Raw genomic sequence first — 72,089 nt, 5'->3', positions numbered from 1 at the left:
ATACGGTTCAACATCACCAAAATCGTGACGGAACCATAACCTTACGAAACAAGGTCAGGTTTCACAGAACCACAGACCCTCCTTTTGCAATTACGTAGGCAATAACCTAAACTCACGTTAATCTGAATCCAGGTCTACATCAATCTTCATCAGACCATCAAGGTGTTGTTGGAGCATCATCCTATTACTTTCTACTTCTCTCGAGATAGGTCTCCGCACACACGTAGTAGCACAAAGACTACAAACGGCGGGAGCACACTGGATGCAAAGAAAACAAGAGAAGAGAATAGCTAAAACCATACCAAGGAAAATCAGAGCTTTCCATCCCCATTTTGACAGCAGTCCCCAAAACCATCCAATCAACGACCAGACTCCTTCGTCTACATGAATAGACTCAGAAACATTATGCAATCTGGAAATGGCTTGGTATACTGTCAGGGCATTATCTGCTATGTAAACACAGAACCTAGATTGGATCAATTTACATACCCCTCCTCGATTGGCAAGTATGACATCTAAGGCAATCTGGTTCTGCAACGTCCTAGCATGATCAGCTTGAAGCTCAGCTGTAATATTACTGAGGGCACCTGCAGTTTCATTTATGGTGGCCTCAACCCCTCTCGTAAGCTGTCGTATGTGTCTACTATTGGCCGTAGGACCCCAAAATGATAGGAAACCCTTGAAAAAGTCTCCTACTTCCTGTGCTGCGGTATCTCCCTGATCGAAGACACCTCTAACATATCTTGTTCTGTGATAATCCATAGTAGCCGTGTATGTAGGGGGAAGCAAAAACGCCACATAACATGTGCCTGAAAAATCGGGTGGCAACCATGTGTAAGCTCTATCGTGACAAACAAAATAAGTACCTTTAGCTGGGACAAACAAAGGAGAAGTCTGAGATGCATAAACATAGGTTTGAGCACACACACTCTCACCTAGCTGAGCTCTCGGATTTCGACCATTACCTCGTAAACAAAAGTGGCCTCGATGGGGTACGATCCAAATCGGGGGAGACCTTTTTCATCTCTCCTTCTCTGTCAAACTAGTGCTATATCCAGTGACATTCCAACCAATATATGTCTGCGCCTCATCCTTAAGGATAGCATTGTATGCATCACTATCTCGGATCATATCTACTATTCCCTTTATCAGAGCACTACTGCTCGGGTTATCTCTCATGGAACGCAAAGGATATACCTAATTCGCATAGATGAACATAGTCTGCAAAGCCCATACATACCCATTAGAAGAAAAAGGCAAAACCAGATATGGCATACCTCTATCTGTCATATGAGGCATAAGACCACATACCCAGCAATTTGTAGTATTGACTACCAACTGATGCTGATGCAACATCTGTATAAATGAGTTGTTAACAAATTCTGATCTCCTTGTCCATGTTCAGGCAACGTATAGAATTGGTGCAAAGAAATAGTAGTAGAAGAAAACATAGGTTGGGTAGTGGGTGCAGAAATCAATGGTGTAGCATATACAATCCAACCCACACAAGCTAATGTGATACTTAAAAACACAAAAAAACACAATATAATAAATCATTGGTTACGGACCAATGTACACAATCTCACCTTGAAAACCATTTTCTCAACGACTCTATCAATTACAAAAGACTCCATCCTCTAACGTGCTGCTCACAGCAATTTTCCCTCTTCACTTAAGTGTGCGTCCAGGCGTCCTAGACGTCCCTAGAACCGCAGACCTATTGTCAATACGCGGGTCACCCCTTAAGAACTTATACCGTGACCCTGCAGCTGAACCCGGATGGTGGTTCGAAAAAGAAAAACACAAAAAAGTCTCTTGTCTGAAAGAGTATAATGCACCAAAAAATATAAGCTTTATTTGTCCATTTTGGTGCGTAGATTATAACGTTCTTTACCAGACGCAGTCTGATCCTGAAAAAGTGTCTCCGGGTGTGTAGTATCAAGTCTCAAATGCGGAGGCACAGCTTCTTGTGAAACTTCGTCATCCGCACGTTCCGACTGAGTCCATTTCAAATGCGCATCACTAAAGGGGAATACTCCACAACTCTCTCGCTTTCTGAATCGGCAACACCATCTCTAATCCACCAGTCATATGGCAGGAGAAGTGAATTTTTTTTTACAGTGGGTGGCATGCACCCAGTTCCTCTTGCCGAAAACTTTGACAGCAGTTCGGGTCGCTAGTAGAACTTGGAACTGGCCGATCCACCTCGGCTCGAGGTTCTTCGTCCTTTGGAAGTTCTTGACAAGGGCCCAATCACCAGGTTGAATCAAGTGACCTGCATCCACAGAGGCTGAAGGCAAGGTATTGTGCACCTGTTGGTGAACAACACGCAGTTTAGCAGTCAAATCATGTAAATAGTCAACCAACATAGGATACTCGATATCACTGTATTTATTTGGCCTCGACACACCCTAAACATTCGCCGGGTGACCAAAGACAATTTCGTATGGGCTAAGTCCCATACGAGAATGTACTGTTGTTCTTCTGGACAAAAGTGCTAATGGCAAAGCATCAGGCCATGCAAGGCCAGAGCTCGCTTGTATCTTAGCCAATTTAAGCTTAAGAGTGCCATTGTAGCATTCAACCAAACCAGCTGACTGGGGGTGATTCGCAGCATGAAATTTCTGCCTTATTCCCAAACCTGCACACACTTTCTTCATAATATGACCCACAAATTCACTTCCGTTGTCACTCCATACGATTCTCGGCAATCCAAACCTAGGGAAAAACTCCTTCAACAATGTCAGGATTCCCCCGGCCGCTGGTAAATCACTGACTGCTATGCGAGTTTGTTTGGGCCTGTAAACTACATTTCCCATGAGCCTTCGCGCGGCGCGCGAGAATGACGCTGTGCGACCGGAAAGGATATCATGGCGTTTTCCCAAGGAAGCGCCGCCGATTATCCTACCTGGCGAGTAGTTTCTGCTCGTGTTTTCTGGAGATCTTGCTGGCGTTTCCTGGAGGAGGGCTGCGGTAAGCTTGTTATCGCTGTACCGGATTTGCGGAGTATTTTGGTGGGGCTTAGGAAGCGCCCGCAGGGAGAACGGTCTCTTGACGTTCTCCGTACCTGGTCTATGGATTACTGAGGTGGGGCTTAGGAAGCGCCTACAACGTGCACGGTTACCGGTGTTCTCTACACCTGGATCATGGATTACTGTGGTGGGGCTTAGGAAGCGCCCATATCAAGAGTGGTGAACGCTGTATCAGGTTTTCCTAATACCGAGTGGTGTGCTTGTGTTTTTCAGTGCATTTCCTGTGGAGTGTGGTGTTCACTAAATTGCTCCATTTCTACCCACGTGGAGCGCGTTGCTCTTGTCATATCAGGACACCTGGGCTTAGGTGCCGATTGTACATTCCATGAAAGTTACATTATTGTCTGCGCTTGCAGAGAGGAATCTATATAGACGCTGTGTTTTGCTTTACGTTGGGCATATTCTTTGTTACCTTTATACCAGGAACTTACTTGGTGAACAAACAATCTAGGGGATGCATGCATCATATTGGGGTTGATTCTTTTGCTTCCTGCGCTACCCCTTTAACATTCTACGCATACATTTCCTCGGAGGGGGAATCATTAACAGTTAAAAGGAAGATACCGAAAAGGAGTGTTATTGACAGGATTTATGTCAGGGGCAGTCTGGTTATTTTCATTCCCAGTTCCGGTAGGTGTAACCACAGCTTCTCTGTTTATATGCTTTAGGTCACAGAAAGGAAGGGTAACTAGGGTTTCTTATGCTTTCTGTTATTGTGTCTTATAGTAGGAAAACCAGGGGATGATAGAAGAAGCCCATTATAACACTCCTTCATTTCTGCACCCCTGTAGGATATTGCAGGTGAGATATACGGGTAGTGTATGGAGCAGCAAGTATCCAATCTGAGGGTTATCATTCCACTCATCCCTTGCTTTCTATATCTACAGGTTTTCGGTTTCAGTTGCCCAGCTGTTCCCCTCCGGACCTACATTTTCCCCCGCTTGATCTCCTTAACAATCTGTGACCTTGACAGCCAGACTTGGGATGATCTAGAGGTGGGCCCCTTTATAGCATCGATCCAATCCTGAGGAGCAACCACAAAAGACCTGACAAACAAAACCTTGGCTGTAGATAAGGCAGTATTATCCTTAAGAGGGTAAACCTCTATCCATCTTGAAAAGGCGCAAACAACCACAAGGATGTACTTCAGGTTGTTGCATCTCTCCATGTGAATAAAGTCCAACTGTAAAACCTCAAACGGATACGTTGGAGGAGCAAAAGGATCTGCTGGAGTTGGAGTTCCCTTGCCAGCATTATGCATCAAACAAACCATACAATTTTTCACCAGATTCTCAGCACATTTAGGAATTCCAGCATTCTGCCATACTGGAGCCAACAACTTACATATCCCTTTCGAACTAATGTGAGCCATTCCATGTGCCATCGTAACCACTGGAAGCACATACGCATCAGGCAACAACCATCGCTGGTGTTCTGACAACTCAACCCAACAGCCAGTCGAATCCAACATTCCCGTAGTCTCTCTCCACACATTCAATTCTTTCTCAGCAGTTTCAGCCTGAATCGATTTCACACTGTCTATTGTCTCTTCACACATTCCACTTTCCGGAACCCATCTAGCAGGGCCTGCAACATACATTCGACTCGTCACATTTTTCGCCGTTTCTCTCGCTACTTCATCCGCAAACGCATTACCATGACCAACATCATCCGTAATCTTCCTATGTGCACTGCATTTCACAATCGCAACTTGTGTCGGCAAAGTAAGTGACTCAAGAAGTTCATTCACCAACTGTCCATGCTGAATTTTTGTACCATGAGAAGTAAGAAATCCTCTCTCTCTCCACAAACGTCCAAAGCTATGAGCAACACCAAACACATATTGGCTATCGGTATACACAGTCACTCTCTTTCCTTTCGACAACACACACGCTCTCGTTAGTGCAATAAACTCTGCTGCTTAAGCTGAATTCTGTGGAATACGTGCAGTTTCAATAATCGTGTGCAAAGTCGTAACCGCATACGCTGCAGTCGTATCGCCATTCGGAAGCTTAAAGCATGAACCATCTACCCATAAGGTACCATCAGAATTCGAAAGAGGAGTATCTTTCAAATCAATTCTACCCTTCATTTCCTCCTCTGTCCAAAGAAAACAATCATGCTGTTCCTGAACATCTGTCTCTACAGAAATCGTCAACAACGTAGCTTGATTCAATGTGTTGCACCGCTTTATATGCACATGACTAGCCAAAAGCGTCAACTCATAACCTGACAAATGTGCACTAGTAAGATATTTAGTTTTCGTTTTATTCAATAGGGTATCCACTGCATGTGGGACCATCACAATCAATGTATTATCCAATACCAGACCAGCAGACTGTCGGATCGAAACAGCCGCTGCCGCTGTAACTCTCAAACAACTCGGCAACGCCTTAGCTACCGGATCTAAAGTAGCTGAAAAATACGCACATGGACGTTGCTTGTCTCCAAATTGTTGTGTCAACACTGACAACGCACATCCCTCTCTCTCGTGCACGTAAAGTGTAAAAGGCTTACTGTAGTCGGGGGTACAAAACACTGGAGCAGAACACAACGCATCATGCAATATAGAAAAACTTCTCTGACATTCGTCAGACCAAGGAAGAGGATTCAGTGTATCCTTAAGAGTAAGTGCCAACAGAGGTTTCGCCAACAATGAAAAATTCAGAATCCACTGTCTACAATACGAGGTGATACCCAAGAAAGCATCTGTGTAGATGGTACAGTCATTTGCGCAATCGCTTGTATACGTTCTGAGGTCAATCGTCTTCCCTCCTTCGACAAGAGATGACCTAAGTAGGTCACTTCTTGGCGACAATATTGCAACTTCGAAAGTGACACTTTATGATGGAGGTCAGACAAATGTCGTAACAAAGAAAGCGTAACTTCTTTACAAGTCTCTTCATCATCAGCAGCAATGAACAAATCATCCACGTACTGGATAAGAGTCGCACCAGAAGGCAAAACAAAAGAATCAAGCTGAGTCTTCAAAGCCTGACTATAGATGGATGGACTCTCACAATAACCTTGAAGAGCACGCTTAAACCGGAAGCTTCGGCCTCCTAAAGAGAAGCCAAAAATATCTCTACTCTCTTCAGCAATTGGAATACTAAAGAAAGCATTCTTCAGATCAATAACAGAAAAGCAAGCCGCTGAAGCCGGAATCATAGTCAGTAAAGCTGTAATGTCCGGGACAACAGGAAACTGCGGGACAACAATCTTATTGACCTCTCGAAGGTCGATCACAAACCGATACACAGGTGGCTGAGAAGAGTCAGTACGTTTAAGGACAGGCAGAACAGGACTGTTACACACATTCCCTCTCGTTTCTTCAATCACATCTTTCTTAACCAAATCATAGATAATGGCTAAAAGAGCTCTTTCACCATCACTAGAGATTCGGTATTGAGGAATGCGAGGTAACTTAGCATTCGACTTGAGGGTAACAACGTATGGTGGAATCTGCAAAAGGCCAACATCATTTGGACCCGTAGCCCAAAGAGTATCAGGGAGAGAACGCAATTCCAGTGGAAGCCGATCTTTAGACAAATACATTGGAGAAAACACTTTCTTACCTAACGTAAGATGTACTCCCGAAGGAGAACAATACAGTGTTGCATGCAATCTTTTCAACAAGTCCAATCCCAACAGATTCTCACCACAACCTGTCATAAGAATAAGAGGTGCTTCCAATTCACAAGGCCCAACAGAAAGAGACAAAGGACAAGAAACCGGGTTACGAACTGGGGCGCCAGAAAATCCTACCGAAACATTCGTCAAGCCAGACAAAGGTGCGCCAGGGAGTTTAGAGTGCATGATAGAACTCTTTGCCGCACCAGTATCCAAAAGAAAAGGTTCTGACACACCTGATGTATTCAGTTCAACATAAGGTCCTCTCTGGTCTACTGGAACTGACACTACTCCCTCTCTTTGTCTATGGCTGTCCTAGCTATCATTAAAATCAGCATTCTCACTTTCAACATAGTAATCATCAGCAAAATATTGAGCAGACTGACCAGACGAAACATTCTGTTGATCAAAACAATTCATAGAATTCTGAGGGGGAAAGGAACGTCCATTCTGGGGGAACACACCAAGTCCCCTACCCCTAGGTATTTGCTGGACACCGCGACCTTTCGCACCAGACGTACCATTCGCACGTTGTAGCAGAACCGGACAACTATGCTTGAAGTGGCCTTCTTCCTTACAATAAGCACACTGATTAGGGCCTACCGGTATTAGCTGAGAAAAAGACTCGGGCTTCTGCAACAATCTCTGAAACTGTGGAGGTTTTTTTTTAATTTTTTTAATTTTATTTATTTTTGGTGAATACATGAATCGTTGGTATGAGTCATTCTGATACAATACAGATTATCACTTAATAGGTCATAACATATTAGCATATTGCAAAAATAAAAAACAAAACATTTTAAACCAAACGGAATTTACAAAAAATATGATGAGCAATCCAAAAAGAGAAGAGGAAAAAAAAGAAGCAATGGATAAAACTAAACACATTAGTCTATTGAATAATAAGAATTCAGACATTAGCTTAATTCTGCTAGCAGGCTCTAATAGGAAGATATAACCCTATTTTATGACTCCAGATACTGTGTGACTAAGCCCCATATTTGTTCTCCAAGTTTCTTTTTACGTGTGCCCTTGAGCGCATACAGGCTATATTCCATATTATGAGTTACAAAGAATCTAGACCGCCATTCCACAAATGAGGGTGGTTCCTGTTGTAGCCAATACGAAGCAATACACAGTCTGTAAACGGCAGTCACTACAAATATTAGTTTAGCATGCTGCCTTGCAGTTCCAGTATCCTTTGATCCCATTTCTACCCCCAACAAAATCTGTGTGGCAGATAATTGGGTTTGGTTATCTACAATTTCCGATAGACATTTTTCTATCTGCAATTGGAGGGGAGCCAGTGATGGGCACGTGAAAAAGATATGTACATCATTTGCAGAAATGTGACCACACCGGAAGCATTTCCCTATCGCATCCCCAGACCATTTAGACACCTTATCAGGTGTATAATATAAATTAAAGCGTGATTTAAAATGTTGAGCAAAAAGCTTTGCAGATAGAAATAAGTCTTTCGCCATACCCAAAGAGATTTCAATATGAATATCTTGTCTGTCTAATTTAATCCCCCATTTAAGATTCTACTGTTCAATATCATTAGCTTATGTGTTTAACATCAAGTTATAAAAAATAGCAATCTTTGCTCTTCTTGTATTAGCCTCGATCAGGGGGTTTAGTTGAAAGGAGATACCACTATTCTCTTAAAACTCCCTAATCTGGAGATATTTCGAGAAATTCACTCTGGGGAACTGATATTGTGTCCATAACTGTTCAAAAGATTTAAAAGAACCATCAGAATACAAATCTCCCACCACTCTTATTCCTTTCCCCCTCCAGTTATACACCACTCTATCCCATAGGTCAACTGGTAGAAATATTGGCGATACCAACGGTGTGTAATATGAAATTTTCTCAAAACCAAACATATCTCTAACTACTCGCCACACCTTATACACCGCTTCTAAAGTCTTGAACTGTGTTCTCTTGTAATAGATCCATTCGAGATAGAGGAATAAGGAGTTTTTTGCTTTTACACCCAGTAGCATTTGATATATCGAGGGGCGCTCTGCCAACTGCTCCGGTGCTGCTCCTGTCAGCAAAATGCCCATCCCTTGTAGCCTACATGCATAATAATATAATAGAAAGTCTGGTACCGAGAATCCTCCTAGCTCTTTCGGGAGTATCATAAAATGCCTGGCCCGTCGTGCTTTTCGCCCTGACCACATGAAACTCATACAGGTTGCTTGTAATTGTGCCAAGCTAGCTTTAGGGACCTCCAAGGGTATACAGTGGAAAAAATATAAAATTTGAGGCGTTATCAACATTTTTAATAGATTACATCGCCCCACTAGGGAGAGATATAAACATTCGGCACGGTCTAGTTGTTTCTTTGCACCGACCAATAGGTGATCCCAGTTTGCTTTAACCAGAGTGGTTGTGCATGTTCGTAATTTAACCCCCAAGTATGCAACATCTTGACAAAGACTTGGATCAGTAAAATTCGGAATATTTATACTTAGTAACTGAGTCTTGGCAGAATTCAACTTATAGCCAGATGTCCTACCAAAAGTTGTGGCCAGTTGTTCGATTGCTGGCATCGCTACTGCTGGATTCGGCGTGACCACAGCCACGTCATCAGCATATGCTAATACTTTAAATTGATAGGACTGTATAAGTAAGGGAGGTATATACGCGCTAGATTCTAGCATCTTTAGAAAAGGCAACCTTGGAGAGCAAGGGCAACCTTGCCTAGTACCTCTGTTAATTTCTACCTCAGCCGACTTGAGTCCCATAGTATTAATACGTGCAACTGGTCGGTCATACAATATCTGCAGTGATTTTATGAACTGTGGCCCAAAGCCTTGACTCCTCATCACATCCTATAAAAAACGCCATGTAAAGCTGTCAAAAGCCTTCTCGGCATCAAGCAAGTTTAAACAAAATGGTTCCCGAGTGACTTTCACATAATCAAGAAAGGAAATAACACGATTAACATGGTTTGTTGTGCCACGTTGAGGGATAAACCCATGCTGTGTTAGTGATACTAATCCTGATATAACTACAGAGAGTCTGTTGGCTAAAATCTTTGAGTATATTTTCCCATCTGCATTTAAAAGCGAGATAGGCCTATATGATCCAGGAATATTCGCCGGCTTACCCTTTTTATGAAACACTACAATAGATGCCTCGTTCCATGTTTTAGGGGGCATGCCCTTCTGTGCCTCTAACATTGTTAACAAAAGATCAGTCTTCAGAACAGGAAAGAAGGTTTTATATATTTCCAACGGCAACTTATCCGGCCCTGCCGCCTTCCCTAACGCTAACCCATTTACTGCCTTTTCAAGTTCTTCTAATGAGATAGGAGCCTCCATTGATTCCATCTCATCCAACGAAAGATCTCGGGTACAGTATTGAGCTGCCGCTGCCTCATCATATACATCGTTTTGATATAAAATCTCATAAAACTGTCTAAATACCTCCAGAATACCCTGGTTATCCTTAACAGAGTCGCCATTCATATCTAGTAATTCATCTATACGCTGAGCAGTCTCCCTTGATCTCATTTTTTGGGCGAGGCATCTGCCACTTGCCTCACTGTACTCATAATGAATTTGTTTCTTAATAAAAAACTTTTTTGCTGCCTCTTTAGCCCAAGTCAAGTTTAACCTTGCTTTTAGCCGTGCTACTGCTGTGACCTGATCCGATGGGTCTGTCCCAGCCTGTATACTTTGCATAAGAATTTCCTCAGCTGTGATCAAGTCCTGATATAACTTTTTAGGATTGGCAGTCTGCTTTTTTTGATTATATAGACCAAAACTGAGTACCTCTCCACGAAAAGCGGCTTTAAAACAGTCCCACACTCCTCCCACACTACTGCTCCCTCGATTAATATTGAAAAAGAACATTATCCATTGTTTCATATGTTCAATAAATTGCTGTTCCACTAATAATTTATGATCAAAAGAAAAAGCTCTTGAGCGAATCGTTGATATTATGCTAGCAATAGAGAGAACTATTGGCCCATAATCCGAAGTGATTCTAGGATATACTTGTATTGTTGCCTGATTTAACAGTGATTGAGTAGTAAAAAAATATTCTAATCGGACAAGCGTCTGGTGTGGAAAAGAAAAAAAGTATACCCAGGTGCACCCCCCCTTAAGAAAGCCCAAGCGTCCACTAACCCATGATCACCCGTTAATGCCTGTAATGCTTTAAACACGCGTGGCTTCCTGCAAAACATACCTTGACTGTTCATTGTTTAGAATATTTGGTGTGGGCCATCCTGCTAATTCAACGTTCAAATACTCCAGAGTCATTGCTTCGTCTAGATTTGCGCCATATACTACACAAATCATAAATTTAATATGACCCACGAGACATTCTGCGATTGCCCATCGACCTAACCCGTCAGATAAAATCCTACCCGTGTTGGCTACATATTTTTTAGCAAGAATTGCTACACCTCTTGCAGCACCAGAATATTTAGTACAAGTAATTAAATTAAATCCTAGTTCTTCTAATAATTGTCTCTTTGACCATACTATATGTGTCTCTTGCAGACATATTATATCACATTGAAGAGCTCGTAATTCCTGTGCAATCCGCTGTCGTTTCTCCAATGAATTCTGCCCCCTGACATTCAACGTGCCTACCCTAATACCCCTGCCTGCCATCTAGTCTAATGTGTTTGTTTTTTTTTTCTTCCATTTTTTCCCTTTATCCCCAATTTAAGCAAAACAAAATTACTGACTGGTCTATCAAAAAGACTCTTTCCCAACCTTACTTCATGTATTATTTTCTTTTTAGAAACTGTGGAGGTTGCTGAAATTGGGAAGGTTACTGAAACTGACGCTGATTAAGGCGAGGCGGATACGCCTGCTGTAAAAGAACCTTCGTCTTTAATTCTTTAGTCTTCTTCTCTGCTTTATCTTTCTCATCTTTATCTCTATTCTCATTATATTTTGCAATAGCCAATATCTGGGCCGAAGAAGAAACAGCCCATGAACTCTCAGAGTCCTTCAACTTATTACAAAGCTCGGGGAGCAAATTATAGACAAACTTATCCACAAACAACCTTTGGTCACCTTCTGTACACATATCTTGACCACTATGATCAATGAATGTTTCCTCAAACCTAGTGAAGAAATCAGACACACTCTCGTCTTTCTTCTGTTTGCATGCTGCTAACTTATCCCAATTCACTCGCATAGGAGGCATCATAGCCTTCATCAATGCAATAATCTTACCAGGGAGTTCTGTAACTAACGGCTCAGGTTTAGCCCCTCCACCTTGACGACCATCTGCAGCAACAATATTAACCCACGTATCTCCCAACTCTACTGCATGATCCTCGTGCCGGATCTTCGCCCACAAAGGTTGAGGGACTACATTCCCCAACAACATATCTATATCGGCTAAATTCATCACACACGCATCAACTGTCTGGGACAACTCTTTATAATAACCTGCAGGATTTTTACGGGGATCAGGCAAAGTCTGCTTAAGAGCCAGAACTTCAGCTCTTTTCCAAGGAACATGCACCAAAACGCGCTGAAAATGAGCCGGTACAGCAGCAATGCCATGAGCGGCATCAGCCAAAACTTCCTCTCTCCATACAGGGCGAACCTCTCTCATCGGATACTGCTTCACTTTTCTCCTAACAGAAGGATCGGGTTCAAACAACGACTGAGAAGGAAGTCTACACCTAAACGCAAGAAGCGTCTCTACCGCTTCCTCAACATCGGGACCCACTATCGTCCTTTAGCAAAATCCGATTGAACATTAAGTAATTCCGATGGAATCGGACCCAATTTAGTATTGTCCCATTCTTCACGGAGGAAAGTACACATAACATCAAAAACATACCTTTGTTTTGGTGCCTCCCACTGTAGGAAAACATCCATAACCGCTTGCAGATCATACCTGGAGGCATTCAAAACTCATCTAAGAGCAAGGAGATCTAACACTGTCCGCTCCTCGGAACTAGGGAGCTGACTACGCGTTTGTTTCCACACAGAAACTGGGGTCATATTTAGTGACCCAAAGAGAGGAGACAAAAGGCTAGTGACAGTCTCAGTCATTCGTTGTCGAGCAGAAGGAGAAGAAGTCGACATGAGGACAGGAGACAAAGTGTTTTGAGGTGACAAAGACATAGGGTCAGTAGAAAAGGAAGTTAAAGGCAAAGGAGTAGAAGGCAAAGGAGTTTGAGGCAAAGCTGTAAGCAAAGCTGGCGGCCCTAGAGAAGGCTGCGCCTGAGGAGGGAGAACCAACTGTGGAAGAACGGGTGGCTGAACAACAGCAGGGGGTTGCACAACTGGGGGTTGCAGAGGTGCTGTAGCACTCTGCACATAAGGGGGTGGTGAACTCAACAAAAGCGACATCAAAGGATCCTTTTTCGGGTCCTTAGTCACATTCGGGACGAGCGGTGGCAAAGCCGGATAACACTTATCAATGGCCATGCAACGTTGTCTATCTGACACCTCAATCGCACGAGCTTCTTCATCTTCTTTAAACTGCCTAGCAGCTTGCCTTATCGACATATTCTTCTCTTTCCTATCTCTTTTAGCTTGCTTAATTTCTCGCTGTTTGGCTTCCTTACGCCAGAGGCGGAAAGAGTCAAACATCGCCGGCCGGGCTTTCTTCCTAAATAGAGCAACTTCCAAATTATCTAAAACATCTGATTCGAAACTACCATGTTGTGGCCATCGTAAAACACCGTCTTTCCGTGTATAGCGGACCCATACTTCATTATACGTAATGGGACCCACTCCATGCTTCGAATAGAGCTCATAAGTCGGAGTTCCAACCGGAGGTATCGGACACGAGTCCTCCAATCGGGAATCCCTGTTACAACTACAACAAAACCATTTCCTAAGTTTGCTAAGACCAGGCATCTTCGCTCACTAATCTAGCTTCAAACTTCAAAGGTTTATCAAAAACGATATACTCGCAAATGTACGAGCCCCTCGGCTTTGGTATTTGCAAAAACCAAATCAAAGGACCCAAGAAACAAAACCAAGTCGTGGGAGCGACCCACTTATACTTAACCAAAATGTCTGTCACGCCACCAGAAGACCATCTATCGTCTCGCTCTAAGAATCGTCACAAAAGGGTCCAAGACAGAGTGACAGTCAGGACAGCAGTCCTTCGTAGCCGTCGGAATGGGGAAGCTTCGCAGCAAAAACCTTCAGTCCACATTCGACATGCCGGGGTCGATGAAGTGGTGGCCCTCTTCCAGAATTTCCTCATGAAGCTCCTCACAATCTTCGGGCTTGGACTGGTACAGATGAAGTCGCCCCATGTTGGGTGCCAGTTGAAGCGCCGGGCCTTTAGATCCCAGCGGCGCCTGGGGCACGCCCAAAGTCTTCGGATTCACCTGTCTTGGCATACAGAGACTCGGAATACTTCTGGGTGGCGTCAGAGACCAAGTTTATTAGCTGCAGCCAGTAACAGTGATCCTAAAAATACAGCATGGCATATTCTCAGGAGACTGATCAAATTTGTAGAGCAAGACATCTCCTTTTATACACAATATTCACATTTAGAACATACCCCCACTGCGTAAAAATCTAACCAATGGGGTACATTCTCAAACAAAGTATCACATGACGAAAAGCTCAGTTTGCAATATCCCAACCCAAAGTTAATCATTGGGAATGTCCCAAATCCAATCTCCACAAGCCGGACAAACCCATAATTGAAAGGCACAATGCATGTAATAAAGAACATAGAAAAGGAAACAATGACTGATAGCAAGCAAGATAAGGCATGTGTAAGGAGACTAAAAGTTAACGATGTCCTGAACAGTGATTGGCAATCTCAGATAACAATCAAACCAGGGAAATTGGCTCGGCAGGGTCAGCTTCAGGTGAAAGAATCAGATCCTTGCAATTCACCTTGGAGTCAGGAAAGACCCTGTTAATGTATACCAACACATGAAGGCCAGGCCGCTTCGTTCATTCGACCACACTCGTCGGCCTGCGTGATGGCAATACAAAATGGAGGCTTAAACAAAATAGAACCCATGTTCGAGACGAAATCTCCAAATACATGGTAAACTCGCTAGCTAACGTGACAAATTCATTCCACATTAGCCGTATTCGCTAAATACGGTCCGACATCACCAAAATCGTGACGGAACCATGACGTTTCATGACGAGGCCCATTTTCACAGAACCACACATGCTGACAAAACTGAAAAGAGAAACTCAGGTCTCCCTGTGGAGCAAATGCAACAACTTCCTTCAAATCACAAAGTTCGTTGAGTGTATCTAGCTCTCAATAAAATGTGTACCATGTTTCATTCTAGTGCTTACTATTATATCATGTTTTGCAACAGCTATCAATTAACACTTGACTAAACATGCCAGTTTTATATCTTCACTTCCTTGTAACACAGTAAATGGGATAGGTATGCAAATAATGTGAGGCGAATTGTAAGAAGACTAGTTGGCATATAGGAATATGTTCATACATGCACACATTTAGGCACTTATTTGCATGCCTACACATACCTAAAGTAACACTTTCTTCCATGTTCGTACACTTAGACACGCACACACAAAACAAACTTCCACTACCCTCCTACCTCTCTCTTTACTACACCTGCTCCCTCCAACAATTTATCAGCATACTCACAAGACTCCATTCGAACACTTGAACATTCAGTTCAGTGCCTTCATTTCACATTACAATCTTACCATAATCACTCATTTATTAGAGATTGCACTGCACTTAAAAATTCAGTTTGGTGCCTTCATTTCACATCACAATCTTACCACCATTACTCATTTATTTGAGATTGCACTGCCATATATCCTCGAAAACCTCCATATATAGCAACTTTGACCGTCAACCGGACTCCGTCACCCTCTCAATTCAACTTCCCATCACAGCCACAGAACAAACCCTGACCTAAGTCTGCAAGTCACCACCACCAAAACTGCAGATACCATGAAGACCATCCACTCCAGGGCCCCATCTGACCTTTTCCTCCACCACACCTTCACCACAGAAATTCTACAGATCAGCATAGCACTAACACCCATCTTCAATGCCTCCACTGAGTAAGCCACATTTCCGGGCCCCTGGAAACATACCACTGTCATGCCCCACTGAACAAACCATCTGCTGACCCAGCCACACTCCCTAACTACAGATGCATTTCTCTCCTACCATATCAACAGTCTTAGAGAAAATAATCAACTGATGCCTTACCGACCACCTGAGAAAACACCAGCTCCTCAAAGTAATGCAATCTGTATTCGGGCCCCACCACAGTATAGAAACAAGTACTCATCTGCACCACAGATGACATCTGAATGATTCTTGGAAAAAGAGACATGGCAACTCTCAGTCTCCTAGACCTCTCGGCATCATCTGACACTGTCTCACAGCCCATCCTCATCAGACACCTGCACAGGACTGGAATCCAACAACCTGTTCTATGCTAGATCTGCTCCTTATTAAAGGATAAAACACCAGCTGTCAGTCTGGTAGCTTACTCTTCGGAAACCCGCAAACTCTTCTGCAAAGCACCTCAAGGTTCATTTCTCAGCCCCATCCTCTTCAAAGCATACGAGATACCTCTGGCCAACATCATAAATGTGCACATCAACCTCCCTCCTTACACCAATGGCATACAACTTATACTCTCTGTATGAAATTAGGTTTCTGGTTGGCAGAGGTATGCACCCTGTCCAAGCAGGTATGATCTGCAAGCGGTTATGGAGGTTTTCCTACAGTGGGATCCGCCTAAACAAAGGTATGTTTTTGATGTTATGTGTACTTTCCTTCGTGAAGAGTTGGACAATGGTAAATTGGGTTCGATTCCATCGGATTTATTTAATGTTCACTCCGAATTTGCTAAAGGGACAATAGTGGGTCCCAATGTTGAAGAAGCGGTAGAGACGCTTCTTGCATTCAGGTGCAGACTTCCTTCTCAGTTGGTGTTTGAACCTGATCCTTCTGTTCGGAGAAAAGTGACGCAGTACCCGATGAGAGAGGTTCCTCCCGTATGGAGAGAGGAAGTTGTGGCTAATGTCAATCAGGGTATTCAAGGAGTACCGGATCATTTTCACCGTGTTTGGGTACATGTTCCTTGGAAGAGAGCTGAAGTATTGGCTCTCAAGCAGACTCCACCTGACCCCCGTAAGAATCCTGCAGGTTAATATAAAGAGCTGTCCCAGACAGTTGATGCGTGTGTGATTAATTAAGCTGACATAGATATGTTGTTGGGAAATGTAGTCCCTCAACCCTTGTGGGAGAAGATCCGTCACAAGGATCATGCAGTAGAGTTAGGAGATACGTGGGTTAATATTACTGCTGCAGATGGTCGTCAAGGTGGAGGGGCTAAACCTGAGCCTTTAGTTACAGAACTCCCTGGTAGAATTATTTCTCTATTGAAGTCTATTGAAGACTTTGATGCCTCCTATGCGAGTGAATTGGGATAAGTTAGCAACATGTAAGCAGAAGAAAGACGAAAGTGTGTCTGATTTCTTTACTAGGTTTGAAGAGACATTCATCGATCATAGTGGTCAGGATATGAGTACAGAAGGTGGCCAAAGGTTGTTTGTGGATAAGTTTGTCTATAATTTAGTTCCCGAGTTGTGTAAGAAGTTGAAGGACTCTGAGAGTTCATGGGCAGTTTCTTCTTCGGCCCAGATATTGTCTACTGCACAATATTACAAGAATAGAGATAAAGATGATAAAGATAAAGCAGAGAAGAAGACTAAAGAATTGAAGACAAAGGTTCTTTTGCAACAGGCGTATCCGCCTCGCTTTAATCAGCGTGAATTTCAGCAACCCCCACAGTTTCAGAGAGTGTTGCAGAAGCCCGAGTCTTTTCCGCAGCGAATTCCAGTAGGCCCCAACCAGTGTGCTTATTGTAAGGAAGAGGGCCACTTCAAGCATAGTTGCCCGATTTTGCTGCAACGTGCAAGTGGTGTGTCTGGTGTGAGAGGTCGAGGTGTTCAGCAAGTACCTAGGGATAGGGGACGTGGTGTGTTCCCCCAGAGTGGACGTTCCTTTCCCCCACAGAATTCTATGAATTGTTTTGACCAACAGAATGTTGCGTCTGGTCAGTCGGCTCAATATTATGCTGATGATTACTATGTTGAGAGTGAGAATGCTGACTGTAATGATAGCTAGGACAGCCATAGACAAAGAGAGTGAGTAGTGTCAGTTCCAGTAGACCAGAGTGGACCTTATGTTGAAGTGATTACATCAGGTGTGTCAGAGCCTTTTCTGTTGGATACTGGTGCGGCAAAGAGTTCTATCATGCACTCTAAACTCCCTGGCGCACCTTTGTCTGGCTTGACGAATATTTCAGTAGGTTTTTCTGGCGCCCCAGTTCGTAACCCGGTTTCTTGTCCTTTGTCTCTTTCTGTTGGGCCTTGTGAATTGGAAGCACCTCTTATTCTAACGACAGGTTGTGGTGAGAATCTGTTGGGTTTGTACTTATTAAAAAGATTGAATGTGACATTGTATTGTTCTCCTGCTGGAGTACATCTTACATTGGGTAAGAGAGTGATTTCTCCAATGTATTTGTCTAAAGATCGGCTTCCACTGGAATTGCGTTCTCTCCCTGATATTCTTTGGGCTACGGGTCCGAATGATGTTGGCCTTTTGCAGATTCCACCATACGTTGTTACCCTCAAGGCGAATGCTAAGTTGCCTCGCATTCCACAATATCGGATATCGAGTGATGGTGAGAGAGCTCTTTTAGCGATTATTTACGATTTGGTTGAGAAAGATGTGTTTGAAGAAACAAGCGGTAATGTGTGCAACAGTCCGGTTTTGCCTGTCCTTAAACGTACTGACTCTTCCCAGCCACCTGTGTATTGGTTTGTGATTGACCTTCGTGAAGTGAATAAGATTGTTGTTCCGCAGTTTCCTGTTGTCCCGGACATTACTGCTTTATTGACAATGATTCCAGCTTCGGCTGCTTGGTTTTCTATGATAGACCTGAAGAATGCTTTCTTTAGTATTCCTATTGCTGAAGAGAGTAGAGATTTTTTGGCCTCTCTTTAGGAGGCCGAAGCTTCCCGTTTAAGCGTGCTCCTCAAGGTTATTGTGAGAGTCCGTCAATTTATAGTCAAGCGCTAAAGACTCAGCTTGATTCTTTTGTTTTGCCTTCTGGTGCGACTCTTATCCAGTACATGGATGATTTGTTGGTTGCTGCTGATGATGAAGAGCTTTGTAAAGAAGTTATGCTTTCTTTGTTACGACATTTGTCTGACCTCCATCATAAAGTGTCGCTTTCGAAGTTGCACTATTGTCGCCAAGAAGTGACCTACTTAGGTCATCTCTTGTCGAAGGAGGGAAGATGATTGACCCCAGAACGTATACAAGCGATTGCGCAAATGACTGTACCATCCACACAGAGAAAAGTGCGTGCTTTCTTGGGTATCACCTCGTATTGTAGACAGTGGATTCCAAATTTTTCTCTATTAGCGAAGCCTCTGTTGACACTTACTCTTAAGGATACACCGAATCCTCTTCCTTGGTCTGACGAATGTCAGAAGAGTTTTTCTGAATTGCGCGATGCGCTGTGTTCTGCGCCGGTGTTGGGTACCCCCGACTACAGTAAGCCTTTTACGTTGTACGTGCACGAGAGAGAAGGATGTACATTGTCAGTGTTGACACAACAGTTTGGAGACAAGCAACGCCCATGTGCGTATTACTCGGCTACTTTAGATCCGATAGCTAAGGCGTTGCCGAGTAGTTTGAGAGCTACAGCCGCAGCGGCTGTTTCTATCCGACAGTCTGCTGGTCTGGTATTGGATAATACGTTGATTGTGATGGTCCCACATGCAGTGGATACTTTATTGAATAAGACGAAGACTCAGCATTTGACTAGTGCACATTTTTCAGGTTATGAGTTGACCCTTTTGGCGAGTCATGTGTATATAAAACGATGCAACACGTTGAATCCAGCTACGTTGTTGCCGATTTCTGTAGAGACAGACGTTCAGGAAGAGCATGATTGTCTTCTTCGGACAGAGGAAGAAACGAAGGGTAGAATTGATCTGAAAAATACTCCTCTTTCGAATTCTGATGTTACCTTATGGGTAGACGGGTTATGTTTTAAGCTCCCGTATGGCGATACGACTGCAGCGTATGCGATTACGAGTTTGCACACGATTGTTGAAACTGCACATATTCCACAGAATTCAGCTCAAGCGGCAGAGTTGATTGCACTGACGAGAGCATGTGTGTTGTCGAAAGGAAAGAGAGTGACTGTGTACACCGATAGCCAATATGCGTTTGGTTTTGCTCATAGCTTTGGACGTTTGTGGAGAGAAAGGGGATTTCTTACCTCCCATGGTACAAAGATTCAGCATGGATAGTTGGTGAATGAACTTCTTGAGTAACTTACTTTGCCGACACAAGTTGTGATTGTGAAATGTAGTACACATAAGAAGGTTACGGATGATGTTGGTCGTGGTAATGCGTTTGCGGATGAAGTAGCGAGAGAAACGGCGAAAGATGTGACGAGTCGAATGTATGTTGCAGGCCCTGCTAGATGGGTTCCGGAAAGAGCAATGTGTGAAATCGATTCAGGCTGAAGCTACTGAGAAAGAATTGAGTGTGTGGAGAGAGACTACGGGAATGTTGGATTCGACTGGTTGCTGGATTGAGTTGTCAAAACATCAGCGATGGTTGTTGCCTGATACGTATGTGCTTCCAGTGGTTACAATGGCACATGGATTGTCTCACATCAGTGTGAAAGGGATATGTAAGTTGTTGGCTCCAGTATTGCAGAATGCTGGAATCCCAAAATGTACTGAGAATCTGGTGAGAAATTGTATGGTTTGTTTGATGCATAATCCTGGTAAGGGAACTCCAACTCCAGCAGGTCATTTTGCTCCTCCTACGTATCCGTTTGAGGTTCTACAGTTGGACTTTATTCATATGAAGAGATGCAACAACCTAAAGTACGTCCTTGTGGTTGTTTGTGCCTTTTCAAGATGGATAGAGGCTTACACTCTAAAGGATAATAATGCCTTATCTACAGCTAAGGTCTTATTGAAGGAGTTCTTCCCTAGGTTTGGTTTGCTGAGAATGGTATGGAGTGACAACAGAAGTGAATTTGTGGGTCAGATTATGAAGAAAGTGTGTGCAGGTTTGGGAATAAGGCAGAAATTTCATGCTGCGAATCACCCCCAGTCAGCTGGTTTGGTTGAATGCTACAATGGCACCCTTAAGTTGAAGTTGGCTAGGATACAAGCGAGCTCTGGCCTAGCATGGCCCGATGCTTTGCCGTTGGCACTTTTGTCAACGAGGACGACAGTGCATTCTCGTATGGGAATTAGTCCGTATGAAGTGGTTTGGTCGCACAGCAAATGTTTGGGGTGTGCCGTGGCCAAAGAAGTACAGCGACATTGAGTACCCTATGTTGGTTGACTATTTGCATGATTTGACTGCTAAATTACGTGTTCTTCACCAACAGGTGCACAATACCTTACCTTCAGCTTCTGTGGATGCAGGACACTCCATCCAACCTGGCGACTGGCTATTGGTCCGGAATCTTCAAAGGACGAAGAACCTCGAGCCGAGGTGGACCGGTCTTTATCAGACTCTTCTAACGGCTCGAACAGCCGTCAAAGTTTCCAGGAAGAATAATTGGGTGCATGCCACCCACACCAAGCTTCCACTTCCCTTGCCGTATGACCGATATATTGCTAATGGTATTCCTGATTCAGAAAACGAGAGAGTTGTGGAGTTTGCCCCAATTAGTGATGCGCATCTAAAATGGACTCAGTCTGAACGTGAGGATGATGAAGTTTTGCAAGAAGCTGTGCCTCCTTCGATGAGACTTGACACTACTAATCCAGGGACATTATTCCAGGATCAGACTCTGTCTGGTAAAGAGCGCTATAATTTGCGAAACACAAAGGAAAAATAAAGAGTACGTGTTTTGTGGTGCTTCTGGTGAACTATACTCTATCAGACAAGAGACTTTTTTTTGTCTTTTTCTTTTTCGAACCACCATCCGGGTTCAGCTGTAGGGTCGCGGTATAAAGACTAAAGATTGTGAGCCATGTGGACGCAAGGTCAGCGGTTCTGGTTTGTTCTAGGGCGTTCCCTAGACTTACAGACGCACACTTGAGCGAAGAGAAACAACTGCCGCTAACAGCACGGTTAGAGGATGGAGTCTTTTGTAATGGATAGAGTTGTTGAGAAAATTGATTTTAAGATGAGATTGTGTACATTGGTTCGTAACAAATGTTTTATTATACTGTGTTCTTTTGTGTTTTTAAGTATCACATTGGTTTGTGTGGGTTGGATTGTATATGCTACATCACTGATTTCTGCACCCACTACTCAACCTATGTTTCCTTCTACTACTGTTTCTTTGCACAAATTCTATACGTTACCTGAACATGAACAGACACGAAGATCGGAGTTCGTAAACAACTCATTTGTACAGCTGTTGCATCAGCATCAGTTGGTAGTCAATACGACAAATTGTTGGGTATGTGGTCTTATGCCCCATACGACGGATAGAGGTATGCCATATCTGATTTTGCCTTTTTCTTCCAATGGGTCTGTATGGGCTTTTCAGACAATGTTCATCTATGCGAATGAGGTATACCTTATGCGTTCCATGAGAGACAACCCGAGCAATAGGGCTTTGATAAGGGGAATAGTAGATATGATCAGAGATATCGATGCATACAATGCTATCCGTAAGGATGAAGCACAGGCATATATTGGTTGGAATGTCACTGGGTATAGCACTAGTTTGACAGAGAAGGAGAGATGGAAGAGGTCTCCCCCGATTTGCATTGTACCCCATCGAGGCCACTTTTGTTTACGTGGTAACGGTCAAAATCGGAGGGCTCAGTTAGGTGAGAGTGTATGTGCTCAAACCTATGTTTTTGCATCCCAGACTTCTCCTCCGTTTGTGCCAGCTAAAGGTACATATTTTGTATGCTACAACAGAGCCTACACATGGTTGCCACCTGATTTTTCAGGTACATGTTATCTGGCGTTTTTGCTTCCCCCTACGTACACGGCTTCCATGGATTACCACAGAACAAGATATGTTAGAGGTGTTTTTGATCAGGAAGATACCGCAGCACAGGAAGTAGGAGATTTCTTCAAGGGTTTCTTACCCTTTCGGGGTCCTATGGCCAATAGTAGACACATACGACAGCTTACGAGAGTGGTTGAGGCCACTATAAATGAAACTGCAGGTGCTCTTAGCAATATTACAGTGGAGCTACAGGCTGACGTGTTATGACATTGCAGAATCGTATTGCGTTAGATGTTATACTTGCAGATAGAGGAGGGGTATGCAAATTGATCCAATCTAGTTGCTGTGTTTACATACCAGATAATGCCCCAACAGTGTACCAAGCCATTTCCAGATTGCATAAGGTTTCGGAGTCTATTCATGCAGACGAAGGGAACTGGTCGTTGATTGGATGGTTTTGGGAATTGTTGTTTAAATTGGGATGGAAAGTTCTGATTTTCCTTGGTATGGCTCTAGCTATTCTCTTTTCTTGTTGTCTTTGCATCCACTGTGCTCCCACCGTTTGTGGTCTTTGTGCTACTACGTGTGTGCGGAGACCTGTCTTGAGAGAAGTAGAGAGTAATAGGATGATGCTCCAGCAACACCTTGATGGTCTGATGAAGTTTGATATAGAACTAGATTCAGATTAACATAAGTTTAGGTTATTGCCTACGTAATGGCAAAAGGAGGGTCTGTGGTCCTGTGAAAACGGGCCTCGTCATGAAAGGTCATGATTCGTCACGATTTTGGTGATGTCGGACCGTATTTAGCGAATGCGGCTAATGTGGAATGAATTTGTCACGTTAGCTAGCGAGTTCACCATGTATTTGGAGATTTCGTCTCGAACATGGGTTCCATTTTGTTTAAGCCTCCATTTTGTATTGCCATCACGCAGGCCGACGAGTATGGTCTTATGAACGAAGCGGCCTGGCCTTCATGTGTTGGTATACATTAACAGGGTCTTTCCTGACTCCGAGGTGAATTGCAAGGATCTGATTCTTTCACCTGAAGCTGACCCTGCCAAGTCAATTTCTCTGGTTTGATCATTGTTTGAGATTGCCAATCATTGTTCAGGACATCGTTAACTTTTAGTCTCCTTACACATGCCTTATCTTGCTCATTATCAGACATTGTTTCCTTTTCTATGTTCTTTACTTCATGCATTGTGCTTTTCAATTATGGGTTTGTCCTGATTGTGGAAATTGGATTTGGGACATTCCCAATAATTAACTTTGGGTTGGGATGTTGTAAACTGAGCTTTTTCGTCATGTGATACTTTGTTTAAGAATGTACCTCATTGGTTAACTTTCTGCGCAGTGGGAGTGTATGCTCGTAAATGTGAAAATTGTGTATAAAAGGAGATGTCTTGCTCTACAAATTTGCGCAGTCTCCTGAAATACTTCCATGCTGTATTTCGAGGATCACTGTTACTGGCTGCAGCTAATAAACTTGGTCTCTGACGCCACCCAGAAGTATTCCGTGTCTCTGTAAACCAAGGCAGGTGAATCCGAAGACTTTGGGCATGCCCCTGGCGCCGCTGGGTTCTAAAAACCCGGTTCTTCACATGTTTAGCAAAACATAATCCATGCTTCTTAATTTTGTGCCCACACTAGTTTTATTAATCCTTATGTACATTGGGTGGTTGTACATTCTTGGACGTTGGACCATCAATGACAAAAGTTTGTAAACACAGATTTACTTTTACAAATATATATTTTCTGAAATACACATAAGACATTGGATTGAGCCACAAATCAGACAGTTTAAACATTTTTTGGGCACTGTAGGTTGCAAAAACAATGTTTTCCCCTAACAGACATTTTGTTTATAGGAGGAATTCAAGCATTTCAGCAGATGATGTTGATTACATTTTATCCTTTCTGCTTCAACTGGAAGTTTTAGCCAGATTCAATCTGGAGGGATTTGACTTCCCCACTCAAAAGATATTTACAAATGCCATCTAATGAATATCATAAGCACATCAACAGAGTAAGTAATCTGTTTAGATTTAATGCTTCAATAAAAAGAAATGAAAGGTCAATGTTCAGATTGAACCCCCACATCTTCATGCAAAATAAGAAGCATTGTTCCTATAAGTCTTTCCTAGAAACAAAGGAAACAAATTTTGTTAGTTAAGCAGGATTGGGTTTGTCTTAGGTATCGAAGCTGCGGAATTTATTCTTATTGAGTGTCATATTTCCCTGTAACAGAAATATCATTGTTTCTCATCAAAACACATTTTATTTATAGTGGTGGTCCTTTGTCAAAAATGCATATTGAAGGGGGCGTGGTTAGCGGCCGTGCATGATGGCTGCTGCCTGAAGGAGCTCCGGAGGCGCAGTAGCCTTCCCTAACAATACGGACACTTATCCGTTAAGCTAAAGTTCCCAAGAGCCACACACCGGGGCCGAGGACCAAGCGGCAGCCGCCGGCTCGACTCTTGTGACGAGCCGAGGCCAGATTCCGGTAATGCATGACAGCGGGCGCTGAGGGCCTAATCCCCACGAGGACGCCGGGGACTAAATTTTTGGCAGCGACCAGCGCCGATCGCTATGGTGGCAGAGTGGCCCATGCAACAGTGGGGGAAATGGCTCACACCCACGGCAGGAAATAAATAAGATTGCTGGCCATCCGTAACAGTGGTAGTGCCGATTTTAACTGGTGCATAGGCAGCGGCCTTGAATGCGGAGAAGGCGACGGAGGAGTGAGGCCTAGTCCCAGAAGTGATGCCATGGACTCTATTTCAGGAGGCCCCGACCCGAGGCGTGCCTGGGGGTGCTGTTGCTGCATTGGAAGTGGGTCACGCCTGACTGGACGACCCCACGCTCCACACCCCGAGACTCGAGGGGGCCCAAAAACAACAGCCTGAAGTGGAGGGTGGGAGGAACAAGTCCCAGGAGGCGGGCGTGCGCCTGGCCCTCGTAGCTGAGACCCAGATACGTCCCACCCCTGCTATAACTCCTCAATCACCGAACCTGGGGGAGCGCCTCATTGGGCAGAGGACCCTGTGGACTGATCACCCCAGTGGTGAGAACATTACTGTACGGGGACATTCGCTGCCGGCCCTGGAGGTCATCATGGTGGGCAGATGCCCACAAGCACAGAACACCCTGGCCAGGCTCGACAAATATGCCTACGGAAAGGACTTTCCGCCGCTTCCTGAGGGCAATAACCCCCCAGCAAAGCCACAGATGGTGACGGCTCACACAGAGTGACTCTGGAGGACATTATGGCGGCCCTCACAAATGTCCAAACTACAGTAGGCTCAATATCGACGGACGTCTCTTTATTAAGGGCTGATTTTCAGAAAATAACGACCAGAGTTGCGGAGGTCGAACAGGTCGCTAAAACTTTGACGACGGACTCGGCAGCACTGAAGAAGACGATGTCAAGGCTTGAATCCAAAAATAAGTTACTGATGGACAAGCTGGATGACCAGGAAGGACGCTCGCGCAGAAACAACGTCCGGATTATTGGAATTCCGGAGAGTGAAGGCGTTCCTGCCATGGATCTCTACGTAGAGGAACTTATCAAGACCAGGCTGCAACCGAAGGGCCTCTCCAACTTCTTCTCCATAGAATGGGCGTATAGAGTCACGGGTGGAAGGCCGAAGCCGGGAGCGCCCCCCCAGACCAGTGCTCGCACAGCTGTTCAATTTCCGTGACCGGGATGCAATATTACAAGCTGCGAGGATATCTCCCCCAATCCGCATTTTGAATTCAGTGGTATCATTCTTCCCCGACTACACGGCAGCAGTCTCACGAAGACGACGGTCCTTCCTAGAAGTTAAAAAAGCACTGCAGGCTAAGGAACTGCCTTATTCAATGATATTCCCAGCAAAGCTCAGAGTTGTAGCCGATGGGAAAACTTGGTTTTTCGAGACCCCTGAGGAGGCCCATGACTGGCTTGAAGGTTGGCGGAGAGCAGATGGACCACGTCGCGGACGTAGCGGCCCTCGCAATCCAGACGAAAGTGGGATCGAGAGCAGCCAAGATCAACTCGGCGCAGGCGGGGACGACAAACAGCGGCCTGACATGGAAAACCTCAGACAAGGCTAAAACGTGACCGCTGGAATCTGGCTCATCGTGAGACTTCCACTCACAAACAAGATGGTGGCTGGTCCGGCTTTGGACACTGGGGACTCACAAACAAAATGGTGGCTGCTCCGGCTTTGGACACTGGGCCACGGTGGGCTCTGGAAGGAAGGGAGGGTCTGCGTTTCTCCTTGGACTTCCTACCCCCTTCACGCAAGTACAATATTTCGGGTGGGAATGAAGCACTCTGCTGAGTTGGGGTGGCGGGCAGTTCAGAGTGCGTCGGGCAGGAAGACAGGGTGGGAGGGTGGGATGGGGAGTTGGGGAACATGGGTTCTGAGTTTCTTCTTTTTAGTTTGCAATGGTACTGGCACAGTGAGGGAAAACACCCTACCTAACAGGCTTTCACATGGCATAGTTGGAATGCGGCTCCTGCCAACTGGTTACCACTTATATGGCGACACCCACTATGACTGATCATGCCCGAGACAAGCCCCCTGAGGCCACGGTGACCCCCCTCAGACTCCTTACCTGGAATATACACGGATTGGGAGACAAAATCAAGAGAGGTTTGGTGCTACAGGCTTTGAAACGTCAAGCTTCCACATTAGTGCTTCTGCAAGAAACACACCTCACAGGCACGGCATGTAAGGCTCTAGATAGATGGGGGTACAAGATGGTAGTGCACTCTGAGTTCTCAACGGGTTCAAGGGGAACGGGTATCCTGGTGCGAAAAAACTCTTCCTTCATAGTACTCCAGAGTAGTAGGGATGATCAGGGTAGATTTGCAGCACTACAGGGACAATGGGAGGGTAAAAATTATTAATGTAGTATCAGTGTACATTCCCCGGCGCTCCATGCAGTGGCACTACCAGCCCTTGGGAATTTTTGCTTACTCTGCCGGAAGGTGACCTGGTTATGGGGGGGTTTAATGCTACAATGGATGCAAGCCTCGACAGATATCCAGAGAGGGGGCAGACAGCTGGAGTGTCCCGCTTGCAGAGTTTCACAGAGGCACTGGAGCTGGTGGATGTGTGGAGACACACCCACAGCACAGCAGGACAATACACATTTCATTCTAATGTCCACAAAAGTCTCTCATGAATAGACTACTTCATGACATCGGAGGCCAGCTTACAGCATGTTGCAGACATTGCAATCAAACCCAGGGGCATATCAGACCACTCACCAGTACGGCTAACTTTCTCCTACCATCATACGTCCCGTAAGAGGCTTTAGCCAATATACCCTGGATACTTACAAGTCCCAGCCATTCGAAGAGACCTTCGCAGGGCCACAAAACACTTCTTTGCGGAGAAAGCTACATCAGTGGACTTCCCATCAGTCCTGTGGGAGGCCTATAAGGCAGTTATTAGGGGGGAGGCCATAGTCTCCATCACAGGGCACAAACGAGAGATGCAGAGTGATCTCACGGAGCTGGAGATAGAATTGCACTCAGCTGAAACGGGACACTCAGCAGACCCCACCCCTGAATCAGCACATGCCCTACACCTCAGACAGCAACAGTATAGGGACTATTTGCGACAGGAGAAAGTCTCCAACCTCACAGCGACCAGACTTAAGGTGTACGATGTGGGGGACAAGGCGGGAAGGCTCCTGGCTCGGCTGGACAGGAGAGAGCGGGACGCTAGGGGAATAACGCAGCTGCACACTGTGGAGGGACAGCTCACGGCAGATCCACATGCTATAGTGTGGGAATTGGCGAGAATCTTCCGAAAGGTTTATACTTCAGAGTCGGATGTGTCAGAGGCGAAGGCTGGGGCCTCCATACAAGATATAGACATGCCCAAACTCACGCGAGAGGCATCCTTAGAACTTGAGGCGGATCTCACAGAGGATGAAGTTCATGCTGCGATCCGCTCGTTGCAGTCGGGTAAGGCGTTGGGACCCAATGGGATCCCGATAGAACTATACAAGCAAATGGCGGACGCTATTAGCCCGCACCTTCTGAGAATGTACACTGATAGTTTAGACAGAGGCGAGCTACCACCCTACCAGAGATTAGCCACAATAGTGGCTATCCCGAAACCCGGTAAACCTCCGTCCGGTGGTACCTCATATCGCCCTATCTCCCTGCTAAATGCAGAGGCAAAAGTTCTTGCCAAGGCTCTGGCAACCAGGCTGTTGGCACACCTTCCACAGTTAATCCATCTAGACCAATCCGGCTTCATGCCCCACAAAAACACCGCTCTGCACCTCAGACGCCTTGACGGCGCACTGGCAAGGGCGTCGGCCCTATCTGACCCGGCGGTTGTCCTCTCCCTCGATGCGAGGATGGCCTTTGACATGGTGAAATGGAATTATCTTTTTGCAGTTCTTTCTCACCTGGGATTTGGCCCAAAGTTTTGTTCTTGGGTTAGTCTCCTGTACACCAGCCCACTGGCGTGTGCGAATGCCAATGGACACATATCAGACACCATACCTCTGGCGAGAGGGACGCTCCAGGGATGCACCCTGTCGCCACTCCTTTTCACATTAGTATTAGAGCCACTCGCGACACGAATTAGAGGACATCCATTGCTAAGGGGTATTCAGTGGGCGGAGGGGTGGGAAGACCGTCTTTCCCTCTATGCTGATGACCTTTTGGTGTATCTAACAGACTCTGGAAACTCCATTCCGGTGCTCCTTGAGATATGTGATGAATTTGGTAAGATATCAGGATAGACGATCAATTGGGCCAAGTCGGTGTTGTATGTACTGAGGGGTCCTCCACCGAGACTCCCCGAGGCTTGCCTACTGGTAATTGCGCAGGATTCCTTTAAATATCTGGGTATCCACGTCACAGCGGATCCAACGACCTTCTTCTCCAAGAACTTAGTGCCTCCTTTAGAGCGCTTGAAAAGGGACGTGACACATTGGGAATCGCTTCCCCTCACGCTACTGGGGAAAGCAGCCTTGTTTAAGATGATGGCTTTGCCACGGTTCTTATATGCTCTGGAAAATACCCCATTCCCTGTACCGCTAAAATACTTTAAACAGATAGCAGCGCAGGTATCCACATTGCTATGGGGCAGCAAGCCGGCCCGCATAGCCAAAGCGAAACTTCACCGCGGGTGGTACGACGGAGGCATTGCACTCCCTGACGTGCACAAGTATTATTGGGCTGCACATCTCAAGGTTGTTAACCAATGGATACACGCCTCTCAGGCAGACCCAGCATACAGGGCTGACAGGGTAGAGTTGGGGATGGGAAACATACTTGCGGCCCTGTACAATAGCGTGCAGAACGCAAAATTGGTGGGCCCAACAAAGCATACAGTCATGCTCTGGCACGCAGCGCAGACGCGATTGGGATGGAGGGGTGTGATCACTCGCCTTACCCCACTCTGGGACACAAAGCGGTTGGGGCACTTGAGGAAAAGCAAGGGTTTTGATCAGTAGGACAATATAGATATCTCCACGGTGGGAGACATATGGGACAAAGGGACTGTAATACCATTTATTTTGCTCAACTGCGGCAGCAGTATGATCTGGCCACCACAGAGGCTTTCCAGTACACTCAAATACGACACGCATTACTGTTTATCATCAAGTTTCAGGGCACCACTCCAATCAAATACAGTCAATTCCAATTTGTGGCTGATGATTCTTTTGACAAATTGGTATAAGAAAATAAACATGAATTGAGAAAATATCAAGACTTCTTAATTGGATGAGGACTGTGGAAAAATTGGAATTGACTGTATTTGATTGGAGTGGTGCCCTGAAACTTGATGATAAACATTTTGGACTCACGCTTCATGTGTGGTGCCCCTGGACAGAGGGTACCGGTTTTGCAAGTGGCACACTGAACATATTTTTGAATTAATCACTATTTTTGGTTGATACGAGATTGGTGCTATATCTTGGTGCTTATATCCACTGTCCCACGACACGCATTACTGGCGATATTGCCGCTGGACACTGAGGTCCCTGAGGCTTCCCCACTAGAAGATCGCTTACTTACAGAACACATGCCAAAATGCACCACATCCCTCACCTATCGCAAAATAATCAATAACCTACCAGACCCCACGGGCACACTGAAAGAGAAATGGGTGGCCGAGGTGGGAGACATGGATGACACAGAGTGGCAGGAGGCCTCAGCTTCACCCAAAGAAGTTGGTATTCCCTCACAGTTCCGGCTTGTTCAACTCAAAATCCTCCACCACACATATTACACTAGAATCACTTTATTCAAAATGGGCAGAGCACAACATCCATATTGCCTTAGAGGATGTGGGGAGGAGGGGTCATTCTTCCATACGCTGTGGGACTGCTCCATGATAGCCGACTATTGGTGTAAGGTACTGCGTACGATATCACAGGCAATGCACGTATCGCTTACGCCAGAGCCGCGCAGATGCCTCCTGAATGTGTGGGAGCCCAATGACCTTACGAGACATGGGCAAACTTGGGTCACATTGGGGATCATGGTAGCGAAACGCAACATCGCGCAAAAATGGGGGGCGGCGGATGCACCATCACTAACACACTGGTGTAAAGATATGGACCTCATCATGTTTACGGAAAGAACAGTTTATATCAGCCGGAAATGTCCCCAGAAATGGACTAAGATATGGGCGGCATGGAACACATATCGGGGGACATCTGTGAACCAGTACCAGATATTGAGGACGACAGCTCTGATGATGAACTCGGTATTTATCTATATTTATTTTGGGTTTTGTGAATAATGAATTTGAAACTAGTATATTTCCACATTTATGTAACCGATGTATGAGTATTCATGCGTGAATGCTTAATATGTTTCTATGATATGAACACCGACAGATGATAAATCAATGCACTTATATGAAAACATGAATTATTTTATTATCAAGGTTATGCATATCTAGTGCTTTACTAAAATGCCTTTCTTTTTTATACCCTCACCTGTTAATATGCACAGCTAAAAGTAAATACAGAGAGGAAAATAAATGTTTTTCGGTCTGTATTTATTAGTAAAAATCAGTAAAAACAGAAAATAGTGAGGCTTATTTATAATTATCATGAATTGTTTTTAAAATGGTTGCAATAGAGTAGATGTTGGTGCTATGTCTTTGGTTAGAGAGGAGTAGAGTTGATCCTCTAAGGAGTGCTTTGTATTCCAATTAACATTTAAGTGTGCATTGCAATTGCAAAAAGGTCTCATCTGTTTTCAAGGAAAGGATGTGCAACAAGACACTGACATTCGAATTATACAAGGGAAAGCAATGTATGTATGTCAGATTGCGTTTATGTTTTCACAGTTTCTCCCTTAAATTAGATACAGCCCTGGAGGATGGGATACCCACAGCCTCATGAGGCTCCGGGAGGCGAGCCATGCTACCCCTTCCATATATATATACATACACTGGGTAAGGGGGACCCTAGGGCCTAATGAGGCTTATGGCGGGGCCGACATGCAGGACCACCTTAAAAACAATGCTGCCCTTGAGGATGGGGTCCCCAGGGCCCAATGAAGCAGCTCATGAAGGGATGGGGTGGCACATGTCCCCTCGCATAAAAAAAATTGACCCTGGGGGATGGAGATCCCCAGGGTCTAATGACGGTCGGGGAGGGGGAGCCATGCGGCCTCCCTCCCCTTTAAAAAAACCTACAGCCCCGGAGGATTGGGTCCCCGGGGCCTGATATGGCTTGCAGAGGGGATTTTTGCACCCTCTGTTTCTGTTTCAACAAAAAACAACCCAGAGGATGGGGTCCCCACAGCCTATGGATCAGGTGGATGCCCACACAGTCACCCTCCCCTTTTTTATTGGTTTGGCCTTGGGGTTCTGGGGTCCCCAGGTCTAAATAGGCCTCAGGGAGGTGCCTGTATGCCCCGTGCCATCAGATTTTGGCCCTGGGAGATGGGCTCCCTGGGCCCAAGAAGGCTTGGGTAGAGGGGTGTGTGGCCGGTTCCATTTTGTATTGTATTTATCCCTAGGGAATGTGTTCCTTGGGGCCTATTAAGGCTCAGCGAAAGGGGATTCATGTGCTCCTCCCCTGTTTACTTGTATTTGGCCCCAGGAAGATGCTCATAATGTGTCATGGTGGGGGTTGCACACTGCTTCTCCCTAATATATATGTTTGGCCCCAGGAGATAGGTTCCCTGGGTTCCGAAAGCCAACCCTATGCTCCTTACACTAAAAGCTGTGCACGTGTGAGGTGGGCAGCCTGCTGGCGATTTGGTCACAGGGCCTGGCTGCATGCCAAGCCCTAAGGCTTGGCATGCAGCCAGGTTGCAGCCAGGTCTTAGGCCATGTCCAGTCTTGCTGGACATGGCCTAAGACTGTGTGGTATGTGTGGTTGGCTGCCGGTGGGAGTTGAAAACAGAAGCTGGATGCAAGACAGACACTGCGGCTAACCTCCAAACACTCACAACGAAAAGCCGTGAGTGGCATGGGTTAGGCTGACACCAGGGAGTTGGACGCAGGGCCATGCTGCAAGCCAGGCCCTGTGGCCAACCCCACGCTGCATGTGACTAAACGTTGTTTGGAAAGTGGGATTGGCTGCCTCCAAGTGGTTTGGCCACAGCCCTTGCCCTGTGGCCAACCCCCTGCTGTCTATGACCAAAGGCCATGAGCAATGTGGGTTTGGATGCTTATGGGGGCTTCCAGACCCTGTGGACAACCCATGCACTGCTGGGAGATGTTTTTACATTTGGTAATAATATATTAATTTACTTAATAAACAACCTACACATTCACTGAAAAAACCAAGGTTAAAGTACCATTCTAGTTAGGTGAATATGTCAGTGGCAACATTAACATTTTCACAAAAAAAAAGGCACAGAAATTCACCAGTTACAGTAGGCGGAGCTAACTATAACTTGCACCCCCGCCAAGCACTGCTTATGACTTCCCATATTGTATCACTAATGACATGTTCTATGACATCATTTATGACATCACTTAACATCACTGATGACATCATCCAATGAGAGTGCAATTTTGTTTTGAAGTTTCCATAGTGGTGGGCCAAATTACTTTTCTACCTAATTTAATACAGCCTGTGTCCAGCTAGTGGGTGTATGTGTTTACCAAATTCATACGGCTATAGAATATACACTCATGTTATCTAAAGTTATTATCTAGGAAGTGAAATGTCTGGTTAGCTAGGGTGGCATCCTGGTAGAATAAATGTAAGATTTCCAATTCATATAATGGCATACCTTTGTGTTCACAATCTTGTTTTGCCAATCCAGAAATTCTAACACTGCATGGAGACTGCACAATCGGTTAGTGGGAGTTTATGAGAGGCTTGCTTTGTAACACCCATAAAGTAGGCAAGTTTGGAATATATTGACCAATAATTTGCATATCGGTTCTCTCAATGGTAACACAACCAATTGTATTACCGTGAATGGCAAGAGAATGGAATTAACAGCAAATACAACTTATAATTGGGGAGTTGTTTATCTGTGGGATAAAGTAGTTTTCCAGTGGAAAAAAATACCTGAAAAAACTGTGTGAGAATACAACTTTACAACATCATTACATATGCAAAATGGTGTGTCTGTTAGAATTCTTCACGCAGAAACGACTTCTGGACATCTTCGTTTTTTTAACATAACGTACCCTGAGTATTTGTAAAGCGCACGTTTACCGTTGGGTATCTTGGCGCTGAATAACAATAGTTTATTGTTACCCAACTCAATGTCACTCATTTTACCGACCTCAGATGGATGAAAGGCTGAGTGGATCCGCCGGGATTTGAACCTGTGACCACGAAGTTGAACACAGGCCCCTGCAGTGGACGCATTAGTCCACTGAGCCACCACTCTTGTTTGCATCTTTTTGTATTATAAAAAATCCAGCGATGTACTCAAAATATAGTTGAATACCTGTGGAAGTAGATCATCGCTGACGTTCCTGAAGTTTTGTGACATTGGGGTTCCTAAGGACGATATACATAGGAGCTACATAATCCAAATTTCATAATCTGTCTGGAACGAGGCGGGGCATTAATGGGGCCCTTTTCCATTTCCAATCCACTTGTTTCCGGTGGGTTGAGTTCGGAGTGCTTCATTTGGTAGTGCAGCGCTGCGGAGTTTTCAGCATTGGAGGCTCCCCCGTTTTGCAGCAGTTAGTCGGAGCCAGCCGCCACTGCAGTGTGAGCTGCGTGAATGCCTCAGGGGTCAAAGCCGCATAGTAAGCGTCGGACGCAGGAAACTGGACATCGGGTGCTTCTTTCCTACCCGAATTTCCCCCGACACCCTTCTGAATCTGCTTACATGGCCCCAGATGGTGCAGAAGCAGTGTAAGGCGGCTGTAGTCAGCCACCACAGAGAGTGAGTCCAGTGGCCCTGCGGAAGTGGCCCAACTATGTCTGGGTGCTGCTTGCAGGGCTGCCTGGAGTGCTACTACTTGGGCCCTAGCTCCTCCTTGGCAGGGCCGGCGCTAGGCATGGGCAGTATGGGCAGCCGCCCAGGGCCTCGCGCTCAGGTGAGAGGCAGGGGGCCCCCCTACCAGGGCCCCCTCCCCACACATTACAATACACATCAGAGATGTCTGGTGTCTGACCGCGGTGGCATTCCTGTGGGTGCAGGGGTGGGGGGGAGGGACAAACAGAGTGGGGAAGTCACAGCGGCAGGGCCATCAATTAGGGCTCAGAGTGTCAGGGGCGAGGCAACACCTCTCTTAAGTACCAGCCATTCCCTGTCTGCATTTTGTTGCTAGGTGACAGAAGGCCCCTTTGTTTCCAGGACCAGCCTGACACAGGTTAGGAGCAGTGGGTGAGGGGAGGAGGGAGCAGCCAGAGAAGCTGGGGCAGTGTTTTAAGAAAGGCCTTGTTACTGCTTCAGGCCCAGGGGAGGGGGCCCCCTTTCCCTGGGCCTCAAAGCACTAGAGCAAGCTGCAAGGTCCAGGTGTGGGGCCCCCTTTCCCTGGGCCTCTAAGCACTATAGAAATCTGCAAGGTCAGGGTGTGGGGGCCCCCTTCCCAGCGCCTTGTAGCCACTACTCCCTCTTTCTTTTTCTTTCCATTATTTGTTCCCCTGTGAAATGAATCCAAAAAAGAAAAACTTTTTTGCTGGAAAGGTCATCTTTTTTGGGACATTTCTCACTTCCAAAGTGCAGCCTTGGGAAAGAGAGAAATAAATTCAAACTGTAAAAAATAACTTAAGCAAGACAGAGTGGGTTGAAAAGGGGCCAGATTGATTTTATTCACACCTAAATCACATTAGTGCCAATACACCGAGTTTACCAGTGAAGCGCTACTTTTGTTTTCTTGTCTTTCTCTAAACAGCATTGTTTTCCCCAGGTGGGGATGTGCACCATTTCTGGATGTACTGCAATGCCTCCTTGATGGGCGGACTGGAAAATAAAGTGCACACCACTGCTCTGTATTCACAAATGTGGTCTTTTTAAACCATATTGCTTTTGTTTTGTAAGGATATATTCAATGGGCATTGAAGCAGGTCCGTTCCGGCCCTTTAGTCATGGACTTAACTTTTCATGCAAAAGCACTCATTCATTTCTGAATAAGTGCTAAAGCGTTAAGGTAACCATGTTGTTCCTGCTTATATTTCACATGCTTTAATTAATCTTACATTCCTTATGAGTGTTTGCTTTTTCCAGAATGATGTCACAGTTTTTTTTTTTAGGCAGCATATTGCTCTTGTCTAGTGCGTAATTTGAAATGAGTCGCCTCTAGGTGTTAGTAGCGGGGCACAATTGGGTTGTAGTTGAAGGCAGTGCGAGTTTCTCTCAGTGGGGTAGTATGGTGTTCAGTGGAGAGAGGATGTGGCACTATGGTCAGAGCTGCCGAATTTGGAACTGGAGAGACAGGTTCAGCCTTCATGACCAGTCCACCAGACCAATTTCCCTGAGGGAGCAAATTTCCATGCTAGACCTTGGAAGGACCCGCACAACCTTAGAAGCCCTGGTGTCTTAGCACCAGCAGGTGAACCCTAGCAGTGGCAAGTGTGGGTTAACCTTGAAAGCCTGTCTACCACAATCCCTATTGAAGCCCACCGCAAGTCTTTTGGGCAGGCCTACGAAGCAGCACACCCTAGAGCAACAGTGACTCTGTCATTGAGGTCACAGGACCCTTGAGCAGGGAGGCTCTAGGGCGGTGCAAACGGTGAGATCGCATTGAGCGCTGACTTTGGGTCATGTTTGCGAATATATTATGTTTCTAAAAGCACTTGCTGCCTCCTTCCTGGTCTCCAGGAATGTTCGGCAACAACAAAAATGTCATGAAACTCCGGTGATCAATAATATACATCTTTGTGAGACCTGCACCTAGCTTTTCCATCTAATGAGACAAATGTAATCCATTTAACAGTTTTAAAATATATGGACCTATTTCATTTGTATATTTATCTTTTTGTCCATGTTACTGATATCCATGTTAGGTCTCTTCAGGGATGCCAAATAAGATCAATAGTCCTGCGATGTCACTTTCTATGATGTCACTTCTTGTGATGTTACCAAGGGTGGCTCCTTCACTAGGGCGGAGGAGCGACGCCCCACTACTTTCTCGCAAAAGCAGAAACACAAAATGCTAAAACGTCCATTTTATGTTTCTGCTTCTAGCACTGCGAGAAAGCAGAAGTGTTTCGTTGGGGGCGGGCGGGTCTGTTTTAGGGCAGGAGAGGATTGCCTTGCCAACTGCTAAGGGCGCTGACTGTTCGGCCAATCCAGTCATGCGCACTCTGGCCTTTCTCTATGTAGGCTGCAATGCAGCCTACATGGGGAAAATGGCCTCCCCATAGGCGCCTGGCTGGTTGGCCTCCTGATCAATCACAAAGCGGCCATTGCAGCATTATGATTGGCTTAGGGGAGGGGAGGGAGGCTGCCTGCTTCCTGTTCTCCACCGCCCCTTCCGAACTCCCGCGAGATCCTCCACCCGCGAGTCATGCCGGCTGCGACTGGAAGATATATGCAAATTAGAGGGGCCTCACATCTTCTCTTTCGCCCGGGGCCCCAGGAGTTCTAGGACCGGCCCTGCTCCTTGGTACACACCTGGAGCCCTCCTGTCATCTCCTGACATCTGCCAGTTGCAGGGGAAGCAGCAGTCCAACAGGCACAGTATTTTCAAAGCATTTGGAGGAGGCAGCAAAGCAGCGAGCACAGAAATCCAGCATGGGGCGCAGGGGGACCCCTCACACAAACACAACACAGTGGAATAGCTATCAATAGGTGCCAAACAAATGAATGGCCGTAATCCCACATCACTGCTGCAAAGAATTTCCGCTGCTGGAAAGTAGACACAAGCCTTTGCAGCAGTGATGTGGGATTACGGCCATTAATTTGTTTTGCACCTATTGATAGCTATTCCACTTTATTGTGTTTGTGTGAGGCACTACACTCATTGCGCATGATGGTTTGTTTGGTCGGCTGTCTCAGGACGGCCAAACCATCATACACACTGACATCTCCCCAACCCGAGCTGCATTACTAAGTGGAGAGAATAGCATGAGAGAAGCACTGGGATTGGCCACAGGGGAGTCTGGGAGCCTCAGCAGAAAGGAGAAGAGCGGCAATCGCCCCCACTTCACAAACCCTGTCCCTGATCCTTCACTCTGCCTTAAGAGCAGCTGCTACTGATTTCAGATAATGCTTGTTAAGGCCATTAATCTGTGTTGTGTCACTGAGATTTAATTTGGGTAAAAATAATATTGCGGGAACCCTGGAACAATGGAAATCAACAGATCCACACATCACTTTTTTTTTACCATTTCCCATAATTTCCATCGAGGCCTAGTAGAACACAAAAATATTGCTAATAGTGTGTGGTCAGTTTTATATTACAAGGTTAATCACAGAACAATTTGACTGTTTGCCCATCAAATGTTTTGTAGTTACGCCGAAGAGTGCTCTTTGGTACATTCTATGGTGGTAACTTAACATTTGGCTCCTCCAGAGCATTGAACACATTAAAGCCCTCAGGTCTAAGAAGTAAAGTTTTAGACTAAATGGGAGAACACCAAATCAAAAAGGTGCCCCATTTAAAGGACGGTTTCCCTCACCCACCAGAGGTGGGATGCTTCATCATTGGGGAACCTCCGTGCATGGTGAAGCCCAGCCTCCAGAGCACTGCCTTAAGTTGGCAGTACGGTGCTACCAGTCTGCCAAACTTGCCCTGTTCCTGCTCTATTTAGAGTCAAGGAAGCACTTTTTTTAAAGGGTGTAGCCTCAACTACCTGTTATTGTTTGCAGCTCTCCCAGAATAAATGTCTGCACATAAAATGGCTTCTGCTCTCAAACATCTTAGTCTAACACGGTGTGAATGGAACGAGTGTTGCTTTGTATTTGACCGTACTTTCAGTAAAGCAGAGCGTTAATATTAGATACAGACGAAATAATTTAAGGTGAAAAGTTTTGCCATGAAAAAGGTGCCTTAACTAGTGGAGACGTAAATGTGCTTTTTTAAGTTCCGTCCGAGTTTCATGTTTCCAAACTCTTTCTTGAGCTGCCTCTACTGAAAACTTATATTCCTCAAATATTTCCACAGTCAATGACCACAGACAACTATCCAACAGCAGGCTGTTTTGTAGTCGTTTTCGTATTTAAATATATAATGTTGTCCCTTTTTTAACGACAATTCAGTATATAAAATAACATTATTTCGAAACACAAACCTAATTAGTGCAAATTCTAATCAACATGAGATATGGAACATAATCTTTTAACATTGTATAATAACAGGGATAATTTCAATGGATCAAAAAACATAGGGGCATATTATCAAGCCTGTGCGCTAAAATTATCGCCGCTTTATCGGCCGAAAACGGCCGATAAAGCGGCGATAATGAGCTTGATAATATGCTCTATCGAATTCCAATCGAAGCCCATGTTAGATGTCTTCACATCTTCCACAGAGCATATTATCAAGCCCATTATCGCCGCTTTATCGGCCGTTTTCGGCCGATAAAGCGGCGATAATTTTAGCGCACAGGCTTGATAATATGCCCCATAGTTCGTGCACTACATACTTGTAACTATAAACTTGTATGTAATGTTGCTGTTCTAATTAGAAGCACTAGGTGCCACTGTTGACCAGCAAATTTATGTACAACCAAATCTAGTAACTCAGCACTTGGTACACGTATAATTAGACGCTATTTCATCGGGGTTGAAAGCCGAGCACTACTGAGGTGCTTCGTTTTCCTGCGATATTTCGCAATATACAACCTTTGCTCGAATCTTAAACAAATATTAGTTACACGAAAGAAAAGCTACTGGATATTTAGAGAGAAGAATGTGTATCGTCATCGGATTGGAAATGCATCGTGTGAATGGCCATTCTGGTTTCATGGGGAGTGTCCTGTTATGCTTTTTCATGGCGTTATCAGCAGCAATCGGAGAGATTCGCTATTCCATTCCGGAAGAAATGGAAAAGGGATCCTTTGTGGGCAATATTGCAAAAGACACCGGACTTAAAATCTCAGAAATGTCAGAGCGCAGCATCCAGATGTTTTCCAGAGGTAAGACACAGCATTTCGCTTTCAGTTTGAATAACGGCTATTTGTCTGTCCGCGAACAGATAGACAGAGAGTACATATGTGCAAAAACAAGTCCCTGCCTATTGATTGCAGAGCTGATTGCACAAAATCCTCTGGCACTTTACCAGTTTGAAGTTGAAATTCAGGATAAAAATGACAATGCACCCAGCTTTCCTAATGAGGAGCTGGTGTTGGAAGTCAGTGAGGTCAGTGCGCCTGGAACACGCCTGTCGCTGCCAAAGGCCAGCGACCCTGACGTGGGTACTAATGCTCTTCAAAAATATATTCTGAGCCACAACGCTTATTTCAAAACACAAGTCACCAGTGAAAGTGGTGATTTGATGGAGCCCGAACTTATACTTGAAAATCCCCTTGACCGTGAGGCTATGCCTGTGCATCACCTTATCCTCACAGCCATAGATGGTGGGGATCCTGCCAGGACAGGCTCTCTGCAAATCAGGGTTGTGGTTTTAGATAATAATGACAACCCACCCGTGTTCAGTCAGTCTGTGTACAAAGTCAGTGTCAAAGAAGATGTAGGGGAAGGAGCCCTGCTGACTACAGTCACAGCTACAGATGCAGATGAGGGATCGAATGCAGAGGTCACCTACTCCTTTAGCAACGTTCCAGCGGAGCACAACCCAAAGCTGCAGGTGAACAGCAAAACTGGAGATGTACATCTGATGGGAAACCTCGACTTTGAAGAAAATGAATTATTAGAAATGAAGATTCAAGCAAAAGACAATGGCGGCCTAGCTGCCGAAAGCAAATTAGTGATTGAGGTCGTTGATATAAATGATAACCCACCCACTATCACTATTGCATCTCTCTTTTCACCAATTCCAGAAGATTGCCCCACAGAGACAGTAATTGCCATATTCAGTGTGCAGGATAAAGATTCTAAAGAAAATGGCTGAATAAAATGTTCCATCTCGGACAATATTCCATTTCAGTTAAGATCTTCTATTGCTGATTATTACAGTTTAGTGACAGTTGAGTCATTAGACAGGGAAGAGGCCTTTGAGTACAACATATCGATTATAGCTGAAGACCATGGAACACCTGCCCTGACAACAATCGAAATGATCAGGCTACAAATTTCGGACATAAATGACAATGCACCTGTTTTTGACAGTCTGTCCTATACAGCCTATGTCATGGAAAACAACCCTACAACAGCCTCTATTTTCTCGGTGAATGCCAGAGACAGTGATTCGGGCCAGAATTCCAGAATCATATACTCTTTAATGAACAGTTTCAAAGATGATGCTCCTCTCTCTTCATACGTTTCCATTAACTCAGGTACTGGGGTCATCTATGCTCTCCGGTCATTTGATTACGAAAAGTTCAAGGAGTTGAAAGTCCAAGTGAAAGCACATGATGGAGGCTCCCCATCTCTCAGCAGTAATATCACTCTGAATATTGTTGTAGTGGATCAAAATGACAATGCCCCCCAAATTTTATTTCCTGCTCCTCTTACTGATGAGTCCTCTGGAGTGGAGTTTGCACCTCGTTCCTCTGACCCTGGATATCTTGTGACCAAGGTGGTTGCTGTTGATGTTGATTCTGGGCCAAATGCTTGGCTCTCCTATCAGATACTAAGGAGCACAGACCATGGGCTCTTCTCTGTTGGATTTCACAATGGGGAAATTAGAACAGCACGTGCCTTCCTAGAGAAAGATGCCCTATTTTTTTTTTTTTTATTTATTAAATTGAGAGTTCATACCGGTAAATACATATTCATAGAAGCGTACATAAATACATAGTTAGAAGCATTACATTATACCGTCAAGCGAAAAAAGCAAAAAGAATACTATACAGTACAGAGTCAGTTGACATGTTAAATATCTACACAGCCAGTAAATCATTCATTTGTAGTTTTGCTGTCCTCCAAGTAGCCACTGGGGCCCAAAGTCGCTTGCCCATATCCCTTAGCTTCGCTCCCTTTAAATCATATAATGCTTCCTCAATATTATGTATACCCAACATTCTACACAACCACATTTGAAAAGTTGGGGCTTCTGTATCCTTCCAGGCTGCGCTAATTAAAATCCTAAGGACTGCCACGGAAATGAAAACTAAAGCTTCGGCCTCAGTACTCATATTTAATTTCACATCACAACCGATTATTATCAAAGTTGGGGATAGGTTAATTTTGACGTCGAGTAGCCCCTCTAAAAACCGTGTTATTTCGGTTTTAATAGTTTTTAATTTTTCACAGCCATAGAACATGTGTATAAGATCTGCTGTACCATTTCCACATCTGGGGCAGTTGCTATTTGTCGCTTTCCCCCAAGAGAATAGTTTTTCGGGCGTATAGTATAAATTAAATAGAGTTTTGAAATGTTGGGCCCTGAGATTCGAGGAACGCAGAAACCTCTTATCCATAGCTAACGCTTTATCAAGGTCTACTTCGGGATCTCCCAATTTTTTGGACCATGTGGTTTCAATTTTTCCAATATCGTCGATTGATGCGTCGTTAAATATTTTATAAATATCTCTAATTCTATGGCCGCCTGACTTCAAATACTCAATTAGTTCGAATTTCCCAAGCTGAGTGATGCGTGGCCTAATTGCTTTAATTCTATTTACAATCTGTAGGTATTTGAGCTCTTGATAGCCTTGTAGTGAATAGTGGTATGTGAGTTCTTCAAGCGTTCTGCAATGATCTCTGATCATTATTTGCCCCAACTCCACAATACCATGACTCTCCCAATGACGCCACGTTCCATCCCTACTAAGATTTGGAAAGAGTGTTGAGTTCCAAAGTGGTGTGCGGTAATGGATAGTAGGTATATCTAGAACTTTTTTAACAGTTTTCCATATATACCATATACCTTCCAACGTCTTGTATCCAATTTCCTTGTAATAACTCCTCTGGGTTCTCCTTAATAAAAGCCCTACGGCTTCACTTCCCACCAATAGCTGAAAAATTGATGGAATCACCGCCTGCCTGAGGGTTGGGCCCCCCGGATGGAGTAGGATAGCCATGTCTGCAAGGAGACATGCAACATGATAGCTCTTAATATCTGGCAATCCCAACCCACCTCTATCTTGTGGTAATGACATATATCTATTTGACCGCCTTATTTTACCATATTGCCATAAAAATTTCATGAAAATGGACTCAATCTTCTTAATAATTTTCTCGTCAATTTTAAATGGGATTGACCTTAATTTATAAAGCACCTTAGGAAACATTGTCATTTTTATGACGTTAGCCCTCCCAATCAGTGACAACTTTAATGAGTCCATTCTTTTTAGATCTGTTTCCATAGATTTGAAAAGAGGGGTATAATTATCGTCAATTATTTTACCTGGTTCTGCATTTATTGTTATACCCAGGTAAACTACAGATTCTACATACCTTCCATCCACCTTGGCTATTTTTTTAGAACATAGTACCTGTGTTTTATCCACATTTAGTCGGTAGCCCGACACATCTCCAAACTTACTAGTTATATTAACTACCTCCCTCATAGCTAGCTCTGGATCTTTTGTAATGACTGCTAGATCATCCGCATAAGCGAGAAGTTTAGTGTGAAACCCATTTGATATTACTGGTTTAATAAGCGCACTGTTCATTAATTGTGTAATTAAAGGGTCTATGTAGAGCGCGAACAGGATTGGAGAGCATGGGCAGCCCTGTCTTGTACCCCTTGTTATGTTGATCCTATCTGATCTTTCCCCCATTGATTGAATTCTTGCCGTAGGTGATGAGTACATAGCCTGGATGGCTTGACAAAATCTAGGGCCAAATCCCCTTGCCTCCATAACCTTCCATAGGAAACTCCATCTGACGCGATCAAATGCCTTCTCCGCATCGAGGAGGATCATTGCAACCTCCTCCCCCCTAGCAGCACCGATGTCAAATAATGTAATAGCTCTCCTAATATGGTTTGTGGTTCCTCTTCCTGGGATAAACCCATGCTGCCAGGGGGAAACCAAGGACGCAATGATCCCTCCCATGCGAGTGGCCATGATTTTGGCATATAGCTTGTTATCACCGTTAATCAATGATATTGGTCTGTAGGAGCCCGGGTTAGTCTTAGGTTTCCCTTTTTTGTGAAAGATTACTATATTAGTTTCTTGCCAGGACTCAGGTATTATTCCGGTATTCATAACACCATTGAATAGCTCTAAGAGCAATGGTGTTGTTTCCTCCCTTAGACTTTTAAAAAGCTCTACTGGTATAGCATCTGGGCCCGCCGCCTTTCCGCTTGCAAGATCTTTCAGTGCTTCCAATACCTCTGACATTGTAATATCTTGTTCCATTAGTTCGATCTGGCCTGGTTTTAACTTACTACCCATGTCTAACCAGCTTATTTTTGGTGCCTCTGCAGCTGCTTCCTCCTGATATAATTCTTGATAAAATTTCCTAAACCCCTCCAAAATTTCACCAGGTTTGTCGTATATTTGGCCCTGATATTCAATTTGTGTCACAATGTTCTTACTTGCCACCTGCCTAATTCGCAGGGCAAGAGCTCTACCTGCTTGCTCACCAGTTTCGTAAAGGCGTGATCTCTGTGCCTGATAATTTGCTGCCGCCTTTCTTGCTAGTTGTTTCTGGATCTCAGCTTTTAAGGAGTTCACTCTATGTAGGCTCTCGACAGATTGAGCACCTGTAATTATATCTTGTCTATGTTGTGTCTCTGCCTCACTCAGTTTTCCCATCAATGCTTCCCTTTCCCTATTAACCTTTTTCCATATGTTGGTGGTATAGCTTATAGTCTCTCCTCTTATTCCTGCTTTGAAGCTATCCCACACGACTCCCCTTGATGCACTATACCTATTAGCGTCAAAAAAGGACTGGGACCATATTTTCATATGAGTGATGTAGTCGGCATCCGCTAATAATTTTTTATCAAATGACCAGGGTCTAGGAACCTTGTATGGTTTATTGATGGCCATATTTAAGACTAGGGGATTATGATCAGACATGATTTTGGGAAGCTTATTTATTTGTACACTCCTAAGTAGGGTAGTCGAGATCTTGAAATAATCCAATTTCGAGTATTTATTAAAAGGATGTGAAAAATAGGTAAACCCGGGGTCTCCAGTCTGTAAATTTCCCCAAACATCATCTAAGCCATGTTACTGCATCATTGACGTGATTGCTCTAAACACCCTTGGCTTCCTACCTATGTATGCGCTGCCATCCGTAAAATTTGCAGAGATGTTAAAATCGCCACATAATACTATCGGGGTATGCCAATCAATTAATTCATTTTCAATATGACTAAAGATTTCTGGCTCGTCTGTGTTGGATCCATATACTGTGCAAATAGTGAAACCTAAGTTCATTTCGCAAATTGCCCATCTTCCTAATGAATCCGCCTTACACCTTTTGGCCCCCCCTAACCCCACTTTACCAATTATGGCCACACCTCTTATCATAGAAGTCTGGGATGTACATGACAACAATTCATAGCTTTTAAAATTCAACCAATGTTTTTTGCTCCAGGGTAAGTGGGTCTCTTGTAAACATATTCAATCTAAGTTTATCATATTTAGATATTGTTCAAGCTTCCCCCTCTTTTTCCAATCATTTAATCCTCCTATGTTGAGAGATCCAATCCTTAGTTTAGGCATACCAAATTTTTAAATATTTCCATAACATCAACCTGTCCAGATAACTGATGCATACACAATATACATAATAAGAGCATGTCCTTTGTTTCAATTTTACTCTTTCATTCGAAATCACTTTAACAGTACGAACTCTCTTCAGTTTTTTATTTTCTCCCCCCACATCCGCCACCCACCCCACTTTCTCCCCCTCCCTTCCACACCCTCTTGCCCCCCCCCTCCTGCCACCCTTTGAGGCAACCTGGGTTTAGACTCACCCAGCTGTTGGTGGCCGTGTGTTCCGCGCGCCTGGACCTGCCACCTGGCCTGATACTATTTGATCCTAGTGAGTGTCAACCTTATATCAAATAGCAATAGTCAATAGTTCGTCGTCACTAGATGCCTTATTCTATTTAGTTACCATTATCTTGTTTCATTCTTGCTTCAACCTCCTTGAGATAGGCCTCTGCCTGGATTTCACTTGTGAAGCTCCTAGTTGAGCCTTTGTATATTATTTTTAACCGCGCCGGGTTTTGCAGATAGACCGTTGCTCCTAGCTTTTCGAAAGGGGCAAAAAGCTGTCGCATTCGCCATCGTCTTTCTACTGTTGCGTGTGCAAAGTCTGGTCTCGCAAAAAACTTAAAGCCCCTATATTCTCTTTGAGCCGTTGGTCTGACCAAGTCATATATAGTGTCACGTACCAGAAAGTTTCCAAAGTTGACTAAAAGAGCTCTAGGATATTTTAAAGATTTCTCTGACCGTTTTGGTAGTGTTAGTGGAAAGCGATGTGCTCGGCATACTTCTTTATCCATTTCCCAAGAGTTGAGTTCTGGGAAAGAAGATTTTAGTAGATTGATCATGAAGTTTCTTGGATCACTCCCTTCCGAGCCCTCGGGAATCCCAAGAAAGCGAAGATTATTCCTCCTTGTTCTATTTTCTTGGTCTTCAGCCTTCATCATCAAGTCCTTAATTATTCCCTCGTGCTCCTTTGCTTGGAGTTGTAATCTAGCGACGTCTGATTCCAGGTTTTCTGCACGAACTTCTACCGAGCACATTCTATCTGAGATTTCCTGGCATGTATTGCCAACTTTGTTGATAGCTCCTTCCAATTTTTGAATAGCGACATGATTTCTTTGGCTATCTTCCTTTACATCTTGATGAAAATTTTTGATTGATTCAAAGACTTCGCTAAGTGTAGGTTCTCTACGCTTCAGCTGTTCATCATCATCCGGGTTGTCGATGATATTCTTATTTTTTTCAGATTCAGCATTTGTTTTACGATGAGGGCTTTTGCGTGAGAGTTTGGTTCTCACTGTTGTTTGTTCTGGATTACTCCCAGGATCTGTCGTTTCATCGTGAATTATATTTGGATGCCTTTTATGTTTACTTCTCTTTTTCCCCATTTTCTTTGTTGGTGTATAATCGTATAATAGGGCATTCTTAGATCCAATATTTGTCGGTGAAGGTGCTTTTTTGTCCAGTTCCTCCTGTCTGTGATTGTCACCAAGATCAGTCTCTTCACTGGATTTGCTGGATTCACTGGAGATTGATATTCCTGTCTCATAGATCTCTGATTCAGAGCCATCGGAGACTTCTGCTGAAGCGTATCCCTCCGTCACACGGTTTATATTCGAGACTTCTTCTGAAGTGCTGCCTTTCACCAATAGATTAATATTTGAGTCTAAGTCTATGTTAGGGCCAGATCCACTTTCTTCCCTCATATTTTCATGTTCTAGATGTTCTACTGGGACTGCTGAGACTAAAACCTCAGATGCCGCAGTGATGGTCTTATTTTGTAAACCTTGTTGATCCATTGTGTATGGTGGAATTTCATTAAGAGGGCAATTCTGATGTCTATCTTTAATTGCTGGGCTGAATATGTTTGAAATTCTAGGTTGGGAACCTGTTGAGTGCCCAGTTATGTTAGCCGTAGCTTTTAAATTTTTGATCGTCTGTAGTCTTTTGGCCTTTTTCTCCAATAGGTCAAGATTCTCTCTGCTTGTCAATTCTTTTTCCTTTTCTGCTTCTTTTACTCTCTGTTTCTCCTTGGCTTTCTTTTTTGATTTCTCGGCTTCCTTGTGCAGTTTCTGTTCAATCTGTCCATTCTCGATGTTTCTATCTTTTCCATCAGCCTTGATAGCTCTTGTTTTGCCATCATCATTATCCTCGTCATTATTTTCCATCGCTTTATAACCCCTAGTTTCGGGTCGTCTCTGTGTTTCTTTTTTCTTCTGAGATCCTTGTGAATTATAACTCTCTTTGGTATTTCCTCTGTCATCTGAGTTCTCTGCCCTTTCTTGACTTTCTTGTATTTCTTCTTTTTCTTGATCTTTTTCTTGATCACCCTCACCCTCTCCTCCTTGAGCCTGGGCCTTTGCTTTTGATTTGGTATCGGTTATTTTATCATTCTTTATCCCAGTTTGATTCTGTTTTAGAGTTTGAGTTTGATCTTGAGTATCAAGTTCACTGGTTTTGTCACTGGTTTTATCCTTATTTTTGTAGTGTAGTTCCTAGTTTCCCACTAGGCCCTGCGCATTGGAATAACATAAACAGTAGTATCGACGTGGAACTGCGGATATTCCAGGCCTCCACTGACTATGCTAAACTTAATTGGGTTGTGTTACCAACTAGCTCAGAGGTCACTGGAAACTTTCTTCTCTGCATAGGAAGTGATCAGCTTCCTTGGCACAGACAAGAAGGGATTCAGCTTTCCAACAACCGTGCAACATGACAACTTTGCTCCTCAGATCAAGAGTCAATCTCTAGGGTTGTGTGAAACAATAGACATGTATTTCACTCAGTCAGTCTAGTGCAGTTTACTTTCACGAGATGTAGAGAATAGAGAGACGGGCGTTTGTCAATAAAAGTTAACATTTATTGAACAGTCTTTCTTCTCGTACAAGAGAAATGTATTGCCACAATTGCAATAATTGTTATTATAAAAAGTACGTACAGTAAGATAAGTATTGCGAAATAGAACTGTAAAAGCATTGATATGGTTTCTTAGCCATACAATGGTTTAAAAGTAATAAAACATATATACAGTCATATATACATTAGGCTAACATACTCAACTGGTGCTTCTAACTAAGCCTACCCCAGTGTGCCTGACCTAAGCCTAACACGTGAAAGGGGAGTAAGTAAGTAGCTTTAAGTTAAGTTGGTTTTGCCAAGGTTTGTTTCAAGAATTCTCGTCTAAGGGTTTAGTCAACACCATACCTCTGAATAGAATGATGGAGGATTGGTATCTCCTTCAGGGGTCTCTCTCGATATCCCAGTCACCTGCGAGGGTAGACCGGAAACGCCGGAGCTGGATTTCTCTGCACGAGAAAGGCAGCGGGTCTCTTCAGCGCGTCGAGGAAGGAGGGGGAACAGCGTCCGCGGGCAGCTGGAATCTGCTGGATGTCTTCGCAGAGGACGGCTGTTCAGCTCCTTAAGCGTACTGCACCATAGTTCGCGCTTTAGCAGCGATAATGGTATCAGCAGCTTCACCACCACAGGGACAGCAGGCTGCAGCGACAGAGTGCTAGATTTACCAACACGGGGTCTTGCAGGCAGCTGGCATCAGCAACAGTAGCTCTCATTGCTTAAGGCAACGTTGGTAATATTTATACCTGACAGGTGCCGGGTTTGACGCAAGTTTGCTGGACATAAGACGTCAATTAAAGATGTCACTAGGAAGTGATAGTTATCAGTTGCTCATTAGAGTTCCATTACTAATCAAAACATAGCAAGCGGGGATTTCCAGGTTTGCTGAGTTTTTATCTTGTTGAAGAACTCGGAGTGTTATCTAGGAATATCAGATAGTCACTACTGCTCTGTCATTGCACTAATTGGTCGCAAAGGAAGTGGCAGAGAGAACTATGCTGGAATGTGGCTCTGTTCGTGTGAGGCCAGAGATGACTTTTCAGAAAATCGCACTTGAACGGTTATGCCAATATAGGGAATAAATGGATTTATAGCCGAATAGGGGCATAAGGTCACAGTATCGATCAGGAACCTAGATAAACACGCAACACCCACTCCACGGGTTAATGTCCATCAAAATTACTAAAACTAAAGCAATTAGATGTATGTGTAACATTGCCCACCCCAAAATACATAAATGCATTCGAAATAGGCGTACTTGTAATACATGAATTTAGGTACTGTACGTTTTTTAAAGCATAGTAATCATTCAAAAAATTATTGCATATGAAATCAATGAACGATTATGCAAAAAGAATTACACATGAAGTATCTCTGACAGAAGAAAGGCGAGATAAATCATAAAAATGCATTGTAATAACATGTGTGCTAGAGGCTGGTGTTGTTATGTCTCTAGATGTGTTTAGAAATAGAAGTGTGAAGCTTCTGTTCTCCAAGAACAGTTTTTACGTTAAGCAAAGAATTGTTCGTGCCAAAAAGGTCAATATTAGAAAAATTGTCCAATTCAAAGAAAATAGATTTCCAAAGCTCTTGGCAGTTTTTGTTGATCAAAACTGAAGGCCGAATTCAGAGTTCATGGGAACGCTGTGTGTCGGAAAGCTTCTCAAAAGTTATTGTTTCTGTACGGGTGAGAACATCGTATCAGACAGGCTCTCAAAGAATTGGTCTACAAATTCAGGTGATAGTTCAACCAAATTAGATAGCGCTGTAACTTGGCAGGTGTGAGAATGATTGCTGTCATCATAGTCGGGACCAGCAATGCTCACAGAACGTTGTACCTGGATGATGTTGCTTTTGTCACTCGCTCCACTGTTACCACTTGGCTGTAGCACAGGAGTCTCCACGAATGCCGTCATCAGGATTGGTAGCCGCTGGGGACAACACAATGCGTGAGCCGTTATTGGACTGAGCAAAGTATCGACGTCCATTGGTACTGCTGATGGAAGTGAAAGACAGATGTCCAACACGCATTCATCGCCGCAAAGCATACACCGTAGCACAGGTAAAATGCAATTTTGCCATATCGGTCTGAATGAAAGGAACCAGGTCATGTTTAGATCTCTAAGCCTGGCCAATCCAAGGACGTTAGTTATCCTGTCCCGGTAGCGCATTGCTAGGATTGTCTCTTCCATTCCCATGGGAGCTATGTCTGAGCCGAGGCTTGCCATAACGAAGCAGGAGGGTCAAAAATAGAATCCCTGCGACGAGTCCCAAAAATAATGGTATGCCGCCAAAAATGGACTGCACAAAATTAGGAAAGATTCCCAAAATTGCCTGGAAGGGTGTTAGCAGTCCCGAAAAGACTGTCTTAAATATGCCTGGGATGCTTGTTGCACTAGACATGTTAAGGAGTTGGCTGAACATTTCTACGAAATGCACGGGGCAATTTGTTGATAAAAGGTCATGAACTTCAGTAGCTGTCCTTGCAACTAGAAGATCATACGTCTCTTTAGATGACGTTATAGGCACTGTTGTCTGTAAAAGTACAGATTTCATTTTGCTTAATGTATCAATTTGTATAGAATAGAGATTCAGACGAGGCCAGATGGGAGTCACTATGTCTGGAGGCCCACTCGGAAACAATGCTTGCATACAGCATTTGAGCATGGATGTTACTTCTACTAGATAACTTTTCCCTGGCACGAGGCCACAACATCTGTGATCCGTTCTAAGAATGTAACTCCCGTTCGAAAGTTGCATAAAGAAGGGCTCTATCTGAATTGCAGGTGTGACTAGCTGGTGGCATGAAAGGTTGTTTGAATTTCCATCACATGCTCCGTGTAAATTAATACCCTGACACAAAAGTATACCGCTTAGTGAATGTTTACAGTTCTCACCACTAAGAAATACATTTTTGTCACTGTCACTATAGCAAGAATGAGTGTATGGTAATTTCCATTCGGATTTTACATATCCTTTACCCAATTGTTCATACTGGCCAGCAGGTATGTACTCAAGGCACTTTTTAAATCGGAAAGTTGTTATCGGAACTGTGATAATTCCGTGTATTATCCATTCAATGACAGGACTCTCTGACATTGTCAATGGTAATCTCTCGAGTTTTTCGATGCTCAGGATTGTATAGTCTGCTCCTTTCTGTGCCAAACTGATCTGTTTATCAGTAAGGTTAAAACTGGAAAATAATGACGTCGTGTTGATTAAACGCCAAGGCACATAGCCTGAACGAAGATTTTGCAGCGTCCAGCCCAATTCTATAATAGAGCGTAATTGAGATTGGCCATGTTGTAACATTAGCAAATCTCTGTCTATCACATCAAAGGCAGAGGATACAATATTGTCCAACGAATATATTCTGGAAGACAGAGTCATTAACCCATTGTCTACCACAGAAAGTGATTTCTCCAAATTAATACGATCAATTTCTCGTATTTTTTCAGCAGTTTCAATTTGCTTTACTTTCCAAGCCTCGTTGTAAGCAGCATAGATACTGGTCGCTATGAAACGCTTTTGACGCTGTTGCGTGGTCCAAGAATGAAATCGCGCAAATCAGCACCATCTTTTAGTAAAGACAAGTGTTGCTTAATTTCAGCCAGTGTGGACGAGGTTAGCCATTCAAGGCAGAGTTTCCCTACACTGTATGTTGTTATAATCCCTGGATGTTGTCTCTGGGAATATCTCGAGTCTAATCTGGTCATTTTTAACCCCTGCGTCTTATTCAGGAATCTATCTTGACAGCTATTTGTGTCTGTAGGCCAGATTAACCACTTTTTCCAATCAGGATTTGTTCTGTTGAAATGTAAAATTTGTGACACGTCTAACTCAATATCAGCAGTTGCATTTTCTGGTATTGGCTTCGGAATAGACGGTGTTTTAAGGTCTTTGATCTTAGCTAGGCCAAGACAAGATGTTTGGTGTATTGTGTCATTTAAAAATAACATTTGTTCTGGTATCATGCAGGTTCTAAATAGTGCTTCAATGCCTTGCACCTGCCAATCTTTTGTACCCCAAATTGTTTTCGTTTCAATATTATTTTTCCAATAATCAAAACCAAATGTCATCATTTTGTCATAAAATGCTTCTGAATATATCAATTTAGAATTTGTCAGCATTGTTTTCATTCCTGTTTTATCTAACAGTTTATAATAAAACGTTTCTGCATCACTGGTGTTAAACCCTGAGAAGTATTTGAATTTCTCAAAGAATGCTTTAGAACTGCTTTTAGGTGGTGTAGAACAATGTTCCCATTGATTATACATAAAAACATTTCTAGGCTGTGCAGATTTATGCAAGTAATGATCCCCATAGTGGGTGTAACAGAATAACTGCTCATAACTAGATGAACCTTGTAAATAATCATGATCTGTGAATCTAGCTGACATTACTAAATCAGACATCATGTCATTAATACTGTTAAAGTCCCAATCATCAGAGAATGTACTAGGTGTCACAAAGTCACTTAAGGAAACCTTTAGTTGATGAGGATACTTCAGGATTTCGACCGGACCATATATCTCATAGTCTGTTTTCTCCCATACTACCCCACCAGGTATTGGAATTGCTGTGACATTTACTGTTGACAGTTCTCTTTTCTTCACGTGGGATGATCTGTGTGGTTTCAGGACTAGGTTGATGTTCTGACTTGCTGTGTCCATTGTAATATATTTTCCTTCAATGAATTTTCCCAAACACAGTACCATGATGAGCCAAAGCAGGAGGAAAAATACACCTAGACCGAACCAGAACTCTAGCCAAGGCGAAATAAGGTAGATTTCCTTCAGTTGATGAAAGAGTTCCGTTGCTTTTTCTTTAAAAGTCTTTTTTGTTTCTGGCATCACTTCGGGGGCACTTAAATCTTCAGAGAAGTTGTCGAAGTTGATGAAATAACCAGAGGCAGTTCTGTCAATTGATGGGATTGTTCTTTCAATCTGTCTCTCGGTAGCACTTTCTGATGCCACATCATTGTAGACTGGTGTTGTTTCTTGACGAACTGTTTCAATCTGTGTTTCAAGAGGCACGAGTTCCATGGCATTATTGCATAGTCCTTCATTGTGCACTGCAGGCTGATCGAATGTGATTAGTCTTTCAGTTTGAACCTCTTGGATTGTTGCAAGTTTGGGTATTCTGTTGTTTCTTGCGAGTCCACTGGGCCTACTGTTGATTATAGGCCACATGCTTGTGGTTTTACCAGATCGATAGACACAACTCTGTTCTCCTTTTTACCAGCAAGGGGCGGTAGCACAACTGATCTTGTTCCGGTGACTGCCAAGACAGGTACTGCTTTTCTGTAAGAAGGCCCAAATTCCTTCTTAACCGCGATCTTTTCTCTGACTAGATCCCCAATCTTTGGAATCCAGACAGTCCTTGCTGGGGCTGTTGCGGGTGGTGCCTCGTCAGTGGTACTTGGCTGTTGCTTTAACTTTATGTTGCTTAATGATTTTCTTTTTTCATTCAGTTCCTGTAAAACAGCCAAACGATCTTTGATGTCAAAGTCTGTTGTTTTTTCTTGTACCACTGACATCTGACTATCGAGGTCCTGAACTCGCATTCTAATTCCGAACAATAGTTTGTATGGGCTGAAACCTTTTAGAGAATTTCTTGGCATGTTGTTAAGACTAGTCTGGACACTTATTAAATGTTTGACCCACCCAGCGCCTGAACCTAATACCTTCGCTGTTATAGATTGCTTTATGTCACGGTTTTTTCTTTCTATCACACTATTCCCTTCCGGGGTATGACGGACAAGAATACCGCAACCCAATTCCCATGCTAGCCATGGCCTCCTTATAGGCTCGAGAGCTGAAAGCAGGACCCTGGTCAGAATGGAACGTGGTAATTGCGTATGTGCCGATAAAGACTCGCAAATCTTTTATAACCGTTCTAGCGTCAGCCGAGCGCTGGGGCCACATCCATATGAACCACGTACAGGAATCCACTGCTACCATGATATATCTATAGTTGCCGTCCCTTTGTAGGGGACCACAGTGGTCCAGGTAAACGCATGCAAATGGTTTATCCGAGATGAGAAGGGGTGTCTGCGCTGGTCGTTTTACTGTTGATACTTTTATCCTTTGGCATATGTCGCATTCTAATACATACTTTTTAGTTTGTATTCTCAAGCGAGGCCACCAATATCTCTGTTTTAATAGTGATATTGTTGCGGATCGCCAGCGTGTGCAGAAGCAAGTCCTTTGTGTGCCGCTTTGATTAGTCCTAGTCTGTGTTCCCTGTTTGGAATTACTCTATCCCCCACTCCAGGGATTCGAGCAAAAGGAACATTATTTGTATCCGTTAAGTACAAGTACTTTTCAGGAAAGCCTTTTGGGAGTGTTTTCTTATCATTTTTTACTGACGCACTGACAGCTTGTAGAATATCGCTGTCTATTTTTGTTTGTGACCGAGTTATCGCAGCTACGGAAGCCGTTTGTACAGCTGCCTTCGCGGCTTCATCAGCCAATGAATTCCCTGCAACGTGAACGCCATCACGTTGATGACTCAGTGTATGTATCACGTGAGTCTTTTGTAGTTCTTTCTGTAAAAGAACTACCTGTTCCCAAAGCATTTTATGCTTTATTGTGCCACCTTTTGCATCTTTGAAACCATTTTCCACCCAATTCTGCAAGTATTCATTATAAGATTGTACGCAATAAAAAGAATCGCACACTATTAGTGTGGGGAATTCGCGATCGGTATTTTCTAGCGCCATCTTAAATGCTACTAATTCAGCTCGTTGAGCCGAGCAATCTCCTAGAGATTGTGTTTTGGTGACCAGTAGTCTGAATTTTCCTTTGTGCCAGCGACCTTTAACAATCGCGCACGCAGCACTGTAAGCTTGCTTACCCCCAACTGCGGGTTGTGCTGATCCGTCAGTATATATAATACTTCCGTATTCTTCGAGAGGCAGGATTTCAATTGGCAGAGGACATTCATATTCATATTGTAAAAACTCCTGTGTTTTTAAGTTAGGATCAAATTAGTAAACTACGTCTGTTGCAGCCAGAGAATTAACCCACTGAATCCATCTCGGATGCAAAGCTTTAGCATTAGGAATGCTTGCTTTAGTTACCGCTTCTAAAGCCGGTATGGGTGTTACGATTATTATTCGTTTACCTTGTGCTAGGGGCCTTTCTTTCGCTACAGCAGTCTGAACCGCAGTTAGAATTTTCTCCGTTGAACTGAATTTTATTTCAGCCTTAGTGTACAAATGTGATTTGTAAGCTATTGGTACCTTTTCTCCCTCATTAGAGGTTAGGTATGTGAATCCGCATCTTCCTGGGATGACTCGGATTACAAGATCACGTGTGTTGTCACGTGTATCTAATTTTGTTTTTGCTAACATGTCTGTTTGCAGTGATCTCAAAATTTCCGTGTGTTTTTGAGTCCAATTGATTTGTTTAAAATCAGGTTTAATTAGTTCGTAGAGAGGTTTAACCCTCTCTGCGTAATTTAGTATGTAAGTTCTTCCGAAATTCAGAAAACCTAGAATGGATTGTAAATTCTTCAGCGTTTTTGGAGCTTGGAGTACAGCGCACTTCTCTAAGAAGTTGTCCGCTAGGCTTTTCCCTTCACTTGATAATTCGTGCCCTAAAAATAGTACTGTCAGATGGGCAATTCGGGACTTTTTAAAGTTGAATTTGTAACCCTCTGCTGCGAACCCAAGTATAATGGTGTTCACTCTTTTCAAGTGAGTATCCAAGTTGTCGTCTGTGAGATAAATATCATCTACGTAAGACAATGCTTCATCATCATAGATTTGTAGTAACTCTGTTACTCTAGCTGAGAATAGTCCTGGGCTGTTCTTGAACCCCTGTGGGAGACGACAGAATTTTTTCTGCGACCCAAATGCAGAGAAAGCGGTCAAATATCTGCTTTCTGGTGCAATGTTTTGACAAAAGAAACCATTAGAACTGTCTAATGTCGTTTTATATTTTTTCCTAACTATGTTATTCATTAGGGCTGCACTATGCGAGTTTTGTACTGCAAAAGTTTTGCAACATGTATTAAGATGTCTGTAGTCCAAAACTAGACGATATGAATTGTCTGGCTTGGAGACAGGAAACAAAGGATTGTTCATTTGAGAGGTGCATGTTTCAATCACCCCCTGGTACTCAAGTTGATCTAAGATCTCCCTGACTTGTTTTTTAGCTTCTTGCTTTATGGGATACTGCCGTTGGGCAGTTGGTTCACTTTTTAATTGGATCTTGTGAGGCGGTGAATTGTCATCCCATCCTACATGATTTTTATATAATGCAGGTGCCTGGGCCACTGCCCATTTCCTTGCATATGTATATTTTTTGTGAATCGGAATGTGATTCGAGAAGGCAGGCATAATCACTTCTTCGCCACGAGGGCACTCCCTGACAAACTCTGGGGGCCAATCTTTTTCAGCTAACAGAATATCATAGCCTTTTGAGAGCTTATCCCAAAATAGACCCTTAATTTTCCTAGTCTTATCACCCTCTATACGCAATGTTATTTCGTATATTTTATGGGGCTCGCTAAGTCTGGCGTCGGCAGTTTCAACCTGAATGAATTCATTCGTGTCCACTGTCTCCAGATGACTCATCAAGATCTTGCGCGCTATACTGATTTCTGCTGCACTGTCCAACATTGTCAATGCCCACTCCCCGTTTTTCAACTGTGTCCTCAGTATTCTCGGCATGGTTGATTACTCTAATACTGGCTACCTTCTTTTTCTGAAATTGAGATTTTTTACTCTGAGCAGGTTCCTTGTCTTTGGACTTGGTGTGCTCTCCTGGGTCTGACCGTCCTCTTCTTTCCGAATTCTGTGGAAAAGATCGAGAGGGACGTGTATCAATACTTTGATATCTATCAGGTTTTTTCAGATTATCCCTATTTCTAAGGTTATATCTTTTCTCAGAGGGCTCCCTCTGGGGAGACTGGCGTTCTCGAGTCGGAGTTCTTTCCCTCCGTCGAGGAGACCTTCCTCTGGACTGGAAAACTTTTTCCTTGGGAGTGGATTGTTTATTTCCATCTCAGCTCTTTTTAGGAGTGTTTGAATTATTTTTAAATAATTTTACTAACTCTCTATACGCTTTTGTTAACTCTCCTATGTTAACTAAGAGATCTTCTTTTGACATTTTTTCAATGTCCGGATGTGGTGTGCAGCTGGCTAGAACCGGCCACGTGGCTCCTGGTCTACCTAGTGGACCGAGCCTGGTAATGTGATCATTGTGTTTTAGGGCGCCATTAAACCAGAGCAGGTGCTCTTGAAATTTAAGTGGAATTTCAATCTCCTCGAAAGGAGCGTACTCTTCCGGAGGTTTCTCTATTTTGTAATAGTGAAACTCTTTTGTTCTAGCGTTTACCGCTGGAAAGTTTATCCATGAATAGAATACCTCTGTCTGCCGATATTCGTGAGCCTCTATCACGAAAATTACTGTACCACCTTGAGGTGTCAGTCCGTTATCTATAAGTTTTAAAGTTATAGATCTTCTTAAGTGGACCGGGATGATAATAGCATCCGGGTCTGTGTATTCAGGACCTTGCTGAGTCGCATCTGCTGCGGCCCCAGAGGTTCCGTTTTCAGGCATTGTAAAAATGCGAGGTTTGCAGAGTAGGTCTCCAAGGAGACAAAGATTAGGTGCACAATATTTTGGAACACTGTATCCTTCAACGTTGAAGAAACCAGAGCTTTACATAGGAATCTCTTCCTACTAAGGTCGGGCGGATTTTAACCATTCATCCACTCCAGACGTCTATTGGAGTATTTACGGGAGAAAGGGGTGTGAAATATGCACGACTGAGTTACTCTATAAGTCTTGCGTTAGTTTATCGCCTTACCAAACGTTAGGGCGCCATGTAGTAAAGTTCCTAGTTTCCCACTAGGCCCTGCGCATTGGAATAACATAAACAGTAGTATCGACGTGGAACTGCGGATATTCCAGGCCTCCACTGACTATGCTAAACTTAATTGGGTTGTGTTACCAACTAGCTCAGAGGTCACTGGAAACTTTCTTCTCTGCATAGGAAGTGATCAGCTTCCTTGGCACAGACAAGAAGGGATTCAGCTTTCCAACAACCGTGCAACATGACAACTTTGCTCCTCAGATCAAGAGTCAATCTCTAGGGTCGTGTGAAACAATAGACATGTATTTCACTCAGTCAGTCTAGTGCAGTTTACTTTCACGAGATGTAGAGAATAGAGAGACGGGCGTTTGTCAATAAAAGTTAACATTTATTGAACAGTCTTTCTTCTCGTACAAGAGAAATGTATTGCCACAATTGCAATAATTGTTATTATAAAAAGTACGTACAGTAAGATAAGTATTGCGAAATAGAACTGTAAAAGCATTGATATGGTTTCTTAGCCATACAATGGTTTAAAAGTAATAAAACATATATACAGTCATATATACATTAGGCTAACATACTCAACTGGTGCTTCTAACTAAGCCTACCCCAGTGTGCCTGACCTAAGCCTAACACGTGAAAGGGGAGTAAGTAAGTAGCTTTAAGTTAAGTTGGTTTTGCCAAGGTTTGTTTCAAGAATTCTCGTCTAAGGGTTTAGTCAACACCATACCTCTGAATAGAATGATGGAGGATTGGTATCTCCTTCAGGGGTCTCTCTCGATATCCCAGTCACCTGCGAGGGTAGACCGGAAACGCCGGAGCTGGATTTCTCTGCACGAGAAAGGCAGCGGGTCGCTTCAGCGCGTCGAGGAAGGAGGGGGGACAGCGTCCGCGGGCAGCTGGAATCTGCTGGATGTCTTCGCAGAGGACGGCTGTTCAGCTCCTTAAGCGTACTGCACCATAGTTCACGCTTTAGCAGCGATAATGGTATCAGCAGCTTCACCACCACAGGGACAGCAGGCTGCAGCGACAGAGTGCTAGATTTACCAACACGGGGTCTTGCAGGCAGCTGGCATCAGCAACAGTAGCTCGCATTGCTTAAGGCAACGTTGGTAATATTTATACCTGACAGGTGCCGGGTTTGACGCAAGTTTGCTGGACATAAGACGTCAATTAAAGATGTCACTAGGAAGTGATAGTTATCAGTTGCTCATTAGAGTTCCATTACTAATCAAAACATAGCAAGCGGGGATTTCCAGGTTTGCTGAGTTTTTATCTTGTTGAAGAACTCGGAGTGTTATCTAGGAATATCAGATAGTGACTACTGCTCTGTCATTGCACTAATTGGTCGCAAAGGAAGTGGCAGAGAGAACTATGCTGGAATGTGGCTCTGTTCGTGTGAGGCCAGAGATGACTTTTCAGAAAATCGCACTTGAACGGTTATGCCAATATAGGGAATAAATGGATTTATAGCCGAATAGGGGCATAAGGTCACAGTATCGATCAGGAACCTAGATAAACACGCAACACTGGTTTTATCCTTATTTTTGCTTTTATCTTTTTCTTTGATCTTCTCCATGTCTTTCTCTATGGTTGTGTTGAAAGTCTGTATGGTAATTTCCGTGATATTTACTGCGAGCAGTACTGGGTTACCTCTAGCCCTGAATCCTCCTCCTCTGAACCTTGTAGTTGGTTTGAGTAAGCTTGAGAATCCAGCCCAAACTCTATTTCTCCGAAGAATCTTAATATCCAGATCTGTATTTTTCCCCAATTGTAAGTCTGAACAGATCTGCTGAAAATTATGTCCAGCCACCAGAGAGCCCATCCGTGGTCCACCTCCCTTTGCTCCCGGTATGCTGTTGCTGTTGTATTGTATATATATTGAATCTTTGTTATACTTTTTTTTTTTTTTTTTTTTTTGGGTGATAACTTTTTTTTTTTTTCCCCCTTTGATTTCCTTACTTTTCCGTTATTACTCCATTTTATTGTCAAATATTTGCCCACCTTTTGTATTATGTCGTGCTGTGCTGTGTACTATGCTGTGCTGTACTCTCCACTCAATGCTCCCTTTCCTTTTATTATTCTCGGCCCCCGGGCATTCCGTGCTAACAGCTAACAGCGTCAGCGTCATCACCCTTGACAACGACGCGGTCTCCTGCCTTCTTAAGACCTGCCGCCGTGTCTGCAGATGATGGATGATGGCAGGCAATGAAGCAGTCGAGCAGCAGCAGACGTGAGGCGGTGAGCGGAGCGAGGGAGGTGACGGAGACAGAGAATGAGAAGCGCTTAGCGCTGTGCTTGAGGAAACAAGCACCGCTGTCAGTCAAAAAGGGGAGAGCAGATCAGCGCTGAACGGAAAGCAGAGGGCAGAAAGCAGGTAGGATACCATCGAATCGAAGAATCCTTTTCTCTTTTTTTTTTTCACAGTGTTCTTTTCCACCCGGTGCACACACCGCTGATTGACTTCTATTTGTTGTGCTGTAACCATATCACGCTTCGATAGTGCACTTCCATTAAGTAACAATCACAAGCACCATCGTGAGCAGGCAATACTGCAAGCGTTACGGCACTGAGGAAATAAATCCGGGGATGCAGGGGTAGCTGAAAGCCGATAGATAGGATTTGCAGTTCTAGCTGCGTTCCGTGTGAACGCGTGTGATTGCGTCTTCTTTCTTTTTTAGCATACACTGCAAGCCTTAACTTCTGCTACTCCGGAGCAAAATTAGCAAAATTTAGTTTATGCCACTATACACAGTTCACATTTCATGTAGCATTGGCCATCCACTTGGCTGCAATTACAGCAAGCGCAAGAAAGTAACGGAAAAAGCAAAGTTGAAAGCCCCATGCACCTAAGAACTGCAACAATGGTAACTTTGCTTGCCTTGCCTTGCCTTATGATGGTCCCCCGCTGGCAAACACAAAACACAGAGCGTGGTCATCGTCTGGAGAATCTTGAGGGTCTTGAAGGCCTAAAGGCCCAGCAGTTTGAAGGCAGTTGAAGGCAGAAGGTAGAATGTTGAAGATTAAAGACTGAGGGTTGAATGGTTGAAGGTGAAGGTGACAATCAGAGCGTTACATTAGGCATTTTCCAGGCTCAGGAGCAGGCTCTGCAGCGACCTCTCACACGGGCGCCATCTTGCCTCCTCTCCTATGAGCAGAACTACGCACTGTAGTTTCTCATGGTGGAGATTCCACGACATCTGCGGAGCCTCTGCCTTGAAGGGAATGTCCCTAGAGAAAGATGCCCTAAAGCAGATGTTTGTAGTTTTAGTAAAAGATAATGGCCAGCCTTCTTTGTCTTCCACTGTAACAGTCACTGTCTTGCTATCTGACAGCATCCCTGAAATTCTGTCAGACCTAAGCAGCCCCCCAACATCTGTGGACTCTGAATCCAACCCAACTTGGTACTTGGTGATCGCCATTGTGTTAATTTCCTGTCTATTTCTCATATATTTAATTGTTTTGATGGCTTTCCAGATGCTTAAATGGAACAAATCTAAGTACTATAAGTCAAAAGCTGTAAATGGCTCTGTCCTTCCTGCCTCCCAGTTTGTGGGTATTGATGGTGTGAGAGCCTTTCTGCGAACCTACTCACATGAGGTGAGTTTAACAAATGGTTGTGGGTTGAAAAACCACACGAGTAGCAACTCAGGCACTCTTACTAACAGCCTCACTCCAAATGATTGGGATCTTATCGTCTTGCAAGATGGAAATAACAGCAAAGAAGCAATCACCAATGAGGTCAGCAGTTTCATTGCCATTTAATATATTTGTTTTTTACACACTATATCCGACATTCGTTTGCTTATGACCATTGTGTGGTAAAGTATGTGCATGCAATTTTGTGTACTGTGACATTATTGGTTAAATATGTGTTATATCTCTATAAGAGAAAAGTACTACAAGTGTACAGTGTATGCTATTTCTCAGAAAAAATCACACAAATGGAATAAATTAATCTGCCTTTTCCCCTATTGACATCTCTAAGGTGTTACTGTTTTTATTATTAGCTAATATTTATTGATCCTGTTTGTTCAGTGACTGACATAATATCATATTAAATAAGAGTTGTGTCTCAGTATGAGTTGTAATATTCAGAGAGATTCTGAATTATGTGCAAAAATCAACACAATGCCTAAAAATTCTTCTTTCTACCAATCACTGTTCATTATAAAAAAAAGATTATTAGATTGAAAAGCTAGTTCTCTTTTTCTTTGTATAATTTTCTGCTTTGATAATTCTCTGTTACCTGCTTTTCACATTGGCTACTGGCAGCAGGCATTATGACACCACAATTCTACTGCAATATATTATTATAGTTGAGCAGCTACTTTTTTTTCTCATTACATGAGACAAGAGACATCACAATTCGAATGTTGTAGGCAAATAGAGTCAGATCGGATTGCAGGTTTTCATGTACCATATTAAGCATAAACGCAAGACATCTGTAGTGCTTTAATCAATTAGTCATTATTATTCAAAATCATTTTTTTATTCAGATTCACATTGTATTGATTGCACGTGTTTTGCTCCTGATATGTTAGTGAATGTTGTATATGCACTGGGGATTTCAAATGTTATAACATTTAAATGTTGCTATCATTGAGTGTTGGGGAGAAGACAAAAGTGATTCAGTTATGGGCCATAGTTACGCACATTTCAAAATATTGCAAGAATGGTGGTCTCAGACAGCTCTATTCAAAGTCATTGGTGCATCTCTTCTTCCTAGAACAAGGGAGGCCATGAAATTCATTATTAATTCAATTTGACTTCAGGTGTTGGTGTCATTTGACTCTAATATTCTTTAAAAATCAGCAGTTTGCCTCTCTGTACGTAGAACCACTGTTGACTGGTGGTTTATTCTACAGACTATTGACTGGCTCTCTAGATGTTAGTTTGTACATAGACATGCTTTAGGCTAAATTCCATGTTCTCCAGTAGATATACAGTACATGTTTTCCAGTATCTTCTCTGATAATCTCTACACCAGGCCTGTGTGGCATGCATTATACTTCATTTTTTGTTGTAAATTACAATAGTCCTTCCATTAATGGTAGACAAACAGCAACACTATAATAATAATTAAGGGTATGTGAAATTTTTGCAATCTTCTTTTGCATAATGCGAAATCCTGGCAAAATTACATGAAATGATGCATAATTATGTACAATGCTAATCCAATACTATGCACCCTAAACTCCAACATTTGGATTGGAGAGCTACCTATGGTAAAGTATAAGGACAATTAGAACATGGAATAAACTTTATATTAAATAAGTACCATTTTTTGTGTATTTGTATTAAATATTCATGTAAATTAATGTTATACATTTATTTTAAATGTAGAACAAAATAAAAAATACTATAGCACTGTTAAGTTAATGTTCAATTAAATCTTTAATTTGAATACATTACATTAAATGTAAAAACAATTCTGAAGTTTAGATTTAAAAATTTAAAGTAAAAAATAATGTTTTATTATAATTTCAAATTAATTAAAAGGGTGCCTATAATTAATTAGGAACAATGTAAATATATAAAAAAAATATTACATACGTTTATAAATTCAAAAAAGATTGTTACGTCACTTTATAATCAAGTGATGAATATGTGTAGATTGTTAAAAATTCTATTATATTTAATTATATTTTAACTATTTAAAATATTTTAATTTCATTTAACATTATTGGCAATCCTCTCTTATTTTAAACCTCTACCTCCAATACTTTTTATGAAAGGGTGTTGCAGTGCCAGTGGTTGGCCATGCGTGGTGCTGAAATCATTGCTGTTTTTTTTTCAACAGTAGTAACTTAACACTTGTATATTTGGCTCCACTTTTTTTCGGGGAGTGGAGACATGTAAATCTACACTTGTGAGAAACTTTACATTTTGATTTTGTGACTAGCCAAAATAAGTAAAGTTAGTCAAAAGTATATGACCTTGCATGTGTAAATTACTCAAAAGTTTAAGTTACCTTTGTGAATAGCCCCTCTAGAATGAAAAGGCATGATTATATCTGAAATAGTGAACATTGGTGTTCCTGTTGGGCACATGTGATGAAAATATGTTGCATAATTTCCAGGAAGCCATTGATTGTTTATACTAAGGAGGAAAACACTGAAGAAGGGTTTGTCATTGTAGCTGGAACGTAGTCTAACCAAACTGCAAAGAAGAGTTGTATTAGCATAAAGAGACATAATAACCCACAAATTACCTACTGTTCTATCATCAACATGCTTTTTCAGAGTTGATAAAAAAATGCTAGTTATACAGAGGCATACAGATTCATTTTCTTTGATTTATCACTGGATGGGCAACAGTTTTTGAGCAGAATCCGTATTCCTCTGCAGAGTAAATGCAAAAGGGTTCTCTTTAGGGCTGTCCGAAATTTAAATTGCGCCAGAATATTTAGTGTAATTTGGAGAATTTCATGTTACATTTGATTCATGAAATGTATTCATTACATGACTTTGAGTAATCACTTTGAATGGGCTGTTGTGTTGAAAATTAACCGTGGATTTATGAGGACAGCAGAACACAAGTGGCTGTTGCTACAGAGGTTTTAAAAAAAAAAAGCACTATTTTTTATTGCAAAATGCATTCTTGCATCAAAAATGGATGTAAGTACACACTTTGCGTCAAAGCATAGTTCTAAATGTCGGATTTGTATTTTACATAACTGCACATAATTTTGCTAACACTTTGCATAATTACGCAATAGTAAATTATGCAATTTTTACAGAACCATAGCACCATTTGCAGACTCCTTGTTCTTTTGTGTGAAACACTGCAATTCACTTTGAGCTTACAACTTCAGAGCTATCAGAGCACAGCACCTGGGTCGTGTACAGAAGTAAGATGCAGCATTTTGCTTTCAGCTTGAAAATCATCAATTATCTATCAGTGAGGAGATAGGGACCGGATATGTGTACAAACAGCTCCTTGCCCCGTAAAAGTAGAAATTATTGCACAGATCCCTGTGGCACTTTTCCAGTTTGAAAGTGAGTCCAGTTATGCTGGAAATTTGCCCTTTCTGTAGTGTCACTCTATATGTTTTCCTTCTTTTTGCTGCACCTGCTTTGGTTGGCCTTAGAACGCTGTGCATTTTACTTCTGGTTACCAGTGATGAAGTGCTTATGGTCTCCCTTTTAAACATGTTAACATTGAAATACGCTTAATTGGCTCATTTATTTAACGTATAGATCTGTATGTTATGGTACTATGTGTACCATCGGCCTCTAAATTAAATGCTACAAAAGGACTTCAGAACTCATTGTGCTACCGGCTAAAGTAGTACTGAATAGCATGTCTCATGCCTGCCTTTGCAGCTTATAGTGCAGTTTAAAACTGCAATTAAACCTGGAAAAATATACATTTTGCCAGGCCTAAACCTTCCTTTAAGAAAAATATGTTACCCCTAAGTTGGCCATAAGAGCTTAGGGACTGCTACTTGATATTGAAAAAGTAGAACATATATATTTTATGGTTTGCATGCCCTGTAAGTGAAAAACTCCACAGTTATTTTTCACGTTGTCTAGGCTGGCCTCCCATGAACTAACACCGGTTTAAATATTTACATTTAATAAGTGCTAAATTCAGTTTGGGAACATTTAGAAAAATACTCATTCCACTCATTATAATTGTAATTTAAAAAAAACTTTAATGGTAAAGTCAGTGTTTTAAATTACTATTTTGTAAATGACACTTTTAAAAAGTTGATGTATACAAAATAGTGATTGATGGCATGCTTGAATTGACCCCAGTCCCTGGTAATTACTTGGGGCTGCCTGCCAGCTCATCATTATGTTGCACACCTTGCTAAATCAATTTGGACTCAGCCATATGCAAACGAGTCTTGACCCTGCTCCACTGGGAGCAGTCCAGCATGAACTGCCATGCCAGCTCCTCCCTGAACAGGAATACAAGCAACCCAAGACCAATGTTGCCTTTATTAGGGCTTAACAGCCAGGTATGGCTTTCTTTCAGAGGCACAGTGTGCACCAAACCCACATCTGGGCATACCTGTCCCACTTAGGATGTCACACTGAGTTATGCACAAAGCTATACCTAGTTGATGAGCCCTACTAAGTGCAAAAGCACTCCTGGGTTGATTGTGTTCAAGTTTAGGGAGGACCTGGCCTGGCTGTTTGGTCTGTGTTGTTGCTATTGGAGCTCGGTCAAAACCGATTTGCAAATGACTTCACTTCTGCAATGCCTCAAGTAGGAGGGACAGAGCGTTTGCTCCTGGTGGTGAGATCTAGATGTGTGGAACATGTGGCTGACTGATTGGTAAAACTCTGCTCAGACCTGCCGGGGGAGAAATCTATAGTGTGGCTCAGGGACATGTATTTCAGCACCAAGGCGCAGGTGATGGGGTGTTGCATGGTCAATACCATCCTGGTGAGAGGCTAAAGTTACCGGGGATAGCAGGAGAGGCACACTATAACAAAAAAGCTTATTGAAATACATAAGAGAATGTGGCAGCATCAGTACTAGTACTTTGGGATGCATTTGGAGGCATTTTTTGTTTATCAGCAGCTCTTCCTCTGACTCTGTTGAAGTGGAGAGTGAATGGCTGCATGATCTTCTTTCACTGGACAGGGAGCTTTATGTGGACAAACCTCCATTTAGACATACAGGTACCAAGGACATGAGCATGTGCTCTACAAATACATTTTCTGCCCCGCGGAGACAAAGCATGCAGCTCAATGTTCAAGAAATGCAGTAGCCACATGAGGATGATGAGAATCTTTTATATACTATTTCAGAGAGACCTGAGCCTTTCCAGGATTCAAGAGAGATGGTCAGGGGCACAGCTCCATCGGGTTATGTGCTGTTTGTAATCGTTAGAGTAGATTTTTGAGAAATGGAAACAATTAGAATGCTTGCTACCTCGGCTGATGCAGTAAATCAGTTTATGAGTGTGACTAGATGAATGATTGAACCTTCTGGGCAAGGCTTGGGAAAGACAAATCAATAAGCCAGCAAATGACTTTACATGGGGAAATTTGATGTTGGAAGTTTGAGGACAGGTGTAGAATCTTGAGGGACTTCACTTCTACAAATAATGTGAAATTTCTTAGAAAACCCAGACAACTGTGTATGATTTTTATAGTGTGTTAAAAGGTACATAAATTACTTTTTGCTGGATAAAAAACACTGAAGATTGGCATTTACAGTTTTGTTTTGACAACAGTTTGATGAAACAACTTACAAATTCCTTTCTTGTGTGAGACTTTTATTGAAAAAAGAATAGAAGGTCAACTGAAGCATAAAAAGAGGGTCACATTTACTGTGTGCCTGCTGGATTTAAAGGAGGAGCTTGGTTGACTGTGCCATTGGATATAAAGTGTAGCTCTAACCTCATAAGTCTCTACTCACCCACAAGGAACCGAACCCTCAAAAAGCAAACTACCCCCTTCAGGTTCACTCTTCACCCAACTGTAGCTTAGGACCCTGCTGGAGGATCATTGGCATCTGAGTGGTCCAACAAATGAAGAGACTCTGTGCTAGCCAAATGTTGATGATGACAGTATTGCCTTTAATAATGTTCTCGACCTAAATGCCAAGAAAAATTAGAAGGCAGAGATATGCCTGTAGTTTGCCCATGAAATAAAGTCTGAGGCATGCGTAAGAATGTCTCTGTAGAGTGAAGGCAGTAGAAACCAAACTGTGAGGTGGGGTAACATCAGTAATGAAGGAGAAACAGCAGCTTAACCAGTTGAAATCTATTCATGCAATCATTTTGTGGATCTATAACAGTAAGGAAACCTGGGGCTGTATTATCATAAGTACCCTTTGGGCACACGGGCATGTACACCCTCTTGTTGTGCCCCAGGTCACTTTAGTATTACAGAAAAGGTCTCGGGCACTTTGCACAGCCCCATGTGTAAAACAGATTGTGCCAGCTTCAGCTGTGCACTGACATGATCTCACGTGGAAAATCCTTCTTTTCCATAGAGATGTGACCCCATGTAAATGAGGAAACACTTTGCCTCTGCTCATGTTTTAGATGCAGGCGCAGAAGTAAAGGAGCTGTCAGCTGGTGAACAGAATGTAAACCACAGAGAAGTGGTGCTCTTGAGGGTGACCCTGTGAAGGGTGGAATGAGGGTCCCATGAAACCACTTGGACACCCTCATGCAGGTGCATGCAGTCACTCACTGCACTCACCTGCAGAGTGATCTATGCCACTCCTTTAAAATACATAGTGAAAGGTGAACCAGTGGCTTAAAACAGCTGGTCCACCTTTCACTAAAGCGCTGCCCCCTGAGCAGGCAGATGTTTGCAGCTGCACCGTAGGCAGTGTATTCATGTGATGGGGTGCACAGACCCAATCTGCGCATGGTGTACTCAGTTGAAGGTGCATCATTGTGCAGACCGGGGCAACGCATCCTATCTGTGATAAGGTTCAAGTGGAAGTTTTTTTTAAAGAATAGCATGAGGATATAGTTGTAAGAGGTGATGACAAATGTGTTTCCATAGCAAGCTGATTAAATCCCCAAACTTCATGAGACATTGATAAAACACAGAGGTAATGAAATAGACATGGACAGAGTGGTCTAATAGTTACAGGACACATAGGGATCATAGTGTGAAAGACAGATTAGCTGTCAGAAAGGTAACAGTTAAATGCAGGGAGTAAAATGTTGAAATTAAGAATTGAAGGAGAAAGTGAAAAGTGAGAGCATTTTTAAATTGCTGAGATTTAGAAACTGCTTCATCATTAGGGCAATGATATTCCAAACTTTGCTACAATGAGTGTTGATTGTTTGCAATTCACATGAGAGGTGGCAAGAGTGAAAGCAAAAGAAAGAAACGAGGTGCTCATTTTCAAGCCCATTTCACCACCGGTGCATCACCATTTTTGATGCATCAGCAGCGCAATGGGCTTTCCCATATTTACAAGGCCACGTAAAGTCACCCTGCATGACTTTTCAATGCAATACTTTTATTTCCCCTCATTTTTTCCTTTTTCTATGCGTGTGCAGGAAGGTCTCCCTTCCTGCACAAAAAACAATCATCCTGCAATGCAGAAACCCTTGCAATATGATGCAAGGGTATCTGCGTTGGTGCACGGCTGCTGTTTGTGTGCCAGCACAGAGGAGAAAGAGAGGAATGTGCAGTATCGTGCACATACAACACGTTTCTGCCCTTTCATTTTGACACACCACAGCGCAGCAGGAAGGTTTGCTGAGCTGCAGTGCGTCAAAATATAGCAAGTGAGGGCCAGGGTATTTAATGAACAAGCAATTTCCAGTATCAACATTAGGGTGTTGCAGGCCTCTTCCAATGTTGTAAGAAACTTGGGTTGCAGGTGTATTGCAATTATTGAAATTGTCTGTGCTTGCTGCTTCTAAGTGAATTAGTGGCTTTGACCATACCAAGTCGATATAGTGAAGGAAATGTTTAGGCAGGTGACGGGATATTTATTTGGGATTGTGATATTGAACATGAAAGGGGTGGAGGGGTCGATGAAACCTTATTTGATGTTTTTGAGTTACGTTTTGCTCATGAAGGAATGGGATAGCTAAGAGGTCTTGTTTAATGTTTTTCAAGTAGGCTTGGTTTGAGATATCAGAAAGTATGCATTGTAAATGCCCTGTTGTTTGGTCTAGGCATGTGCGGAATTCAGGAAAAAAATGTTTTTTTAATTATGGTAAAATGTGAATTTCTGCATAAGTATACTAAGTGCATATCTGTTACTGTGTACTATATTTTTGCCAAAAATACATCCTTGCATCAATTTTTACCGCAAGTCTGTTTTATTTCAAACGGCAGGGTTCGTAATAAATGTAATCGGAACACAGCGTTAAGCCTACAACCCTAAGCAGGGCCGGCCGCGTAAATGTAGTCCAGTAATAGGGCCTAAATGCCCGCACAAGTAGACATAGTTAACACAGCGTTTTGCCTACAACCCCCTTGGGGCCGGCCGCGCATAATGCGTAAGTATTGGCAACCAGCATATATTGTAGATAGCCCATTTGACAGGTCCGTTCATAACAAATAACCCAGGGGCATATTACCAAGGGCCTTATCGCTGCTTTAGCAGGAATTTTTCCCGCTAAAGCGGTGATAATTTTCTCGCCCTATTACCTACCTGTCGCTACCTAGCTGTCGCTAACACCAGTTAGCGACAGCTAGTAGGAGATAGTGATCATCTTGGGGCCCACTTTGCATGTCAGCGATAATTATCGCTAATGACATGCAAAATGGGCGTGCCAAGATGTTAGCGACTGGAAACAGTCGCTAACATCGCTATCTCCTAATACATACTTTTGGAAATATTCGCGCAAGGCGCGAATATCGCCAAAAGCTAAGGCCTGCCCAGAGCAGTTCTTAGCCATGTTATCATATGGTAGGTGGATAACATAGCTAAGAGCATTAACTCGGTAATGCATGAAAATCGCAGACTTTTCAGCAATATTCATGCATTTCGGCCGATTTTTATTGCTTTTGAGATAAACCTTGATAATGGCAAGGTTTATCTGCGATTAAAATCGGCGTAGCTCTGCGGTCATAATATTGCCGCTAAGCCAACATAGTGATAATTATCGCTAGTTGTTGGTAATATGCCCCCCAATAACTAGGTAAAGGGTAGCCCAACGGGGTCCTAGGTCATATACAAAGTTCAGTGTCTAAGAGGAAAGCGAAAGGATAAGAAGGAGATGTAAACAAATGCATCACGAATAGCTGCCTCTCACATTGTGTTGTTCCCATGCATTTGCTGTAGATCTTTACATTGAATTGTGTGCTTGTGGTCGATTTTTACCATGAGTGGCACGTGATGACACGAAGTGGCATGAAGGCATAATTTGGGGAATTTCACATACCAAGCGCAATGCCATTTTTCTGAAATAATGCTAATGATGCTGCCGTGGTTTATATTACGCCAAGGTCTAGTTTGGTAGGGGGCTGTGGACATGGCTGAACTGTGAAGTCATGATGATGATAGATGGACATAATTCAGGGGACTAAGGTGATGACAGTTGGATAAATTAGAGAAAGCAGTTACACAGGAGGCCTCATAGGTTGTTATTGTCACAAACAAGCTCAATTTGCACAATTTGCATTATGCACATTTTGCGGATTGTCAGACATTATGCCAGCATGATATTTTGTACACTTTTTTGCTGCATTGGACTGGTTTGAAGAATAAACATCTTACGAGAAACAGGCTTGAACAGAAAATGTGTTGTAAGAGAGATTTTCTCCTGGAACTGATCCCATTCTGGTATCCCAAGTGACTTTTATTGCAAGTTGTGCTCTTGCATTTAGCTTTGAAATGAGATCCTCCAACATGCTTTTTGGATAATATTAGGAACCTTTCACAAAGTTTCAAGGTAAAAAATAAACTATTTTACACTTGTTTACTTGTCAAAAGCGTGGGTGGGACGTTTCAGTGTTTGTGAAGGTATTTAGAGAAAATAGTAGAGAATTAGAGTTTTCGGGAAGTATGGATTGTGGCTCTATGTTCAAATCCTGGAGGACCTTAAGGTAGGTAGACTTGATAAGCATTTTGTCAAGCTATATAAACACATGCCCTCAGGAATCAGGAAGTAATATTTGTCCTTGGTGCTTAGGGCGCCAAAGTTTTAAATCAGGTTTTAAAGATTTGTATGACGTATCAACGCATTCCGTTGCAACGCATGCCTTGTCCACGTTTGCATTACAACGCAAATGCCTTTACCATGAATATACTTAACCA

The 72,089-nt window shown here is 43.3% G+C and overlaps 1 pseudogene; it reads left to right on the top strand.

The window, feature by feature from the left end:
* The first annotated feature begins 39,952 nt into the window (after window positions 1–39,952).
* Window positions 39,953–62,147, top strand: LOC147702771 (protocadherin gamma-A3 pseudogene; annotated as a pseudogene).
* Window positions 62,148–72,089: the final 9,942 nt, after the last annotated feature.

The sequence above is a fragment of the Lissotriton vulgaris genome, chromosome 7 (assembly GCF_964263255.1).
Source record: "Lissotriton vulgaris chromosome 7, aLisVul1.2, whole genome shotgun sequence".
Classification (NCBI taxonomy): Eukaryota; Metazoa; Chordata; class Amphibia; order Caudata; family Salamandridae; genus Lissotriton; species Lissotriton vulgaris.
The sequence above is the reverse complement of the archived record's forward strand: the minus strand, read 5'-3'. Positions and strand labels throughout refer to the sequence as shown.